General features: G+C 41.6%; 1 protein-coding gene and 1 long non-coding RNA gene across 6 annotated transcripts; one reads left to right on the plus strand and one right to left on the minus strand.

Moving 5' to 3' along the window:
- Positions 1-6,881: 6,881 nt before the first annotated feature.
- On the minus strand, positions 6,882-24,496 carry LOC129865187 (transcription factor GATA-3-like). 5 transcript variants are annotated; one of them, XM_055937747.1, is made up of 6 exons: positions 24,327-24,496; positions 18,137-18,492; positions 16,175-16,651; positions 13,310-13,350; positions 11,319-11,444; positions 6,882-8,392 (listed from the first exon to the last, which is right to left on the minus strand). In XM_055937747.1, the coding sequence occupies exons 2-6, from the start codon at positions 18,372-18,374 to the stop codon at positions 8,111-8,113; spliced, it is 1,164 nt and encodes a 387-aa protein (XP_055793722.1). In that variant the 5' UTR covers positions 18,375-18,492; positions 24,327-24,496; the 3' UTR covers positions 6,882-8,110. The 5 variants fall into 5 exon arrangements, with proteins under 5 accessions (XP_055793722.1, XP_055793720.1, XP_055793719.1 ...); XM_055937745.1 differs by having other exon boundaries at positions 16,118-16,651; XM_055937744.1 differs by lacking the exon at positions 13,310-13,350 and adding an exon at positions 13,410-13,555 and having other exon boundaries at positions 24,327-24,494.
- LOC129865188 (uncharacterized) lies at positions 18,611-24,331 on the plus strand. Its single transcript, XR_008761325.1, has 3 exons — positions 18,611-19,234; positions 20,299-20,444; positions 22,208-24,331. It is a non-coding gene; the product is annotated as an uncharacterized LOC129865188 (long non-coding RNA).
- Positions 24,497-72,089: the final 47,593 nt, after the last annotated feature.

Below are 72,089 nucleotides of genomic sequence, written 5' to 3' on the forward strand. Positions count from 1 at the left end.
GTTACAAACAAGTATCCTCATGCATGTTTTCTTCACTATTCATAAATCCCATTCCTTTGGCGTGGTCGGGAGGTGACATGGTTGAACTGATGCCAGTGTGACGGGGTGAAGAAACATTTTTAAACCAAGGTCTTTATGTTTTCACAATGGTATTTCACAATGGTATGATGTGAGGAACAATCTAAACAGTACCTAACTCAATGTAGCCTATTGAATAACTTTGTTCCCATAGGAATTGCAGGTTTGGCAGTGGCACTTGGTATTACAGAATAGAATAGGTCTACATAGCAGTAACACAATTCCAATATCTGCATATCTACCATACACTGCTGGCATCAACAACAAAAAACGTGCTATGTTATGGCTTTCATAGGCCTATAGCTAGCCTTTAGGCCTACATCCATGTTCATGGGCATGGCCTAAACTAGATTGAGGTATAGGAAAACTATTTGTTTACTTTCATCTGGTAGTAGATAATTAAGCAACTATACAATATCTACGCTGCTAAACTATAATTTCTTAACTCTGGATTTGAATTCGTTCAATTGACCTCAAATGTGCTGAAATATGCAGTTCAATCACAGGAAAAGCCAGCCAGCTGAGGCATTTCGCGCCTTTTACACCGGCCGTGCACGTGCTGCAGCCAATAACCAGCTCTTGAAAACTCAAGGTGCCATTCTGTCTTCTCCCTACAGTTCTCCGTCATTAGCTTCGCCCACGACTGCATCATGTGAACTACAATCCCTACGCTGTGTTTTAAGGTTTCGAAAAGTCAATCATCTTCGCTTGCGATATGGCTTTCGAAAACATTATCTTCAAGCCTTCAAATAAAAAGAGATACAGCGACTGTAGCGGTTTTGCACAGATCCATACAGCTATGGGTGCCTCCATCCGACAACACTACACTTCCGCTACACTTCCTGAGTTACAGTTACACACAGGTGTTCAGAGCATGCTAGATAGCTAACTAGCATGTCTGTTTGCCGTAGACAAGCGCTGTGACATGGACATATGGCCGTGTGGGAACACTAACCCTTCCAAAACCCGTACCGCAAGCAATGTGTGTTAATGTTCAGACTGAGCGTCTGGGATCTTAAATCTCCCTCCTACAGAAGACTCCTTTGTCCTCTGAATCATGTGTAATGTAATGGTGCAATTTCTAGTGTAGGTTACTTTGGCGTAATACTTGATATGGGCAGGTTCATTTATTTCGCTTCAGTGTTTGTTTGGTTACACCGTCATTTCGTTAATTAGGCTCTCGGAGAGACAAAACGTTTGTTAGTAAAACTTTATTTTACTTCATTTACGATGCCTGTTAATTATTGTACATTTCGCAATCATTCAAAAGGTTTATTACTCACTTTAGAAATGTTAATTGCCAGCTCATTCAAACATTGGGCTTGTTTGAGTGGTAAGGCTGAAACAACCGACTGCTGACGAAAGTCGAGGAGTGATGTCGGGGGAGGTGCATCTGCTACAGCTGAAAGTTGCACATTGATGTGGTATTGAAACAGCAAGACTCAGTGCAACATGGCTGTGTTGTGTTGTTTATAAAAGTTGTTCTTTGTAATATCGGAATAAACGTGTCTCCAACCCCCATATCACACACTCACAAACTGTAAATATATGTGTGTACATTGTACTATAAATTGGGGAGAGAGAGCCTCAAATATCACATTAATTTGAACATATCCATCCATTTATGCTGCAGTAGTTTATGTGTCGGGGGGCTAGGGTCAGTCTGTTATATCTGGAGTATTTCTCCTGTCTTATCCAGTGTCCTGTGTGAATTTAAGTATGCTCTCTCTAATTCTCTCTTTCTCTCTTTCTTTCTCTCCCTCGGAGGACCTGAGCCCTAGGACCATGCCTCAGGACTACCTGGCATGATGACTCCTTGCTGTCCCCAGTCCACCTGGCCGTGCTGCTGCTCCAGTTTCAACTGTTCTGCCTGCGGCTATGGAACCCTGACCTGTTCACCGGACGTGCTACCTGTCCCAGAACTGCTGTTTCCAACTCTCTAGAGACAGCAGGAGCGGTAGAGATACTCTCAATAATCGGCTATGAAAAGCCAACTGACATTTACTCCTGAGGTGCTGACTTGTTGTACCCTCGACAACTACTGTGATTATTATTATTTGACCATGCTGGTAATTTATGAACATTTGAACGTCTTGGCCATGTTCTGTTATAATCTCCACCCGGCACAGCCAGAAAAGGACTGGCCACCCCCTCATAGCCTTGTTCCTCTCTAGGTTTCTTCCTAAGTTTTGGCCTTTCTAGGGAGTTTTTCCTAGCCACCGTGCTTCTACACCTGCATTGGTTGCTGTTTGGGGTTTTAGGCTGGGTTTCTGTACAGCACTTTGATATATCAGCTGATGTAAGAAGGGCTATATAAATACATTTTATTTGATATACTCGACAATGCAGGCAATGGCTGGTGAGGAGCAACTGCAGAAATGTTGACTGCAGTAGAAACTTCATGACCTTTGATCACATGGTTGTTGTAAAGTTCATGCAGTTGACATGTAGGCACAAGTCAGACAAGTTTTATCCCCGTAATGCAACACACTTTGAAAGACGGTGACAAATGATGGTGCACTTCCTGGTGCTAGGGGGAGGGGAGGGGACGAGCCTTGATTGGGTTCCAATCCATACCTAATTTATAGGGCGCCAATGTTGGCACAGTTTCTCGCTCTCTTGAGAAATAAGTTGCTCAGACCCAATCCAGGTATGACACGGGGGCTACTCGGGCGGAGCTTACCAAGCGAGGTGCGCGGATCTGTCTAATGAGAGTAGAGGACTACCAACTGGTAGTATGTTTCAGATCTTCAGAACTAGAGGAATCGGGTAGACTGCTACTTACCTGTCTGTCAGCCATTAGTATACAAGATTCTTGCTGTGAGGCATTCTTAAGAGCAGCTGGAGCTGTAATACACTACACTGTGAAGTGTTTGCTAGGTAGTTTATTCTAGCTTTTCTGTCGACTGCTGAACTCTGAACACCTTGCATTAAGTAAAACACCGAACATCAGCTGACAGACTATCCAGTGCCTTCCTACCGTGAGACAAGTTACATTCTTTCACTATTGTTTTTTTTAAATCTAGCCAATTCAGGAAATTTTTGGCTGAGAATTCAAAAGTACACATGAATAGCATTGCACATGGATAAATGCAGTGTGTAACAGGTTAACACACCAATAGGTTCAGGTAAACAGCATGCATCGAGCAATAATAGGTTGAAAACGAAATATTAAGCCTATATGGAGCACTAGAGGCTGCTGAGGGGAGGACGGCTCATGATAATGGCCGTAACGGAGCGAATGGAATGGCATCAGACACCTGGGAACCATGTGTCTGATGTATGTGATACCATTTCACTTGTTCTGCTCCAGCCATTACCACGAGCTCGTCCTCCCCAATTAAGGTTCCACCAACGTCCTGTGATAATGGAGTCAAAAGGTTTGCCCTGATGGAAAAACAACAGCTGAAACACCAATAGCATAACGGTAAGACCACATACCAGTTGGCTAAACAAAAAGCAGGTAGGCTATAAATAAAACATGCCTACTGCATGATTTGAAACTGCTCAAGAAAACCCCTATACTGAAAACAAGTTATACCACATAATCCACAGTACAAAAACATGAGAGAGAGGTTTAGAACCACGAACACCTATTTAGTGTGACTATAATGTCACTCATACCCACACACACAAACACACACACACACACACACACACACACACACACACATACACACACACACACACACACACACACACATACACACACATACACACACAAAAACACACACACACACACAAACACACACACACACACATACACACACACAAACACACACACACAAACACACACACAAACACACACACACACACACAAACACACACACACACACAAACACAAACACACACACACACACACAAACACAAACACACATACACACACACAAACACACACACAAACACATACACAAACACAAACACAAACACACACACAAACACACACACACAAACACACACACACACACACACACAAACACACACACACACACAAACACACAAACTCACTCAGTCATTCACTCAGTACACACACACATCTCACTCAGAGCTCCCTCTGACCTCCAGTGGACCCTGGTTCACCCTGTGTGTACCCCATAGATGGTCACACCTGGATGGAGAGCACTGGAGCATAGCATGGGGCACAACATAGGGAGAATTATTAGGAGGAGCTCATTAGTGAACATCAACACCTGCCACGACACATCTGCCTCCGTCCCTAATCTACCGGAAAGTCATCCCTAACTGCACAGAGAGACAGAGAGAGAGAGAGAGAGAGAGAGAGAGAGAGATAGAGAGAGAGAGAGAGAGAGAGAGAGAGAGAGAGAGAGAGAGAGAGAGAGAGACAGAGAGACAGAGAGACAGAGAGACATATAGAGACATAGAGAGACAGAGAGACATAGAGAGACAGAGAGACATAGAGAGACAGAGAGAGAGAGACAGAGAGAGAGAGAGAGAGAGAGAGAGAGAGAGAGAGAGAGAGAGAGAGAGAGAGAGAGAGATTGAGAGAGATAGAGAGAGAGAGAGAGAGACACAGAGACAGAGAGAAAGAGAAAGACAGAGAGAGATGAGTAGGAAAGATGAAGAGAGATAAAGGGAGTAATAAAAGAGTGCTAGAGGAGGAAAATAAATGAGGGAGGAAAAGGAGAGTTGTGGCCTATAAGACAGAAGAACCATCAGGTGAGAGAGTGGAGAATAGGAAGGAGAGGGGTGGGAGTAAATCTGTTGATATTACTACCCTGTGTCTGTCAGTGGACTTTCAGTCACCCTTGGCAGACACTCATAGCACGGCGCCAAGGTGAAAGGTTGGCCAGGGTGCATGGGGTCCCACCACAGGCCAAGGGTTCACCTCAATCCCCTTAATACACACATACACACACAGAAACACACACACACACACACACATAATTCCCATCCTCATCCTACATTCCCTCCTTCAATTTCACTGTTAAAACACAGGAGCAAATCTCCTGATTGGACACAGTGGCTCAGAAGCAAATTGTGGCCAATGGCTGGTAGACTTCTGTTTGGCCTCGCTGAAGTGGAGTCAAAGAAAAGGTCAGTACAGGGGGTGGAGTTGGACTAAAGACTGGAACGTATGCTTGTATTCTCTGAATTGCCACTGCGTATGTCTGTTTGCATAATATGTCTGGTTTTACAAATGAGTTGATCCAGGGCACCGTTTGAAAGGATCTACCTTTAGATGATCCCATTGTGGCTATTTGGTTACACTTCCAAGTCAGAAGGGAATGTATATGTGTGACTTACAATATATCCTTACTATATGTATACTAATACTATGCTGTCAAAGCTATTTGAACATTTTGACAGTGACCGAGGACTACAGTACTCAGTATTAGATAGTGGTAAGTGGAATCCAGTCGAGTGAGTATAATGTTGGGAAGCTTGGCTGGAAGGATGCTAAGTCCTGTCTTAAAAGTCCAAACACAGAACAGATGGTGCGCTGTTTTGAATTACGTTGAACTTCAAATCAAACCCAATGCACTCTTTATTAGAAATCATATGATTTTCATACTTTTTTAAATAAAGAAAAGAATGATTTTGTAGGCCATTGACCCTATTTAAAGAACAAGGGCGTGTTTTTGCTCTGGTTATTTAATGTACCTAAACCGATACTATAACATCCTTGTTCCTCAATCATAGCTCTCGTTCCCTCTGGCAGAGTACAGTGTGATTAAAGTCAATACAGTAGCAGTAGCAACCACTAATAACACTGTTGAGATGATGGCTACTTCTTACCATGGTTCATGCACTCTCAATTCCTTGTTTCTCAATCAATTTAGTCTTCTTTTTCCCCATAAGGCCCTGTATGTACAGTATATTAATATGTGTATATGAATATGCTTTACACTTGATGGGGAAGGAGAGGGATGTTGAGGAACTTCAGCCACAATGTGGTCAATTCTGCGTTCGAAAACCGACGCTGAGTTCCCCTTCAAAATTCCAATTCAAAAACAGTCATGGTTTTCAAAAGGGAGGAAATGATTTAGTGCTCTTCAGCACCTTCAAGTAAGCGGTGGACTAGCTGAATTGCTTGTGACAAAATAAAGTCTTACTGATGTTGCTGTGTAGGCTACACATGGGTTTGGTGTGTTGATGATAAAATGTGTTGAAATAGTTGTTCCAACCAAATATATTGTTTTAGGCTCTGTGATTGATGTATTTTCTATTGCTGTATCATGGCCGTGTCTGGTAATATTGACATTATGTAGTAGACTTCCATAAAAGCACATGGACACTAAGAAACTACAAATGTGCCATGTAAGAATTTGAGAATTCTTATTTTACATGAGGATCTGAATTCCTCAGATTGATTTAAATGAATTCCTTCATTTGTCTGAGACAACTAATTACCCTCACTAATCAGCTCCATACTGTAGAACTATGGAATTCTGAAGGCACATTCTAACTTCACATGCTCTCTCCAGAAACATTACTAATTCCTAATAACGAGCTGATACCTACAGGAGAATTTCTGCCAAGCTTTCTGTTCCATTATGACCCAATTTAAAGTGCAGGTCAGCTGTGATGGTGAGAATGACTGTGAGAGTTAGCCTGCCTGTCTAGCAATAAAACGGCATGTGAGCCCTCCTACAGTCACAGGGCCACTGTTTATTTCTGCACTTCCTGTTTGTCCTTCACCACAAGAGTTGTCAGTTGCTTCTGTGAATGCTGGGTAAAAATGGCCGGGGGTGTTGCAGACAGGTCTGGGTGGGGTGACAATGTGTCAAACATCACACGACAACATCGCACCAGAGAACGAAATAAGTATCGCAACCACAGGCTAACATGTCAACAGAGATTAAACTAGTTTATTCTTTTCAAAGAAAAAAAAATAATTACAAAACAAAAAAGCAGTCATTTTTTACACTAGTGATTATTATTAAACTTTTACAACCATTCAGTCTGCATAACATAAAGAAATAATTCTACATCTTTGTTTCTTTCGTATTTTTGGTACTCTGAATTATACATACAAATAACAAATACAGGAACTTTTTTCACAATGCATATAATCTGTGGGCCGGAAGAAAGTCTTTCAGGTTATCCAATGTGGCAGTGTGTGTTTGTGTGTGTATGTGAAAGTATGATGTGTGAATATGTGTGTGTATGTGCTAGCATGTGAACACAAACCAACAGCCCGAGACCTATAGCACATCCAAAAAAGAGACGCCTGCAGTCAGAACAATAGACTCTCTAGAAGCTTAATGCGTCAAACACGTTTTCCAGCAGGCGAAAGTGAAGGCCTGTCCTTTTATCTGTTCTCTCCTCCCTCCTCCCTCTCATCCCTCTCTCCGGGAAGCAGAGGCGTCCTCTCTTCCTCTACTCTCCAGCGGCAGTGTCTCTTCTTGCCTTGACTCGTACCCTTCTGTCGTTAGCTGCCCAGAGGCATTTTACTTAATTAAAAAGTCTTCATTAAATGTACTGTATTTCATACAATTTGTACAAATATATTCAAAGTTCATCTCCTCTCGTCTTCTCACGGCTCAGGGGTGGGGGACCTGTCATACAGGTGTGTGAAGTAGGGTGGGAAGGTTTGTTTATAATCTTTGCTTTTCCAAGAAAAATTGAATTTTTGCACACAAATGGGATTCCGGATCGGGGGTTATCAGCTGGGAGGACACAGTCAGTGAGTGGGTGAAGCTTCAGGATTTTTTCTCCCAGGCCGGAGAACAACAACGGTCTTCCCAGGAGTCGGAAAACCACAGTCAGTGAGTCAGTCTGCCAGGCTTTGAGGATCCCAGTAGATACACTTGATAAAGATTAAAAAAGAGACAACTGAACAAATGCAAGGACCCATAAAGCCTGTCTCCCTCACACCGAGGTCAGATCATAGGAGGCTTGGTGATGGAGCAGAGCGGTTGGTTATGGGTAGCAGGGAGCAGTTTGGTTGTCTTTCAGCTTGGGATTCAGGTAAGCGAAGAGAACTGGGGGTAAGAGGATGGTGGGGGGGGGGGGTGGGTTAGTTGTTGATTGAGGGGTTCTGGGAGGTGGGTGGTACCGTTGGGGTCTTCTAGCCCATGGCAGAGACCATACTGGAGTGGGGGTGAGGGGCGAAGGAGGAGGGGTGCATGGGCGTGGGGGTGGACAGCATGTGGCCGGAGTGTGAGAAGGGGGGGAAGGAGGACATGTGGCGGGACAGAGCGGCGGGGCTGAACGAGCTGCTCTTCTCCATCAGGCTCTTGGAGAAGTCGTCCATGCTGTCGTGGGACTTTTTGCTCTTCTTCGACTTGCTGGACATCTTCCTGTTCCTAGTCTGAATGCCCTCCTTCTTCATGGTGAGAGGTCGGTTGATCTGGGGGACGGACACGCGGGGTTAATGCACCAGGGTTAAAACAAGCAAGTTATTCAATATTCATGTTTCATAGGTAAGTGACGTCAAGGAGTTACTTGAGTTGAAGGAGCAGAAATAGCAATATGAGTCAGTGTAGAACTGAGCCAAGATATCAAAGAGCAGCATTCATGCTTGTGGATGGACTTTGATGAAGCGGAAAAAACGCTGACAACCAAATAAAGTAGATAAAAATCCAAGCATTGAGCTCGGTTTATCACTCGTATCTTGGAAAGCGCATTCGAATTGTGTCAGTGCATTTGGACCAACAAACAAAAAACTAAACAAAACAAATAAAATTGGAGAGGGGCGACACAAATAGGTTTCTAATTTCAAAAGAGGTCGAGCTCAGGATTTGGGGGACACTGTGATATGTAATGGAGTCCCATTATAGAATAAATGTGTCTGTCCCATTGTTAGCGGTAGGGGGTGGGGGGGGGGGGGTAGTGTGTGTGTGTGTGTGTGTGTGTGTGTGTGTGTGTGTGTGTGTGTGTGTGTGTGTGTGTGTGTGTGTGTGTGTGTGTGTGTGTGTGTGTGTGTGTGTGTGTGTGTGTGTGTGTGTGTGTGTGTGTGTGTGTGTCAGGGTGAGTCCGCGTTTGGCTGGATTTACACGCTGATTCCCTTAAGCTGGGCTGGATCTTAGACTACTGCCATGCCAGGGAGAGGGAGACAGAGGGGAAGACAGAGAGAGAGTTGGAAAGATGGAATGAGAGAGAGTGGGAAAGTGAGAAAGAGAGAGAGAGAGCGAAAGAGAGCCTGGCAGCCACCGTCCTAACCAGCCGACCAATGAGACACATGGCCATGACGACTATCGTCGCCGGCCAAGTCCGCCTCTCTACATCGCAGCCTTCTGCATGGGCATCTGCCGGCCAAAATGGCCCGAGCTGCCATATTCCTACACAGGTTTTAGCTGGGAATGAGAGCCGGATGATGGAATTCCAGCTCAGGGCAGGATTATGAAGGAGAGGTGGATGAGGCCGGCTGCTTCCCTGATCTTTAGGACCGCTTCCCTGAGAAATGGGAAGAGGGATTTCACCGCCTCACTTCTGCCACTTTCTCTGAGACGTTAATGGCATTTTTCGCTGACTATATGAGCCCAGATGATTAGCAAAGGGCAAAGAGCTACGGCTCCTGAGCGATGTGGTTTCACTGTCTCTACACGACGTAGGGTAAAAGAGAAGGGCTTCTCTGTGTTTCTAGCTGCAAGCTAGGCATTGAAATGCAGCTCGCCCAACTAAAGCTGGCCAGGCAGGCTGCGCTCTTTGATACTGACATGTATGCCATGCATCTCACATAGGAAGCCTGGGCCTTTGGGCTTCCGCCCCATTGCATCAAACAAAACACAACACACTCAGCGCTTTACTCAGTGACCACCACAGAGCACTCAATACCTAACCTCATATCCTCTCCCCACACCTATAGTAACCTGAAAACAACCACAAACCTTATGCAATGGTCTTAGATTGACCACACTGCAAACATCCTGACTCACACATCAGTGAACGTTGAGGAACATCGATTCACATTGTCAAGGAGGGGGAAAAATGATTTGGGTGTCAACACTGTCTGTCACATCTTTGTGGCAACTGTTTTTTTCACAAGCATCCAATAAATAGGTCCATACACGTTTACTGTAGCCTACAGCCTTATCAAAATGGAAAGGCTTTCAAGGTCTCTGAGGTTAGCGTTAGGTTGCTGTCACATGAAGCCACTGTGGCCACTGTGCAGGTTAGGAGTTATTGTGCACGAGGGGAGAGAGGCTTCATATGATGTACCATGTAAAATGTGGAATTTGTTTCAAAGTGAGCAGTCCCCAACAGAAATCTGAATGAACCAAAACAAACAAATGTTGCAATTAAACCGAGGTTGGGTCATTTCAAAAGATAATATGTAACTGGGAAATGTGATTATTCTCCCTGATAACCTGAGTAAAAATCGTTTTCTTCAGTCTTAAAGAATCTGCCAAAACCAACATAGGGAAAATATTTAACAGGGAGCACTTGCGTGACAAGCGAGTGTAGTGGGATAGGCTATACACCCTTGGCGCGAGGATAAGGGATACCCTATCAGACAAACTCTGGTGGATTTTTGGGGGGCAAGCTCTCTCATGTGAAGGTTGAATAGGCTATAAGTAAAGTTTCATAATAATAATAATAATATGTTTCGCTAGTTAAATTACGCAGCAACTGCTCGCTGCAGAGAGTGAATGAGAGAGAGAGAGCTAGAGAGTGAAGGAGAGAGAAAGGGAGAGAGAGAGAGAGAGAGAGAGAGAGAGAGAGAGAGAGAGAGAGAGAGAGAGAGAGAGAGAGAGAGAGAGAACGAGAGAGAGAGAGAGAGAGAGAGAGAGAGAGAGAGAGAGAGAGAGAGAGAACTGGTCCTGGGGGTCCTCAGATTGAGGAAGTGAAATGATGTGATGAGACAGTAACCAGCACGCCCCAAAAACGAATCAGGCGGATTGGTGGTCAGAGGGGGACTCCAAGTCCCTGGCGCGGATGTAACCAAAAGGCCTGAAATAAGATCGGTCTGAAAATTAATCGAATTTTAATTAAGCTCTTAATATTCAAAAGCCAAGCTGTACGCACGCGGCTTAATTCGTCTCTCTCATATATTCATATATTCGTACATGTGACTTACTGCGAATAAATCACATGAATTATATTTCTTATCGCTTGTGCCCCCACAATTCTCGATAGGGACGACTGCGATAAATATTTCAAGAACTATAGAAATTACAAATAAGCTTTGAATGTACAGAGAAAAAGAGAAGGCAGGAGAGAATAAATGAAAAGAAAGAAAAGTGAGGAAGAGAAGACAGGATATGAAAGGCGACACATGCTTAGAGAAGTTAGTAGATATCTTACTATAAGGTAAAGGCTGTTGTTTTGCTTACATTGTGCAGTTTGTAGTATAGACCGCAAGCGTTACACACGGGGTCCCCGTTGGCATTTCTTCGCCACAGTGTTGTCGTGCTCGTTTGACAGTTTGCACATGACGTTCCTGCCCGTCTTGCTGCAGACTGGTGAAAAGGAGATTTAAAAAAAATGCATATCAGTCATAAGGCCTTTTCCTAGGTCATCAAACCAAATGTTCCATTTATAATGCTATTATAATATATTACTAACATATAGCTTTCTGCAAAGCTCTGTTTATCAACTTTCTGCGACTAGTTTTAAAATAAAGACAAAATTCCAAAACAGCGCTACTTTGACTCGAGACTAAAAATAGCATCATGCGCACATGCTCTCTTAAGAGTAAATATTTACAGACGACATAAAAGCAGTGGCATGAAATGGGACCTATTAAATCTGATTACATTTCCCCGTTAAAGTGACTAAGTGCTTAAGTAACAGTAAGATAGTGTCTGCTCCTCGTGTTTAAATATGGAACTCAACATGTTATACAAATAAACTACAATTACGGTGAGAGCATGATGGCGGACAGAATGATGTATTTTTAAAACAAATCTCCAGTCTCCCATGGGAGGAAAAATATATATTAAATCATCAATGTGTGCATTGCAAGATCAAACAATCATTATTCTGTTGTTTTTACATAGCTAATCATGTTGAGCTGTCAAGGGGGATTCACAATTTGACATGGCTAATGAATAAAATTGACAAAATTATATGCTTGTGGATGAAGATGGTAAACTTGAATATCGCCATACCGTCCACATTGCCTTTTAGTCAATTACAGAAAATTGTTTTTGAAAATTGAGACGAGCTAATGCCCTGATTTACATTCAAGATACGTTTCGACTTGCATGGGGAGAGGACTCTACATTCCCATAGATTGAAACGCCTGCCTCAGACGCCAGTTTGCTGGCCGGCCTGACATTGATGTTATAATCTATAAAACCAATCGATAGACGAGATGACCGAATAGGACACAGTACCCGTTAACACCGAATGGGCTAAACAAAAGGCACTACACTATCTTTCGGAGGGATTTCCAATTATCTACATCTGGTGGCCTAATAACCCATGTTCATGCGTGACTTAAATCATGTAATTGCTTTGCACAACAATCTTGAGTTCCATTAACGCGAAAATAAAGTGCTTGTTTACTGGAAAATGGAGCTCACTGTATCCATCTCCAGCCAGACTTCTTCTTCAGACTTCCCTCTCTCTTTTCTCTTTTCCTTTTCTTACTATTTTCCCTCAGTATTTGAACATTCTGCAGAGATTCCCTGAGTTCTGAGAAGAACAATCTTGAGTCGTGACTCCTGCGTGCCCTGGGCCGCTCCTTGCGCTGATTCGGTCCCCGGTCCCCTTCATGTTTAGACTGGGGAAGCGGGCTATGTTGTTAAAAGCGACTTATCTGTGCTGCTCAGATATCCGGCAGCTTTTTCCTGGGAAGTCGGGTTTTCACATTAGAGAGAGAGGGGGTGATATAGGCTAGAGCAGAGGCTGGCTGGCTGCTAAAGGAGCAGTCCACGCGAGGCGTCCCCTGCCTAGAAAGTTTCCCTTTTATCTCACCATGCAGGGAGATAGGGGAACTGCTCTATAGAACTCAGTCTTCTGGTGTTAAAAAGTTTAGGGGGTTCCTCTCCAAATACTGCAGGGTGCATGGTAGCCTACATCTCTCATCTAAACCATATAAACGTCCAATTCTAAGTATGCAATTTACAGTATGTCAACTGCAGATATTATTTCTATGCGGGCAGTGAGGACTTGGATGGAATATTTTCGATTTGCCTCAATGCAGAATAAAAGGAATATATTTTCTCCTGTTTTTTTTTCCTCTAAGAAATATCAAACAGTAGGGCAATTGAAGCGGGAAAAATAATAATTGATGAAGCAAATCATTTAAAAAATGCATAACAATAGTAATAATAAATCTGCAGTTTGCTATTACTGTATATCTAAAAGAATTCGAGACCTGCACTTGGCGAGTCAATTTCCTGCAGCTAACACTTCTTCCTGGGTAGAGAAAGAGAGAAAGACGGAAGTGTCATCAATACAAAGTGGCAGGGACATACCAGTCGTCGCTTGGGTTTGATGAGGGGCCGATTCTGCCCGTTCATCTTGTGATAGAGTCCGCAGGCGTTACACAAATAGTGACCAGTGCCATCCCGCCTCCAGAGCGGGGTCGACGTAGCTCCACAGTTAACGCACTCTCTACCTTCTGAAAGCAGAAACGATACACAACATGGAGAGAGCGCCGAGATCAGTTCGCCCCTTTTAAACTAAACATAGCATCTCACATCTGAAACACTTGATCCCTCAGGTCAAGAGGGAGAAAGGTTGTTATAAACATCGTAGAAAATGTCATCACACAAAATAATTAATTATAATAGTAGCATAACATTCATATTACACAGTAATAATAATACAAAGTATACCAAGTATACTACTAAGCATACTACTACTACTACTACTATTAATAATAATAATACTATAACAATGCATTGAATATTCGAAGTGCAAAAAAGCCCAGCCTCTGATAGGCTACAACTGATATCAACATTTGACCCTGGAGTTAGTAGGCCTATTCCAATTCATAGTGTTCCCGAAAGTTACCTCTTACAATATGTCTGACATCATACAAACATCTGACTATCATTGAATAAAGCAGGTCTGTTATGGTCGATTACTGTCACGATGAGGTCACACATCGTTTCATCAAATACATCATATATTAACACAAACTGATAGCCCATCTTGAGAAAAGGGCGTGCATAATCTATAATCTATAATCATGTTTTTGTGGTTAAAATGTGCCCTCTTCTTTCTCCCACACACACAACCTCTCATTTCACAGTGGTGTAAAGTAATAATAATAATAATATGTTATTGTAAAACAGGCGAATTCATTCATATTTTGGTCTGTTTATTTGATTGGAATGACCATTGTCTTTCCAAACCAGCATTTGGGTTTGACTGGCACTTCTCTAGTGACACCGGCAGGTGAGAGGCGCGTTAACAGTTTCATTAAGGGGGTCTCCTGATCCCCAGGCCTATGCGGCCTCACCACTGAAACTGAAACAACCGAGCAGCGCGGCAGGATTATTTGAAAGCATAGACGCGTATAGAGAGGAGGCCTTGCGCCGTGCCTTTATGCCTCTACTCACCCGCACTTCCCCTTTTGACTGCAAAAAATCGCTCCACTTCTTCAGAGACTTATATGCGTCATTTCTGGTTCTGCCTTCTTAGATGTGATAGACATTCCATAAACCTCAGCAGACACGGAGGACGTTGTGAATCAATAGTGGTTTTATAGAGGAGACTGGCTAACACAGCTAAACAAATGTATCCACTCCACAATAGGGCTCTGAGAAATAGGCTACTACAGGATTTTGAATTGCGCAAGGCGTGTTCCGGATTTTATGTTTAGAAGACCACAGAGTCGACCTTTCTCCAATACTAATTTTCAACTGTGGGTTTGCAATGTAGACACATTCCATTATATGACCTCATTAATATATAACCTCTTTAAGATTCATTTTAGAGGATGTATCTTTACGCATATTACAGCACACACATACTTAATCCACAAATTAAAATGATTTCTTTTTTTGTGGTAATAAGTTAATATTATTCAGCATTGAATAAGCCTGATGATATGCATCATCTAATCCACTGTTTTCTATATTTCTCCAAATGCTATGTGGCACTGATATAAATCTCATTACAGTTAACTGGTTTCGAGCGGAGCCTGAATAACCTTTTTGTTTAATTACCCCCACTTGTTGGATAACATTCCGCCTCGCCAGTCGTGCCCCTCTGCCACCGAGAGTGCTCATTCGTGATTACCCCCCCTCAATGCAGCCCCGCATCCGGACTCTATCAAAGTTATTACTGGCTCTGCGTAAACAATGCAACTGTCGCGTGCACCAGTCTGACAGTAATGGGATTATCTTAAACATATAAACTGGCGCGAGACAGCCATGCCGGCATGGAGGCCACGGTCACAGATTTAGCCTCTCTCTCTTTCCCTCTGTGAAACATAGAACAACTGAAAACGGATCTGGTTTAGGCACAGCTTAAAACTATTCTGAACTCATCTGATTTAAGGCTACTAAGGCTGTTTAATCGTTCACTGGACTAATTTGCTTTGGAACGGGGGAAATCGTTCAATCTCATGTGGGCAAATGCACTTTGAATGATTGAATTCGCTTTCTATTCCAAGCAATGTGTTCTAACAAATAAGGGTGTCTATTGAATGCGGTTAAAGATGTTTGTGTAGTCTAATAACATATAGAAACGTTATAACGTCCCCAATTAAAAGTGTTACTCAGTCAAATTGATGTAAAGAGAAACCTGGATTATCCATGCAATATTTTTTTTATTATTATTTAGAATGTATTATTAATGTTATTATTATTATTTAGAATGTATTATTAATGTTATTTTATTATTATTATTGCTATTATTCATTTGTATTATTATTACCGCCAAGTGCTTTCCTTGGCACTGCTATTTTATTTTCCCCTCAAACGAATCTTGTGCATGAGTCCCTTTGAGACCCATTTGACTTTCTATGGGCCTGCAAGGGCTGAAGAAAGGCATTGGCTGTCACTCAAAGTTACATGGTATGCCAATATCCCCAAATAAGAGTTTTTTGTGTGTGAAGAACGAAAATAGGTCCTGATTCTGAAACGGGTACATTTGGATTACACCTGGATGTCATCAATGCCATATATTCTAAGGTGAAATCAAATGGTAATATAATAAAATGCACGCCTACCTGAACATGACCTTGTTTTTGGTCTTGTTTTGGAACCATAACTAGAAGATGACCCACCTATCAGGCTACTTGGCGGGAAGAGGCCTGGGCCGTATTCGGGGACATAGGATGGGTATGTGGCGATGGGGTGATGATGGTGGGCGGAGGATTGCGCTCCGATTGATGCCATGCTCCGGCTGTGAGACTCCAGTTTCATGCTCTCGGCCAGGGACACCTGGTACTTTATGCACTCTTTCTCCTCCTGTTGGCGACTGTTGCTGCTTGAGCCCGGAGTGGAGATGCCTGGGTCCGGGGACACGTCTTTCGGAGGAGTGGGGGGAAAGGTGAAGAGGTGCGGGCTGGAGTGGCCCCCGGACAGGGAGGAGGAGGACGCCGAAGGGTAGACAGAGAGACCTGCCGGGGAACCGTGGTGCAGTGAGCTCTTCTGGAAAGGACTCAGGTTCCACGGGGAAGTGCTGTGGTGCTGCATCGCTTTGCTCCCGTCCAGCCACGGCAGAGAGCCGTGCAGTAGAGAGGGGCGACACACCTGACTACCTGTAATAGAAAATAGGATAATAGAACGGTGTCAGTATTTTTCTCGGTGAAGAAAATTACAATACGCCTACATTCAATTAGCCTACTCTCACGATTTGATCACTTTCCCTTATGATCATTTTGTTGACTTTAAACAACAACATCTCACATGTATGCTGGTTTAAGTTTGACATCGCCATGTAGGTCTAGGCCTGCTATGAAAATTACACAAATAATATCACTTCGTGACAAATTAAAGGTGCACCTCAGTCACTGTCAATTAAAAAAGTGTGGTCACACTTTCCATTGAAACAAAACGTTATAAATATGACAAGGTCTTGTTCGTTTGATATTTATATGAGTGGATCCAGATGTGCTTTACCAGTGGAGAAACTGCAACTACAATGACTTAGACTTTTGATCATTTTCATTAAGAAAGCATATAAATCGATCATGGAAAACATTCAAAAAACATACGCTATTTTAGTAAAACCTCACTCACGATTTAATCTTCGGGGACACAAGATAAAAGTGCACACCAGGCCTACACACCTGACAACACATGCTCTGACCCAAATTGCCCCTCTTGACTCCAGCCTGCCTTATTTTTGTTGGTCTAGCCGAAAGCCAGGGCCTGAATGATTGTGTCAGAGCAGCAGTGTGAGTAGCACGCCAGTCTCAGTGCAGAGGGTTGGAACAGTGGTGTTTTAGCATAGGAAGCATCGCTACAGAAACCGGGTCATGATTCACTATTCCGCTCAGGAAGTCATGTCAATAAATTAAACCAATTGCTCTTCCGCAGTTATTTTCTCTCCAAGAATATCTATAATTAAATGATACTTCATAGTTTACCTGCCATTAAATTTACACGGTTGTGTGGTGAAGTATGATAGTCTGAAATGACCAAATATATATCATGGGGCCTTCCCAAATTCTCTCTGTAGGTCTACACATTCATTCGTTTGGTAACATATTTTAATGATATTAACCATGATACAAACATACATGTCATATTTGACTATAGTAACGTGTTGTTCATCTGTAATTCACGTGAATGTATTTGATTTCAACATTTGTCATTGGTTTCAAATTGCTCGACTGATAGGGACCACCTTCCCTTCTTACATCTGATTTCACTGTGCTAAAATAGCACTGAACATAGAATTAGAAGAATTAAACAGAGTGATCTTTACTCACTGTTATAACAAATACCTATACTCACAACTGGAAAGATATGAAACCAAAGGTACACCATCAGAGAGTTAAGCTGCACATAACAGAGGACTGCATGGTTTCATATGGCCCTCCCATGTTTGAATCAGCACGATCAGCTGAGGCTTAAACCTATTAGACAAATACTTCGGTTCAGACATTTTAAAATGGACAACCATCTGAAGAGGAATTATTCTTATGTTAGCTCTATATGACCACACCACATAGAAATAAGTGATCGATGTCTCTAATTCAATAGTAGCCTAAAACAATGCGCAATGAAGCAGTACTTACTATGTGGAGGAGGTGGGTACCTCTGGACGGCTCGAACTGAGTTTCCATAGTATGGAGATACGTGGTTGCCCTGTGAGTCGATATTAAACAGTACATCCACATCGTCGGCGAGGGGATACTGCGAAGGGTCCATGTACGAGTGGCCGAGGCCCGGGTGGTGCGACCCGGGATGCTGTTCGTTTAGCACCGATGGGTGGTGATGGCTCATCCATCGGGGTTGGTCCGCGGATACTTCCATTGCTTTTTAGCAAACGTTCATATACACCGGAGTGAACCGATACAAGTCAAGTAAGAAAATAATCTGTCCGAATTCTTGCTTTGTTTAATCCACAGTTTTCTTCGTTACCTTCGTTCACCTGGAGAGGAAAAATAAAAATGTATTTAAAAATGATGTTGTTCCCCCTATGTTGATGTTATTTTCAGTCTATTCAAATGCGATTATTTGGCAGGGATTCACATTAATGTGAATTTGCCCATATAATAAATAAAATAAAATAGTTCAAAACATACATTCAAAAAATAATGTTTCACTTGAATGTTGTCATAAATAGGTCCAAGGTCGTATTCAGTCCCACTCAAAAGTTCCTCAACTTTTCCCTGACAAAGTTTCTATATTATTAAGCCGATTCAACAAGTTGCAGAGGTATATGTTTCGACGCAGCCTTGTTTGCAGTAGGTGGCTTAGTGCAAACTGACTAGCACCGAACTCACAGATCAAATCTCTGTTTGTGCGCAGCGGCAACCCTCTCCACTTACTTCGCTTCCCTCTCTCTCTCTCTCGCTCTCTCTCTAGCTCTCTCACCCACTCTTTCTAGCTCTCTCTGAACTCTCTCCGTCCCAGTGTGTGTATGTCTCTCTCTCTCGCTCTCTCTCTCTCTGTTTTTTTTACAGTGAAGGCATTCTTTCAGGATGGCGCCAGGCAGCTCAATGCTTGCAGACAGCTGGGGCGCGACGCAACTTAAGGAGGGTCTGTCAGTGTCATCAGTGGGGGAGGGGCCTGCCCTGCTAGCCCTAATTGAATATTGTGGGCCAGGAGAGATGACCAAGAACTGCTGCAAGGATTTTTCTTTCACAGACCCTGCAAGAGTCTCACCAATAGTAAGTACATTTAATTTCATATTCAGATTATTTTTCTTGAAAGCAAATACCGGTACACAAACGCCTTCATGCCCATTATACACAATGCATTGTGCGTTATAACTCAATTATAACCCAAAATAAAGTCATTTTTTGTAACAAAATATGGACATATGGACTATACTAAATATGTAAATATGAACATCTTAAATGCACATCTCATGAAGATAACATGAAAAACAACACATCTATTTAATTATATTATATTATTTTCTATTCTAAAGTAGACTGCTTTTTAATGCAGTATCTGTATCAATGAATCATTCTGGCCACAATAATATTTCCGGGCTTGTCATGAAAAACATATATAAATAGAAAGAGACAGCAAGTGAAGCCTGTTGCTCAATAACGAGGGACCAGTGGCAACCTGGCAGGTTGTGGGACGCCCATTTCCTTAAAATTGTGACAGTGCGTCCTCTCGCGGTGACAGGCGCGTTATTATAATGGCAGGTTACGACTTAACTCCTCAAATTGGGCTGATTTCCTCGCTTCACAGAGCAGGGGCGGGCGTGGACGCCAGAGCGAACTGAACTGCAGTCTGGAAAACACTCCACTGCATTACTGCCTGACTCCTCAGCTGGCTTAAACAGACTGAGCGAGAGAGAGAGAGTATTCTCCCAGAGTAGTAGACCTCTGGTCTCTCCCCTAACACACAGATAGACAAGCAGCAAATGCCCTGACATGTCATTATTCATTCAAAAAGACTGCATTAAATGTAACTTGATGCAGCGGATTTTTTTTACATTATCAAGTCATTCATGCGTTCTATAGTGTATGATCTTGAATTGACCAATTAAATATATTCATATTGACACCATAGGCCAGATCATCTAATTATTCCATATGCCAATGTCAGGTATGAATGGTGCAGTGTACTCTCGCCCTGTTCCACTTGATTGCACAGTAATAGGTGGGAGGGGTGGGCTGCCCCGTGGGGAGGTATTTTGTATCTAATTCCCAGTTTGGCTACCCCATACTCTCCGATTGGCAGCATGTCATTGTATAATAGGGGGCTGTTCTTTTAGGTGCTGCGCAAAGCACTGACACAGGCAGTCTCTGCGACGCCACTGGACGTGACGTCATCTCCAGAGTAAACAGCCAGGAAATGAACCCTCTCAGCAAGCAGAGCGCGCAGGCTGTTCTGGAGAGGAAATGCGCGCGCCCTTTTCCAGTGAGTAAAATTATAATAATTTAGTAGCACAATTCTGTAACCAGGTATGCTGGGAGTTAATGACGTATTTTTTTAAAAGAAATCGTACAGTGAGTTGTATGCACACAGACATTACAAGGGGAGAAAATAAGATTATATTAATAGTCTTGCATTGGCATAAAAATCGATACCATATCATTTTCCAAAGTGCACTATCACGAATGCAAAGTGACACGAAGGAAATGATACATCATTTTTTTTGTTCATGGTCTCCATGGGAGCATTTGATATTCAGAGCATGACCACAACAATAACTGCCACATCCATCTTATGCAATGAGGTAGGCCTATTTTACAGAATAGGATAGCTACATTTGTGATATTTGTAGATGGCCTTTTAGTCTTTGGAGCTTGTGCATTTTACCACAGCCGTTCTGAGTCGAGTGTGAGAAACAGAAATATTGCTGATTTGGCAAAGCACGCTTTTATCCCTCTCCAGGACACTCAGAGAGCATGTCTCACTCAAGCGAACCTGAGACTGAACCTGGATGGAAAGTGCTGTACCGCCTCACATCGAACAATCTCACCGCCATTGTCGAGCTGTCAACGGACTCGTGTAATTATCCTCTTGAAAAGTATCGCGCTCCATTATCCACCAAGTAGGATATGCGTTATATATATGTGCTCCGAGACAACACATGACCGTAAATGTAAAAATCCTGATCATGTTTTTTTTGTTTCTTGTCTGGATGTCTGGAAGCTTACAGAGTGGGACATGGAACCTCTATCAAGACGTGATTCGCCAAGCTTCAGTGTCAAGAGGGAAGGAGAGTGGAATAAAAACTGGTCCCCTTTAAAAGTTGTCATTTGTAATCCCCACCACTGTCACAACAGTGGGTTGTGTGTGTGTGTGTGTGTGCGCGCGCGCGTGCGTGTATGTATGTGTGTGCGTGATAAAATAACCAAAACAAACCAAATAAAAAGCAGATGTCTAGTCTACTACACTGCGTCTGATTCATAAATGATGGCGGTAGTATGGTGGCTGGTAGTTTTGCCTGGTGGCGGGCACAGCAGAAGATTGGGGAGATAATTTGTGAGTGATTATGTCAGGGAACGCTGATTAAAATCAGGAGACATCACACATTTCACCGAGGGTGAGAATTTAAGACACCGCCGGATTATTTCATTGTCAGAGTGAGATGAACTGTTTAGATAGCATCTATTTTGTTTACTGTGTCCACATTTTGCCTCCCATAGGCTAACTGTAATTATGACAAATGTATTTCCCATGGTTGTAATTATTAGGTGGTAGTTATAGTCTAATAATAATATTACATATTATTATAATAACAATAATAATAGTAGTAATAATAGTTATAATAATCATAATAACACTACTACTATAGGCTACTACTAGGCCTACACTACTACTGCTACTGCTACTGCTACTGCCACTGCCACTACTACTAATAATAATAATAATAATAATATGCATATTGATAATACCATATAGGCTATTCAATTTATTACTATAAATTGTATCTATTAAATTTTGTACATATATTTTTGGTTGATCAAAATATATTTTTATATTTTTGGTTGATTAAAACCGGGAGATAAGCGCATTCTAAAGCAAGCTTCCCTGACGCTCTTGCGCTGTAACCCAGTTTGGGGGCAGATGAAAAACAGGGAAGGCACAGAAATGAAATGTAATTAAAGTGCCGGCATCTGGCTTAGGAGACTTTTGATGGGTTTAGATTTTACAGTTTCATTCTAATGTTGCAGGTAAAGCTGTCCAAACAGCCGCGAGGCGCGGATCCAGGGTGAACCAGAGGACACCACCTCGAGCAGCGGGCCTCGCCCGGCACTCTCTCTACGCGCTGGAGCTACTTCACTCCAGTCACCACTGGAATACATGATTATTATCTTGATGAAGAGGGAGGAAAAAATTAAAACGCGAAGGAGAGAGAAACGCAGTCGGACTTCCATGTGTGTGTTACAGGATAATTTAAATGTAATCAACGAACAACTATTTATTATTATTACTATTAATAATGATAATAATAATAACAAGGCTTTTGATATATGCTGAAACAGAGAAAAAATGACCCCGAAGACAGGCATTTTCAAATAATTAAAAACGATATCATGCATGACAAAATTTGAAACCTCGAGTTGGGGCGTGTGGCATATAGCCTATAAATATAGGCTACAGGTATCTGACGACTAATGCCACAATATTCTCTGATCTTTTCAAGAACAACGCTTCTTGTTGTACTCAATTAACTATGTGAACCAGTTCAGATTCTTAGAACCAAAACGAGGGCGTGAAATTATTCTCGGTGTGAATGAAACTTGTAAAATGAGGTGTATTTCTTAGAATGATTCAAACGAGAAAATATTTTGGAACATTGTACCTCGAGTACAGATTATGTTTTCGGTAATGCTTTAGCTTCAGTAACAAGAAAAAGAGATGAAGGTACTCTGTCAATTGAGTGAGAGGGATGCTTATCCGTGTGATCGCTATTCACCTCCTCTTTCTTAACGGCGGCATCGCCAGGCCCACACCGCCTCCATTTGGATGCTACTGCTTTCGGTTACTCTGCTTTAAACAACATCAACTGTAGTGCTCTTAGGGCGTATTTTACCAAAAATTCCATTGACAGTTGTTGAATTTATTCACCCCTTTTTACATAACAAAGTGTTATTGCTAATTAGCATACAGATCAAACACGTCTAAATAAATCCGACAGGTAGCTAACATCATTTGAGAACTTCATAAACACACAAACAAAGAACTTCGACATATCAACATTTCAAGCCACGCTCAGTGTGCTGCCCATCTCTGTCGTGGTCTGATTTGGAGATTGGAGGCAGATTGTATCCTTATTTAAAAGGTAACCCACCTCGTGATTATGTGAGTGGCCAGCCTCCCTATCTCCAGAACACAGCTGTTGGGGAAGTATTCAGCATAAATCAATAGAACAGCGCGCGATTTCCCAGCCCGTTCTGTTCTCTGTATGCAAATAACCGCTCGAGCTCTGCCCATGATAGCGCGACTGTGATGTCCTTAATTTCGTTTCCTATTCATTCTATGTAACAGCTCATCTCCAAATCAAGCCATATCGACCACAGACGTGATAGAAAAGGGGGAATGCAGCATCAGCAAATCCAACTCCTTTCTTTTATGACCCATTGGCGAGGTAATCAGATCAATTTCATGGGTTAAGGGATTCTGCCTGTCACCAACTCAGGTGGTAATAGATCATTAAAATCCTTCATCTTCCGTATTTCGGGAGACGCGAGGTAGGTAAAATACTCTCAGAATCTAGTACGTTAACTGCAATAAATTCCAAAGCAATTTGGAAACGTGAAAAACGAAAAAAGGAACGATTTATTAAAACGATTATCGAAGACCACCTATTTACAGTACATATATTTTTATTTTCGAAAACTACTTTAGACTGAATATCCCCTAGCCTAACGCCTGTCACAAACGCGGCCAAACACATATAGGCTACAGTAAAAACATAAGAGACAACAATGGCGTCGCGTGTGTCTTTTTAACCACTTTTCTGTTTGACAGACATGCAGAAAAGCTCTACACATGTTGAGAAAACGGAGCTGTTTAACCGGCCTCTGCAGTTCACTTAGAAAAAAGCATGTGTGCCTTTTTCCTCAAGATGCACTACAAAAACGCTATATTTGAAAATCGTTTTTAAAGCCATGGAACAAACTTGCTCATCAATTCATTTCTGGACATACGCCTGGCTGGACAGAACGCACAGAGGGAGGCTGGAAGGGACTAACTAGTATGTACCTTTAAGAGCTATACTTTGTGTTCTTCGCTGAAGGACAGCCAGACAGACAGACTTGCTTTATAGAAATCTAAATATTTACTGACCTGTGGAATAGAGGTTCGCGGTCGTTTTTTTTCTGATCGGCTGCAGATGTGAGGAAAGAGTGACATGGAGATCGAAGCGCCGATGGCATTTAGAGAGAGCGAGATGCGTAGGGGAAAAAACCGAGGCGCGCGCGCCCTCAGCCCAGAGTCACTCACTCTCACACACTCTCTCACACACACACACACGCACATACACTCCTACAGGCCAACCAAAGCATTTGTACATTCAGATCAGAGCTCTTCCGGGTCGGTGGAGTCTAAGGAGGAAAAACATAGTTAGTCTAACCGAATGCCCCTAGACCACTATTAGGACATTTTGCCACTTTATGAGGTCAGAGAGGTGGACTGCTGTTTATGGCGCATGTAGCTGTTGTAGTATTTGGTCGGCTCGTATTTTTAGCATTGGTAACACTGTCAAAGTAGCCTATAGCTTAGCCTTGTAGCTAACTAATCATGGGGTGGTATAGTGGGCGTTAGAAATCACGGAGCACGGCATGCTTTAAATTGCTTAGTATTTCTATCTGTGTCTAATATGAGTGAATTTCGAAAAATGAAAATCATATTGGATTGCAACTCTTAGTAATGAATATTTGCGTGTCATCGACCATTTCAATGCATGTGTAAAGAGGCACTCAAGTACGCGCGTCCACACACATATATACACAAACACACTCCTGAGTATTCTTTTGTTAGGATGTCATAGGCGCAGTAAGCCTATATTTTACTATGGCATAGGCCTATACTACTATAGCCCATCGTCACCAATGGATATTAGGATTATAGTATTCAAGATGAAGGCTAATGGACATTGTTTTCTTTAAAAATATTCAGAATTAAAGTACCTTCGTTAATCTATTAATTTCGTTCTTCTAACACTGATATTTAACACATTTTAATTTTCTAAAATAAAATTGCAGAACTACACATCCATAATATTTGTAGCCTACTGAATTTCCCCATGAAACGTATCAAATGGTGTAAAAATGTTGTCATTCAGGCCTATAGATATACAGTATCTTAATAATATAATTGAAACTATTAATAGAAGGTCTACATATTTTTGGTGAAAACTAAAAAATGGCATAGGCTATCCACCAACATACACCCACATATCTGCTTACACAGATACCATGTTTGAAATAGACACCAAATAAATCTGATCCATCTTCTGTCTTCCTCCTCTAAAATAGAGAGAATGAAGAAAGAGAGAGAAAGTAAGAGAGAGAAAGAGAGAGAGGGCGAGAGAATTCTGCTGATGCTGGAGGCATGATATCTCACGTTGCGACTTGACTCTGAAGGAAAATGTAAACTGATCACACCAAAATCTATCTTTGGAGAAGAAATTCAATTAAGGTAATAAATTAAAGATAATTGGCACAAGCGTCGCTGTATAAACTTACGGAAGCAACCAGCCAAAAATGTGTCTTTTAAACCAATGAATAATTCAATGTTTTCAGGGCAACAAGAGCATTCATTTATAGAATTAGTATGTCAATATTTTAATGGAATTACAAAAGAACACATCCAGATGTTAATTATTTAATATGCTTGCATTGTACGTAAATAAAGTGCTTATTAAAAAATAAATGGCTTCAAATTTCAATATAAAGGTGTTGGTAATTATGTTTCGATGATAAATGCGCATACTGATGCCTTCGATATAGTAAAAACAAAGGTCAAATCGCTGTATATTCTGCAGATGATTATGACTTATTGTAAGTGCAATACAAATATTATTAACGTTTGAAGAAATAACATCTCTGAAGAATTAATTAGCTTCATTCATTGTAGGGATATAATTAAATGTGACAGGAAAAAAATGAATCCCCCTTTTCCCCATCAACCATTTGCAAACAGAACAGAAATATGTGACACGCAAAATAAATTAAACCTTCTAAATGAAGTATCCCATGATCATGTTTGTGGGGTGTTTCTCCTAAACGAAAAGAAAACCGATTTTCTGAGGCACACAGCTTCACGAGGCTCCATTTTGATTCTGGGGACATTGTTGGTCCAGTGGTGTCTGTGAGCGCGAGCACGGCCAAGTCCAAAGTCACTCTCCTCTTCTCTCCCGCGTGCACTCTAGTAATGGCATGAAATCGGGTGATTAATGTTGAATTTGACGTGAGCTCCTGCGTGACAGCGTGTGCTGACAACAGCTGAGCGTAAACCTTCCGGTATAATGCAAGTAGGCTACACATTCGTGTTTTTGCGCATTGTTTATTTATTTATGCCCCTTTTTTTGGTATTTATAACGATGAATCTTATCACCAGATAGAATGAGGGATTATGATATCATGTTCATAACCCGATTAATGTTGGCATCATAGAACAAGCTGGCCTGTTTAAACACTTGCAGCCTACACGTCGTCCAAGTTAATTGTTTGGATACCTTTTAGCTAGATTTTCATTTGCGTGTTGCCACTGGAATGTATCATGCTTTTGCAATCAACTATTACATTTAGTGATTATATATGCACATATTGGTCTTATCTGCACTGGGCTACACATCGCATTGTTGTGTTATTGTTATTGTCGTTGTTGACCCTACACATAATAGCATTTATGTATCGCCTACTAAACCCAGATAGGGCTAATGTCCATACCTGATCAGTTTAAATAGATACACTCAAAGCTATCCCAATTAAAGGCACCTTGTAACTTAAGGTTTCAGCCAGCCATAGCCAATTGCTGCTTATGTGCAGATGTCAAGGGTGACCTTAATGTGAGACAAAACGCCTCCTAAATCCATAGGCCACGGTGTTTCATGCATTTCCTTATTTATTTTCTCCATGTGTTTTATTATTCTCCTCCTGTGCGCCTTCCAAATGTAAGCCAGTGTTTTTTTTTGTATATATGCGGCGGCTTCTTCTTCCCTGCGATTTTATTTTAAAATATTAGGCCGAGGTGGGGAGAATTATAAACGACTCCTCTCTTATCTGCTCCCTTCACGTATCCAGGATCACAGAAGCTGATTAAGAAAGAAGTCACAGCCAACGCCGGATTCATAATGATTTGGAATAATGAATCCTTATCTCTCCTCTGCAGATTACCAGCCTTTCAGCTCGCCATGTTTTGTTACATGGGATAATTTATTGCATCTAATACATCACAATGAATCTGATGGGGGAAAGTGATGGCCAATGTTAGGAGAGGAGCTGCTTTTTTATCCCGGGGCAATGAAATGCCTTTACGATTTTTAATTGGTAAAATATAAGGGGGATCTGATAAAAAAAATAGAACTGCAGAGGTATAATCTTGCCTCCTAGTGTTCCAGCGCCACTCTGCAGCATAATTAGTGTGTCAATTTCAACCTGGAATTAACAGCATCGACCTGCCATCGCTGCTCTAGCCAGTGGAGCCAGCGAGATCCTAATTTTGCATGATTTATTTTTCACCAAGAAGAGATAATTAATCATAAACAGTGAAAACAGTGCAGTAAAGTGGAGATAACAAAATATTTGCATCTAAAAAGATTCGATGAAGCTAATTTGTTTTCACACAGCCCCCCGCCCTCTCTCTCACGAATCTCCCCCCACAACCACCTCGCCCTCCCTCCCTCCACCTCTCCATTTAACCACCTCCGAGAGATTTTTAATTTTCTATGATTAATCCTAGGCGAAATATCATTCATCATTATAAGTTGGAAAACGGGGCATGTAGCAGTGTGTAAACATTGAAAATGTTGGGACTGTAATTGCTGGATGGGGATTATCTTGGGCACGGTGGTGTCATTGTTCTTGGGTAGTATGCCACCCTATTGAAATTATGACGGCGGGGGGGGGGGGGGGGGGGGTGCATGGGCAAAGTTGGCTGTACACAGTGTATAGGACTAGCTATAGTAGCTAGTAGCTAGCTATAGGAAGCAAACATTTGACTTATGTTTTCTAATAAGAATATGATGGTAGCCTAGTACTTAACGATAATAATGACAACTAGCAATTGACCGTGGTTTGGGTTATCTTTGTTGAATTCAAATAATAATAATAATGTGAAAGAAATTTGTTTTGTAGCCATTTGGCACGTTGCCCTCATCGGATATCTGGATGGTGCATGTTTTAGCGGGAACGCTCACTGCCTTGCCAGGATAAATTTGCATTATATTTGCAGCTGTAATTAGCTGATGAGCATCTCTCTCTCTCTCTCTCTCTCTCTCTCTCTCTCTCTCTCTCTCTCTCTCTCTCTCTCTCTCTCTCTCTCTCTCTCTCTCTCTCTCTCTCTCTCTCTCTCTCTCTCTCTCTCTCATTTAATTTATATTCTCATTACGCGTTTGTATTTTTCCGAGCCTCTGAATGTCTCTCTGATCCCTCATTTTCTAATGTCCTGGCAAAGCCCCCCAGATGTTTATCAGTCTTATATTCAGACAGGCCGCCATCTCAAACAAACCCACCCGCCATAGGGGATAGATGGGCAGCCTGACACTCAAGCAGACAGGCAGGAACCCGGGCCCTGGCTAATAACGCTGCAGTAATCCTGCATGGATCTACCCAGGCCAAATCGAAGGGCTGCAACGGTGAGGTGTTTGGGGACAAAGCGACCAAAATTAAGTGTATTATTGTATATAACGCTATGAGAAACCACCTCACGCATTGTGTGAGAAAATTGTATTTGAAACGTTGTGTTTGTTTAGAAATAAGAAGGGTGTTGTGAATGGAAGAGATGAACAGAGATGAGAAAGAGGGAAGCAAGGTGGGTAGATAATATAGATGGGTAGATTAGTTAATGAGATTGAGGACAGGGGAGTTGGAGACAAACAGCCTGTTAGGAGGAATATTCCCGCGAGGGAACGAGCACAATGCAAAACGGCCCTTTATCAGCAGGGGAATGTACTCATCCTTTAATAAGGGCTCGTTTATTAAAAGCCAGTCGCTTAACCTCCTCACGCAAAATGGCTTTTCATTCTGATCATCCTTCCCTTCCCGATCCCCCACATTGACGCCGCCGGATCCTCCTGCTCGAATACAGAGAGCCACATATCTTGATGTAGATCACCTGTGTATTGCAACAATCAAAACAATGCGTTATAGGGTTTCACTGGCCCCCAGTTCCTCTATGATATACCAATATTTATCCACAGGGTGATAAGGAAACGCAAGGATAGCAAGATAACCTCGGGATTCCTCTGCCTCGGGAGCCTTTGTCTATACCATCTCAACGATTACACATATTTCCATTCCCTTTCCTATTTATTCTTCCGTTCTCCCTTTTTTTAAACTTCTCCTTTGCTTAATTGTGGGAGATTCATTTAAGCGTTATTACGGGCTACCTAAGCCGCTTAGTCAATGGCTGTTTGTGTGGTTCTGAGGAGTCTGAAAGAGAAGGCAGAGGGAGAGAGAGGGAGAAAAAAGAATGAATGAAAGACTGACTTTTCCCCCCTCACAATCCATGGAACAAATAGCTAACATTTAACGTTTACACCCTGCATGGCGACTCACTGGCGCTCCAGGGCCGAGCGAGCCAGGCTAAAGTGTCCCGAAAGCCTTTGGAGGGTGAAAGTCCCCAGCTATCGGGTTCTCCAGATCCCCCGCGCGCACACGGCTTCGGTTTCAGGCCGGACTTGTCCGCGTTCTGCTTTGCTGCCGCGCGCCTTTAAATGACTGTCAAATAGGCAAATATCAAATAGCATGGGGTCAAGCCAATTTGGGAACGTTTTTTTTCTTCAGCCCCCCCTCGCTCTGCTTATCACTCTGCCCTCATTCTTACTGGCTGGGTAATGTGTGCATGGCATGGTGGAATGCGGGTAGTCGAACAGTGGGCTTGAGAGGAGAGCATTCACTCAGTGTGCTAGACTCATAACCTTTCCATTTGTGAATATGAGCCATGCAGAAGAAGAACAAGCTGTTATGCCCCCCATTTCAGGTAAAGGTGAGCGGCATCATTGGTAAATAGAACTACTCACGATGTATCTGATATTCGATATATCGAAATGGAGAACCGGTATAAGAGCATTATATCTCTCATTATCTTAACTACTTAGGCTACACATGGAATTTGGAAATGTACACATGTGATTAGGATCTACATTGCGCTGTCCACAATAGCCTTCTGGAGAAGCACTGCATGATGAACAACCCCTTTAATCTGGAGAGAAATTGGTCTAATCTAAAATATGCATTGCATTTAATCTGGGGAATTGAATACATCCATCGCCTTACATAATTAAAATATAAACTCGACCACCATTAAATGCTCTAAGAAAATTGAATAGTTGTTAAGCCTAAAGGTCCTCTTCTTTAGCCTACTGGTTTATTAAAGCACCAATTCATTATCAAGCTCCTAAAAATATAAAATGGTCGGTGGCACCTTTGCCTGTCTAAATATATGCTGCTTTTCATAACACAATTTTGTAATAGAAAAAAAAGAGTGAGATTTGTGAGTTGGTTTTTGATTGACACTGTCCCCGGGATCATGTTTAATCCCTGCTTCACTCTAGCCTTTTCATAACTCGTTTCTCTCCGCGAGATGGGGACTCAGATGGTTACCAGGGCGACGGCGATAGCGGCTAAGCCATTTCCATGTCTGTGAGGGAGGCCGCTATTCCGCATGCATAGCCCATTTGCAACAGAGGTCGTCACAAAGTCATCCACAACCCGACGCACATTTATGATGACACTTTCTTCCCCCCACGTCTCCCTTTCTCTCTTCAGAGGGAAACCGGTGCACGCGCGCACCAACATCAGCATCTGATGAAGTCCCCGAGAAGGGTGAAGATGAACTGGCCTTTCTGATCAAAGCACCCTCTAATGCTCGAGGCTGGCCCCGCATAGGTAGGAGCCTTTATGCACCTACCTACCTACCCCTCCGCCCCCTCCCAATACCGCTGCAGAGAGAAATGCCTTCACTTTCAATCAAAAATACTGCATAGAGTGTGCGCGCACTCACACACCCGCAGTCGGTATTTTGACATTTTAAATCGACTTTCTATTTCCCCTCTGGAATAATGCACTCTGCGGGATTCTGGGGTTGCTGCTGAAGTAGAATAAGCTATAGGCTCCAGCGAGTGCTGCGGTGTCATGCAGGAGAGCATGATGATGGGCGCTCTCCCTCTCGCAGGGAAGTTTTTACGCATCGTGTAGCCTAATGTTGCAGGCGATGATTAAGTCGATGTATTTATTTATCGATGTAATCAGCAGACAGAAGTCCAATGGGAACCTCGCCAAGCTCCAATGCTGTAAAGGCTGAACAGGAGCGCCACAGTTCATCTTGTTCCCCTCTTCTCTTCTCTCTTCCCAATCAACTCATCATATCACCTGCCTGCTAGTTCACCTGGCCTTCCTCTTAGCTGACACCATCCCTGAATGGACACCCACTGATGTAGCCTTCCTCCAAAGTCTTATAAGGGAAAATGTAACCGTTTTATATGATAGCATCACTATTCTATGTCAAGTGCATGCTTTGGAGAAGTCAGTGGCCAACCTGAAAAAGTTAAGATAACTCACATGCATAAAGACCATTAACTCCCAAAAGCGCATTTATGATCTGTTCAAATGAAGAAAACAAACTTTATTACAAATAACAATTAAGCTTTGAGCGAGTAAACTACGAGGACATGTTCATATGCCCTTGGTTAAATAGTAATGGCTTAATAAAGTATCTCTCTCCTGCACATTCTTGAAGAAAGTTTGCATGTCGCCTATGAGGGGGCTTATATTAAACCACACACATCTGGCAGGTTTTATTGCATATGCAAACATTTCTTAACTAGGGTATATTGTAATTGCAGATGGTGCTTTAGGCTGGGTATAAAAAAAACGATAAATAATTAAATGCATTTAAAATAGATATTCCAAATGCAACTGCCCCGGTTTCACATCACTTCTAATTGCTTTTGAAAGCTTGTCTTTAAAACAATTGGTAAAGTGGAAGTACACAGACGATACGCCAAAGTGTGGCTTACAGTACCACTCCACACTGCAGATAAAACGCAAACTGACAGAATATTTTAAATAACTGTTGTTGAACAATTTTGTGCTGCACATTTTTGTAATCTCTAAAAATCAAAGAAGCTTTAGATAAGTGAAAAGCAGACCCACGTTGTTAATCAACATTGACGTTTTCAGACGTACAAATCAATCAATCAAATCTTCACATAGATCAGAGAGATTAAAGACAGATTAATCCCCGTTGGATGTAGTTTCTGTTTTTATTAGGCTATCTAATAGATCCAAATTACTTATTTCTTATTACAGTAGGGTGGTGTACAAATATTGGATTCCTACAGGGGGCGTGTTGTTGTCTAACTATGCTACCGAATATTATACAGACGTGATGGAAATGGCATGTAAACTAATTAGTCATATTTGTGAATGTGTCTGCGTATTAGCTTTGCGTAGAAAGGTTGAGCTACAACTACAGATTACCAACGGATAAGGGCTACTGCTACTGAAATGGACCATTGTCCCTCTAAATAAAAGACCAATTCTGTCTCATTTGAATTTGGTCACAGTAAAACAATCAAAAAGGCAAGAGTGCAGTAAGAGAATTAATGAAATTTATCGACAAAGCAAAGTCATATCCAGTTTATCTATCTCGCCCAAATGAAAGTATACAATTTAAATAAAAAGGCAATTAAATTATGTTCAAGTATTATATTTTAATTTACCTATGGGCTTTTTAAATACAATAATTCTGTAAAGTATGTTACATGGGCCTATTAGACATTTAAATCGGTTTCAGAAATGCCCTGTTAGTTGTAGAGTAATAAGATTTCATAACTAGAAATATTCCGTGAGATTGAATTTAGAGCTATTTTAAACATCATTATACGTTCATAACGTCCTTCCGATATTTTCACAGAACAAACAGTATTTCATGATTCATGGGATAGGGCGAGACAGCCGTAGCCTTTCAGTCACATTCTTCAAAACTCAAGGGGTATATTTCAGTGAATAAAAAATCAGAGGATTGAGAGAGGTATCAACTCAAAGAGAAGATAGGCTATTATTGAATATTGACTCAAGAGGTCTACTCATTATCACATTGCTCTGCTCTTATCTTCTCTAATTTTAAGCAGAATTGCCTTGTATTTCTTCCAATGAAAACAACAGGTGTTCGATAAAACAGAATATTAGCTTTTTTTGTCTGAGGCTGGGGACAGGATGAGAAGTGAACTTTAAACCCGAGCCAGTATCATATAGCTCTGTAGTTAGAGTTGAGGATTAAGTCTGCCTTTAGTTGGGACTGCTAACCCAAACTGGTGCTGTCAATGTGGCCAGATATAGGACCTGAATGGCATACTGATCTGCTCTTTAAAATGAAGGCCTATAGCCACAACCACAATCACTACTTTTACTATTACTACGACTTCTGCTGTCATTACTGTAATGGGAATACTGTAAGAGCGTAGGTGAGAGGAGAAACAGGTAAAGTGCCTGCAAAAATGTACCCGATACATGAGAGAGACTACATCTAACACGATAACATTCTCTGTTGGTGCGTTCCTCATCCACTAGCTCCTCCTATGATTTCCCCCAGCACAGCACTCACCACCACACCTTGCAATGAGGGAGACTAACACTTTTATGAGAGGGATGAAAGCGTGATATCTTAGTGAGAGGAAACCTGGGAACCAGGGAAAGTAAACAAGAGAGAGGGGGGGGGGGGGGGGGGGGGGCAGATTAAGACTGGAACAATGTAGATATATCGGCCAAAACCTTTTTCCTTCTTTTAACTAGAAATGTCAATTTTCTGTTCTAACTTTATGGTGTAGTTTCCACTCATATAAAATACCAGGAACAAACTGTGATACGAAAGCCTGATAAAGCCTTTCTTTAAATCTGCTAAAACACCATCATTGATGATGAGAAGCCCTGCAAGGCCCCTTGGTCCGAGTGCCAGTGCTGTGCCTTAATCACCTACTGTACCCAACTCATGTGGAAAGCATTTCTAATCACTCCTCTTATGTACAAGGCCAAACTGCTACCTTCTGTCTGGACCGGTCAAAGTGTTCCCTTTGAAACAACCAAACAAACATCAGAAAAATAAAAGGCAACAATTCTCCTTTGATTTCTGTTATCCTATTGCAAAAATCTCACAGCTTTCAGGCCTGGTTTTGTCCGAATCTCTTTGTGATTACGTAATAACCAGTAGAACAGAGGGGCATTAGAACCAAATGTGAAAGGGGCATGGACAGGGGTTACTATGGGTATATGATGTCATGCCATGGGGTGATGTTACTGTGCTAAAATCATGAATGGGGAACGACTGAACAACAGACACATATAAAGCACATACTGTGCATAAAAACAGCAACAAAAAGAACAGAAAGTCTGCCTGTCCTTTCTCAGGTGTAGAAGGCACCATCCCCAAACTGATATCATTTCTCTTTTCAAAGCTGGAAAAACAAGAAACTCTACAGACGTCCACCACTTTAATGCCACTCAACCTACTTACCAGATGCAGATCCATTTAGATTTTAACCCCTGAATGCTTTACTGCATCATTTATAAGTAAGAGGTAGGATAAAAAAAATATAAAAAGTGTTTCTGTCTAAAGCAGCAAATTGTCACTCAGCACAGCCCAAGTGAAGATATACTAAAAGGTTTTTCTGTGTGTCTCGGGTAGACTGGGAGATACAGAGCAGATGGTGTTTTATTAGCTGTTCATGGAGACTGTATTGTGAGATGAACGTTAACAATGTTCAATCAGCGCAAGACGGAACAGATTTCATTAGGTTGAGAAATATCAATGCAATAATGGTGTCATTTCTACAGAGCAGAGTGGGTTGAGAAGGAGGGCTGTGTGCTCGCATGTTTGGTGACAGGAGAGGAGGGTCATTCTGTTCTGCGTTTCAACACAAAATCTAAATGATAGCCAGGTTCTTATACATTTGAGTAAATATGTTTCAAATATGTTTTTACTATCTATTGTTTATTACGATAAATAATACAAATAGGAAGAAAATAAATAAATATATATTTTATATATTTCTATTTACCAGCTGAAAAACTTCACACACAGACACATGTACACACGCTAAAATAGGAACCTACCAAAGATCTAAAATATGAACCTATCAAATATCTATGATAGGAACCTATCAAAGATCTAAAATATGAACCTATCAAAAATCTAAAATATGAACCTATCAAATATCTATAATAGAAACCTATCAAAGATCTAAAATATGAACCTTTCAAATATCTATAACAGAAACCTATCAAAGATCTAAAATAGGAACCTATCAAAAATCAAAAATATAAACCTATCAAAGATCTAAAATAGCAACCTATCAAAGATCTAAAATATAAACCTATCAAAGATCTAAAATATAAACCTATCAAAGACCTAAAATATAAACCTATCAAAGACCTAAAAAATAAACCTATCAAAGACCTAAAATAGGAACCTATCAAAGACCTAAAATAGGAACCTATCATAGATCTGAAATAGGAACCTATCAAAGACCTAAAATAGGAACCTATCAAAGATCTGAAATAGGAACCTATCAAAGATCTGAAATAGGAACCTATCAAAGACCTAAAATAGGAACCTATCAAAGATCTGAAATAGCAACATGTGAAAGGCACAAAGTAAACACAGAAGCAAATGTAATATGACAAACATACAGGAATATAAGAAGAGTACAAGCAGGTGTGTGACGCGACATGTGTGTGGGTACAGGTGATACAGATGACAAGTATAAGTGTGTGTGTATGAGGGGGGGTGACAGGTGTGTGTTATAGAGCACGTCTGGATAACCTCTCACAGTGTACTGTGAGGTCTGATAGCAGGGCTGGTGGTGCGAGGGGTCCCATGGGCGCGCCTGTGACCGTCTGCTCCAGATTTGGATACAGCTATAGATCACCTACAGATCAACCCCTCAGGCTTAGTGCTACATCACCCACAGTTGTTACGACACCACCATGACACAATGCCTTACAAACTTTTTTTTATTTTATTTTTATTTATTTTTTCTTAAGCCTTACAAACATAAATACAATTGAAGTCGGAAGTTTACATACACCTGAGCCAAATACATTTAAACTCAGTTTTTCACAATTCCTGACATTTAATCCAAGTAAAAATTCCCTGTCTTAGGTCAGTTAGGATCACACCTTCATTTTAAGAATGTGAAATGTCAGAATAATAGTAGAGAGAATAATTTATTCCAGCTTTTATTTCTTTCATCACGTTCCCAGTGGGTCAGAAGTTTACATACACTCAATTAGGATTTGGTAGCATTGACTTTAAATTGTTTAACTTGGGTCAGACGTTTCGGGTAGCCTTCCACAAGTGTCCCACAATAAGTTGGGTGAATTTTGGCCCATTCCTCCTGACAGAGCTGGTGTAACTGAGTCAGGTTTGTAGGCCTCCATGCTCACACACGCTTTTTCAGTTCTGCCTGCAAAGTTTCTATAGTATTGAGGTCATGGCTTTGTGAAGGCCACTCCAATACCTTGACTTTGTTGTCCTTAAGCCATTTTGCCACAACTTTGGAAGTATGCTTAGGGTCATTGTCCATTTGGAAGACCCATTTGCAACCAAGCTTTAACTTCCTGACTGATGTCTTGAGATGTTGCTTCAATATATCCACATAATTGTTCTTCCTCATGATGTCATCTATTTTTTGTGAAGTGCACCAGTCCCTCCTGCAGCGAAGCAGCCCCACAACATGACGCTGCCACCCCTGTTCTTCACAGTTGGGATGGTGTACTTCGGCTTGCAAGCAGCCCCCTTTTTCCTCCAAACATAACGATGGTCATTATGGCCAAACAGTTCTATTTTTGTTTCATCAGACCAGAGGACATTTCTCCAAAAAGTACGACCTTTGTCCCCATGTGCATTTGCAAACCGTAGTCTGGCTTTTTTATGGCAGTTTTGGAGCAGTGGTTTCTTTCTTGTTGAACGGCCTTTCAGGTTATGTCGATATAGGACTCATTTAACATTGGATATAGATACTTTTGTACCTGTTTTCTCCAGCATCTTCGCAAGGTCCTTTGCCGTTGTTCTGGCATTGATTTGCACTTTTCACACCAAAGTACGTTCATCTCTAGGTGTCACGATCGTTTGCATAAACAGACCAAGGCGCAGCGTACGTAGAGTTCCACATATTTATTAGACAGTGAAACTTCGAAAAAAAGAAACAATAAAGAATAAACGAAACGTGACTAACAATGCAGTGCTAACAGGCAACTTAACATAAACAATATCCCATCACCCACAGGTGGAAAAAATGCTACTTACTTATGATCCCCAATTAGAGACAACGATAACCAGCTGCCTCTAATCGGGAATCATACAAATCACCAACATAGAAAATCAAACCTAGAACCCCACATAGAAAATATAAACTAGAACAGCCCCTAGTCAAGCCCTGACCTACTCTACCATAGAAAATAAAGGCTTTCTATGGTCAGGACGTGACACTAGGAGACAGAATGCTTCTCCTTCCTGAGTGGTATGACGGCTGCGTGGTCCCATGGTGTTTATACTAGCATACTATTGTTTGTACAGATGAATGTGGTACCTTCAGGCGTTTGGAAATTGCTTTCAAGGATGAACCAGACTTGTAGTGGTCTACAATTTTTTCTGAAGTCTTGGCTGATTTCTTTTGATTTTCCCATGATGTCAAGCAAAGAGGCACAGCGTTTGAAGGTAGGCCTTGAAATACATCCACAGGTACACCTCCAATTGACTCAAATGATGTCAATTAGCATATCAGAAGCTTCTAAAGCCATGACATCATTTTCTGGAATTTTCCAAGCTGTTTAAATGAACAGTCAACTTAGTGTATGTAAACTTCTGAAACACTGGAATTATTATTATGAATCAGTGAATTATTATGATACATGAATTATTATGATAGTGAATTATAAGTGAAATAATCTGTCTGTAAATAATTGTTGGAAAAATTACTTGTGTCATGCACAAAGTAGATGTCTTAACCGACTTGCCAAAATAATAGTTTGTTGACAAGAAATTTGTGGAGTGGTTGAAAAACAAGTTTTATTGACTCCAACTTAAGTGAATGTAAACTTCCGACTTCAACTGTATATGAGATCAAATTGACAACGGTTAAAATACATTTGTCACTTTATCGTTAGCAATTTGTGAAAATACATTTTTCTACAATTGCAGTGCATGTAACAAACGATGTCATGACATCATATGATTGTGGCAGTCAAAACTTAAGTCTGCTCTTGTATGTGCAGCATCCCCTGTGTGGTTGCCGAGTAACCACAGGTGATTGACAGGTCAGGTACAGTCGGAGCCCTTGTTCCAGAGATGTGATGGACAGCTGCCGTAGCCGTAGCGCTGACTCCCAGTGACCCCTCGGTGACGGGTCGGCTCAGATGACTGGTCGGCTCTTTTTATGTCTTATCTGAGCGACGTCGTCCTGCCAGACTGCCTTTACCCCTCCCTCCCTCCCTCCTCCCCCTCTTCCTCCCCCTCCTTTCCCCCTCCCTCCTGTCCTGTCAGCTTTCCAACAGGCGCTCCCAGATAACGGTCCGTCCAGAATGGGGGGCTGGGGGGTCGGCCTGTTCAGGAAGTGACTCAGTGACCCTTTGGGACCAGAGGTTAGAGGTCAGGCTGGGTGGCAGAGCAGGGCAGTCTGGGCCGGTGGAGGTGGTGGAGGACATCAATAGAGGAGTTGTTCTGAAGTGTGAAAAAGGGAAAGGCTAGACTCACTGGGGTCAGTAGCCTCATATTCACCATGACAGGGCCACACTCTGCCTCTCCTCCTACACCTCTTCTCTTTCCCTTCTTTCCTACAACCTTCTGTCTTTATCTCAATAATAGCTCCTCTCTCCTTATCATCTACTACAATCATCTACTACAATCATCTACTACCATCACCTACTACTATCATCTACTAACATCACCTACTACTATGACATACGACTATCACCAACTACTATCATCTACTACTATCATCTACTACTATCATCTACTACTATCATCTACTACTATCACCTACTACTATCATCTACTAACATCACCGACTACTATCACATACGACTATCACCAACTACTATCATCTACTACAATCATCTACTACTATCACCTACTACTATCATCTACTACAATCATCTACTATAATCATCTACTACTATCACCTACTCCTATCACATACGACTATCACCAACTACTATCATCTACTACCATCATCTAATACTGTCATCTACTACGCTCATCTACTACTATCATCTACTACTATCACCTACTACTATCACCTACTACTATCATCTACTACTATCATCTACTACAATCATCTACTACAATCATCTACTACTATCACCTACTACTATCACCCAGTACTATCATTTACTACAATCATCTACTACAATCATCTACTACTATCACCTACTACTATCATCTACTACTATCATCTACTATAATCATCTACTACAATCATCTACTACTATCACCTACTACTATCACATAAGACCATCACCAACTACTATCATCTAATACTGTCATCTACTACGCTCATCTACTACTATCATCTACTACTATCACCTACTACTATCATATACTACTATCATCTACTACCATCACCTAAAGCCATCATCTACTACTATTATCTACTACTATCACCTAATACTATCACCTACTACTATCATCTACCACAATCATCTACTACTATCACCTACTACTATCAATTACCAATGTCATCTACTACTGTCATCTACTTCTATCACCTACTATGATCACCTACTACTATCATCTACTAATATTATCTACTACTATCATCTACTACCATCACCTACACTATAATCTGCTACTATCACCTACTACTATCACCTACTTTTTCACCTACTACTATCACCTACTACTATCAACTACTACTATCACCTACAACTATTGCAGATAAATATCACCAACTACTATCGCCTACTGATATCATCTACTACTATCACCTACTACTGTCACCTTCAACTGTCATCTACTACTATCACCTACAACTATCATATGCTATTAACCCCTACTACTATCACCTACTACTTTCACCAACAACTATCATCTACTACTACCATCTACTACTATCATCTACTACTATCACCTACTACTGACAGCTACAACTATCACCTACTACTATCACCTAATACTATCACCTACTACTATCACCTACTAGTATCATCTTCTACTATGACCTACTACTATCACCTACTACTTTCACCTACAACTATCATCTACTACTATCATCTACTAATATCATCGACTAATATCACCTACTACTATCACCTACAACTATCATCTACTACTCTCACCAACTATTATCATCTACTACTATTATCAACTACAGACATCTACTACTGTAATCTACTACTAACACCTACTTCTATCACCTACAAAAATCATCCACTACTATCATCTACTACTATCACCTACTACTATAATCTACTGCTGTCATCTACCACTATCTACTACTATCATCGTCTACTTTCATCTTCTACTGTCATCTACTATTGTCATCTACTAATATCACCTACTAATATCACCTACTACTATCATCTAATACTATCACCTACTACCATCATCTACTACTGTCATCTGCTACTATCACCTACCACTATCACCTACTACTATCATCTTCTACTATCACCTACTGCTATTCCCTAATATTTTAACCTACTACTATCACCTACTACTATCGCCTAGTACTATCACCTACTACTTTCACCTACAACTATCACCTGCTACCTTCATCTGCTACTATCATCTACTACTATCACCTACTGTTATCACCTAAAACTATCACCTACTGCTATAACCTGCTACTATCACCATACACCTATCACCTACTACTGTCACCTTCAACTGTTATCTACTACTATCACCTACTACTTTCATCTATTACTATCACAAACTACTATCACCTACTACTATCATCGACTACTATCACCTACTACTATCATATGCTATTATCACCTACTACTATCACCTACTATTATCACCTACAACTATCATCTAATACTAATACCCACTACTATCACATACTACCAGCCCCTACTACTTTCACCTACAACTATCACCTACTACTATCATCGACTACTATCACCCAATACTGACAGCTAGAACTATCACCTAATACTATCACCTACTACTATCACCTACTACTATCATCTACTACTATGACCTACTACTATCATCTACTACTTTCACCTACAACTATCACATACTGATATCATCTACTACTATCATATACTACTATCACCTACTACTATCACCTACAACTATCACCCACTACTATCACCTGCTACAATCATCTACTATTATCACATACTACTATCACCTACAACTATCCTCTACTACTATCATCAACATTTATCATCTACTAATATTATCAACTACTGTCATCTAATACGGTAATCTACTACTAACACCTACTTCTATCACCTACAAAATCATCTACTACTGTAATCTACTACTATAATCTACTGCTGTCATCTACCACTATCTACTACTATCACCAACTGCTATCATTGTCTACTTTCATCTACTAATATCAATTACTACTGTCATCTACGAATATCACTTACTAATATCACCTACTACTATCATCTACTACTATCACCTACTACCATCATCTACTACTGTCATCTGCTACTATAACCTACTACTATAACCTACTACTAACACCTACAACTATCATCTACTTCTATCACCTACTACTATCATCTTCTACTATCACCTACTGCTATCACCAACTATTTTAACCTACAACTATCATCTACTACGATCACCTACTAATATCGCCTACTACTATCACCTACTACTTTCACCTAAAACTATCACCTACTGCTATAATCTACTACTATCACGGACTACTATCACCTGCTACTGTCAACTACTAATATCACCCACTAATAACATCTACTAATATCATCTACTACTATCACCTACTTTTTCACCTACTACTATCACCTACTACTATCAACTACTACTATCACCTACAACTATTGCAAATAAATATCACCAACTACTATCGCCTACTGATATCATCTACTACTATCACCTACTACTGTCACCTTCAACTGTCATCTACTACTATCACCTACAACTATCATATGCTATTAACCCCTACTGCTATCACCTACTACTTTCACCAACAACTATCATCTACTACTACCATCTACTACTATCATCTACTACTATCACCTACTACTGACAGCTACAACTATCACCTACTACTATCACCTAATACTATCACCTACTACTATCACCTACTAGTATCATCTTCTACTATGACCTACTACTATCACCTACTACTTTCACCTACAACTATCATCTACTACTATCATCTACTAATATCATCTACTAATATCACCTACTACTATCACCTACAACTATCATCTACTACTCTCACCAACTATTATCATCTACTACTATTATCAACTACAGACATCTACTACTGTAATCTACTACTAACACCTACTTCTATCACCTACAAAAATCATCCACTACTATCATCTACTACTATCACCTACTACTATCACATAAGACCATCACCAACTACTATCATCTAATACTGTCATCTACTACGCTCATCTACTACTATCATCTACTACTATCACCTACTACTATCATATACTACTATCATCTACTACAGGGGTGTCAAACTCATTCCACGGAGGGCCTTGTGTCTGCAGGTTTTTGGTTTTTCCCTTCAATAAAGCCCTAGACAACCAGGTGTGGGGAGTTCCTAACTAATTAGTGATGTTAATTCATCAATCAAGTACAAGGGAGGAGCGAAAACCCGCAGACACTCGGCCCCCCGTGGAATGAGTTTGACACCTGTGATCTACTACCATCACCTAAAGCCATCATCTACTACTAGTATCTACTACTATCACCTAATACTATCACCTACTACTATCATCTACCACAATCATCTACTACTATCACCTACTACTATCAATTACCAATGTCATCTACTACTGTCATCTACTTCTATCACCTACTATGATCACCTACTACTATCATCTACTACTATTATCTACTACTATCATCTACTACTATCACCTACACTATAATCTGCTACTATCACCTACTACTATCACCTACTTTTTCACCTACTACAATCACCTACTACTATCAACTACTACTATCACCTACAACTATTGCAAATAAATATCACCAACTACTATCGCCTACTGATATCATCTACTACTATCACCTACTACTGTCACCTTCAACTGTCATCTACTACTATCGCCTACAATTATCATATGCTATTATCCCCTACTACTATCACCTACTACTTTCACCAACAACTATCATCTACTACTACCATCTACTACTATCATCTACTACTATCACCTACTACTGACAGCTACAACTATCACCTACTACTATCACCTAATACTATCACCTACTACTATCACCTACTAGTATCATCTTCTACTATGACCTACTACTATCACCTACTACTTTCACCTACAACTATCATCTACTACTATCATCTACTAATATCATCTACTAATATCACCTACTACTATCACCTACAACTATCATCTACTACTCTCACCAACTATTATCATCTACTACTATTATCAACTACAGACATCTACTACTGTAATCTACTACTAACACCTACTTCTATCACCTACAAAAATCATCCACTACTATCATCTACTACTATCACCTACTACTATAATCTACTGCTGTCATCTACCACTATCTACTACTATCATCGTCTACTTTCATCTTCTACTGTCATCTACTATTGTCATCTACTAATATCACCTACTAATATCACCTACTACTATCATCTAATACTATCACCTACTACCATCATCTACTACTGTCATCTGCTACTATCACCTACTACTATCACCTACTACTATCATCTTCTACTATCACCTACTGCTATTCCCTAATATTTTAACCTACTACTATCACCTACTACTATCATCTACTGTTGTCATCTACTACTATTTTCTACTACTATCACCTACTACTATCATCTACTACTATCACCTACTTCTATCACCTACAGCAATCATCTACTACTATCACCTTCTACTATAATCTACTGTTGTCATCTACTACTATTATCTACTACTATCAACTACTATCATCTACTACTATCACCTACCACTATCACCTACAGCAATCATCTACTACTATCACCTTCTACTATAATCTACTACTATCATCTACTACTATCAGCTACTACTATCACCTACTACTATCATCTACTACTATCACGTACTACTATCACCTTCTACTATAATCTACTGTTGCCATCTACTACTATTATCTACTACTATCAACCAACTTCTATCACCTACTGCAATCATCTACTACTATCACCTACTGTAATCTACTACTATCACCTACTTCTATCACCTACAGCAATCATATACTACTATCACCTACTACTATCACATTCTACTATAATCTACTGTTGTCATCTACTACTATCACCTACTACTATCACCTACTACTATCATCTACTACTATCACCTACTTCTATAATCTACTGTTGTCATCTACTACTATTATCTACTACTATCACCTACTACTATCACCTTCTACTATAATCTACTATTGTCATCTACTACTATTATCTACTACCATCATCTACTACTATCACCTTCTACTATAATCTACTGTTGTCATATACTATTATTATCTACTACTATCACCTACTACTATCACCTTCTACTATAATCTACTGTTGTCATCTACCTGCTTCTATCAACTACTACTTTCACCTACTACTATCACATACTATTATCACCTACTCCTATCACCTACCATTTTCACGTACAACTATCATCTATTACCATCACCTACTACTATCACCTACTACTATCACCTGCTACTATCACCTTCCGCTATCACCAACAACTATCACCTACTACTATCATCTACTTCTATCAAATACTATTTTCACCTACTAATATCATATTCTACTATCATCTACTACTATCTCCAACTTCTATCATCTACTACTATCATCTACTACTATCACCTACTACTATAACCTACTACTTTTACCTACAACTATCATTTACTACCATCACCTACTACCATCACCTACTACTATAATCTACTACATTCATCTACTACAATCATCTACCACAATCACCTTCTACTATCACCTACTAATTTCACGTAGTACTATCATTTACCACTGTCATCTACTACTGTCATCTACAACTATCACCTACCACTATCACCTACTACTTTCATACTAACACTACTAACACCTACTACTATCGCCTACAATTATCGCCTACAACTATCTCCTGCTACTATCGCCTCCTGCTATCATCTACTACTATCACGTACTACTATCATCTACTACTGTCATCTACTACTATCACCTACTACTATCACCTACTACTATCACCTACTACTATCACCTACTACTCTCATCTACTACTATCACCTTCTACTATCATCTACTACTATCACCTGCTACTATCATCTACTACTATCACCTACTACTATCACTTACTACTATCATATACTATTATTACCTTCTACTATCATCTACTACTATCACCTACTCCTGTCACCTACTACTCTCATCTACTACTATCACCTTCTACTATCCTCTACTACTATCACCTACTCCTGTCACCTACTACTATCACCTACTACTATCATATACTATTTTCACCTACTACTATCACCTGCTACTATCACCTACTACTATCACCTACTACTCTCATCTACTACTATCACCTTCTACTATCATCTACTACTATCACCTACTATTATCACCTACTACTATCACCTACTACTATCATCTACTACTATCATCTACTACACTCTCTACTGTTAAAAACACCCCTTTTTTCTCTAATCAATTCATCATTGAGCATTAAATATCTTGTATTGTGCTCATCTGAATGCCAGTCTGAACCCCCTGCACCAGTACACACACTGTACACTTACACACACATATTCCACACACACACACATGCACACACATGAATAGTTCACACACACACTGTAACTCAATGGCACAGGTGATTATGTTCCGCATGAGCACATGCAACAGGTGTCTGAGAAAGGCGAATGAAGATAGGATACTGTGAATAGGAGAGAGGAGGAGAGAGACGGAGGCAGTAATGGACAGAAGAAAAGACAGGGGAAGAGAGAGGTGCAGTGTTGTGTCGATTAGTGGTTTAGAGGGGCAGGACACAGCACCGAGAGAATCAAACACTTCCTGACATTAAAGAGAAAGAAACAAGGAGACTTCCTCCCTCATATGCAGGTGGACTGATCAGGGAGGAACAAAAGACCAGGGAGACTAAACATGGAGCTAAAGAAAGTCCAAGGTTGAGTGTGTGGGGGTGTGTGTGGCTCCTCACCCTCTCCAGAGGGGGTAACACACACCACTGCTGTGTGGCGGGGGGTGAAAGGCTCAGTGGCGCTACCATGGTGCCCAGGCTGATGCCGGTCAGGAGGTTAAGTGCTAGAGTCACACACACAAACACACATACACACACACACACACACACACACACACACACACACACACACACACACACACACACACACACACACACACACACACACACACACACACACACACACACACACACACACACACACACACACACCTAAATGCGTACACATTAAACACTGGAACCATTGACGGGAGTGTACAGAGAAGGGGCCACCAAAGCGAGCCCCCTGACACACATACACACGCACACACACACACACGAACGCTTTCGCTCAGTCAATTGCTCACTCACTCAATCACGCACACACACACACACACACACACACAAACACACACACACACACACACACTGTCAACACGAGCTCAAAGTGGAGCGCGGTACACCAGAGTCTGACCACACAGGGTGGTGGGATTACCGTAGCACCCTGAAACACACACACCAGGTAGCCCAGAGAGTGTCTGTGTGTGTCACACTCAATTTGTCTCGGCCCTCAGGGGGATTCACTATGTGAGAGACAGAAAGACGTAATATCATGTATACCTATACTGAGATCCAGAAATACACATATCTCAATATGGCTATGAATATACTATACGCTGTAAAAATACATCCTGTTGTTTTTACAACTGGATTTGTTTTTACAGTGTACACTTACACCTACACTACTCCATTTCTGGGCTGTAGTAGAGAGCTGGGCTGTAGTATTGTATAGAGCTATAGTACTGTAGAATAGAGCGGGGCTATAATATACTGTAGCTGGGCTGTAGTATTGTAATACTGTGTCTGGACTGTAGTATAAAACTGTAGTATTGTAGTACTGTTTCTGGTCTGTAGTAGAGATAGGCTGGGCTGTAGTATAAAGCTATAGTATGGTAGTACTGTATCTGGTCTGTAGTATAGATGGGCTGAACTGTAGTATAAAGCTATAATATGGTAGTACTGTATCTGGTCTGTAGTAGAGCTGTGTAGGGCCGTAGTATAAAGCTGTAGTATTGTAGTACTGTATCTGGTCTGTAGTAGAGCTGTGTAGGGCCGTAGTATAAAGCTGTAGTATTGTAGTACTGTATCTGGTCTGTAGTAGAGACGGGCAGGGCTGTAGTATAACACTGTAGTATTGTAGTACTGTATCTGGTCTGTAGTAGAACTGGGCAGGGCTGTAGTATAAAGCTGTAGTATTGTGGTACTGTATCTGGTCTGTAGTAGAGACGGGCAGGGTTGTAGTATAACGCTTTAGTATTGCAGTACTGTATCTGGTCTGTAGCAGAGATGGGCAGGGTTGTAGTATAATGCTGTAGTATTGTAGTACTGTATCTGGTCTGTAGTAGAGACGGGCAGGGCTGTAGTATAATGTTGTAGTATTGTAGTACTGTAATAGAGACGGGCAAGGCTGTAGTATAAAGCTGTAGTATTGTAGTACTGTATCTGGTCTGTAGTAGAGCCGGGCAGGGCTGTAGTATAAAGCTGTAGTATTGTAGTACCATAGCATGTGTCTTTGTGTCTTTGTGTCTGGGGTAAAGCCCAGCTACTGCAGAGCCTTTGTTTCCCAGTGATCGGCTCTAATGCTGCAGCACTAATTGTTTAACACAGAAACACGTCTTTTCTCCCTTGAATGTTTTTGTTTTTATTGTCGCCGATGCATTTATTACAAAACCTTTGTGGATTTGTACACTCCTCCTTCACCCCGCTTTCCCTCGCTCTCTCTTTCTCTTTCTTTTCCTCATACTCCCCCCCCCCCCCCCTCTCCAAATTGCTCACTCCCAAAAAATGGAAGTGTGAACATCAGCAGAAAAATGGATGTCTGGCAACTTGCATCATTTAGAGAAACAAACCGTGTGAAACCGCGTTAGCCAGAGCATTAGCATATACAGTATACAGACAAACACAAAAAAGAGGTGAGCGTTACTCTCTTCTACCCGTGACGGAGGCTTCTAGAAGAAATAGCTGTGTTGGTAAACATGTGATCCCTACAGATCCCAACAAAAGGGATGAGCAATGGAGCCGTGTGAATTTGATCATGCGTCTGTGTTATGAGTGTGAGTGATGTGTGTGAGTGATGTGTGTGAGTGATGTGTGTGTATGTGTGAAAAATATGTGTGCTGCATAGTTCCAAGTGAACCACAGGATCAGGAAACGAGGAAGCCAGGCACCAATGTTATCATTTGCATCATTATAGCAAGCTGTTATGAACAGTTCCGTGTTCATGAGCTATTTCAGAGGCTTTCATGTCCGTGGAAGTTGCTAAGCTTCACGAAATGTGTTTGTTTGTGCTTGCGTGTATTGTTCTGAGTTTTTCATCTTCCTTGACAAAAAAAGTTATCTGTATGCTGAACTTAATTGAGTCAAATTGAGTACATTTCCTTGGCATATACTTTAGGTGTGTGTGAGGTAGGTCTTTACAGCATGTGAGAGAGAGTGAGAGAGAGAGAGAGAGAGAGAGAGAGAGAGAGAGAGAGAGAGAGAGAGAGAGAGAGAGAGAGAGAGAGAGAGAAAGTGAAAGAGAAAGAGAGAGAGAGAGAGAGAGAGAGAGAGAGAAAGAAAGAAAGAACGAGCGGACTCTGAAATTGGCCTCATGGAGGATTCTTCACTGCTCCACCCCCCCCCCCCCCCCCCCCCCACCCCCCCACCCCTCCTCTATCTCCCCCCGCACCTCACCTCCCCAGGAGGGTACAGCGGCCCTGTACGTCCCAGATAAGACCTACTCAGAAGGGGGAGGTATGGGGGTGAGGGGAGTGGGGGGCGGGTGAGGGGTCACCACAATGGCTCGCTCACCGATAGCGCTATCAGCTTATGCTAATCACCCTGCTAAGTGTTTCAGGACGAGGGGAGCAGACGGAGCGTCATCCTAAAACACACGCCTCCTACTTAACCTGCGCCGTATCGCGATGAGCCCCACTCATTCAAACAGCCCCACTCTTTATTTAAAAGAGACGACGCGAACGAGGGAACTAGACACAGAGAGATAGAGAAAGAGAGGCCCCCAAATTGATTAATCGTGTCACAAATTGATGTTAAGCGCAAGTCGCAGATCTAGCCTCCTTTTGACCAAAATTACTTTTTTTAACAGTATTGTTCTGTCATAATGGGGAGGATAGGAGGGGTTTCAGAGGAGATTTGGATGGCTGGCGTGAATACTGAAGGAGTGTAATGGAATGTTAGGATCCATTGTTACCTTGGCTTACTGCACACGACAGGTCGACGATAAAGAAGCCTTTAGGCCAAGCTCCCAGACGGTATTCTAAAGATGAAAACTACCAGGACTTGACTTCTAAATGCACTAGAGGGAGAGGGAGATTGAGATAAAAGTCAAAAAATGCTAAGTGACAAATGTAGCTTATACTCTATCAGGAAATATTGCAAGTGAATATCTCACCCCCTCTCATCCTCTCTCTCCCTCACCCTCTCATCCTCTCGCTCCCTCACACTCTCTTCCTCTGCATTTCTCTCCATCAACTGTGGTCCTCTTCTTCCTCCTTTTGATCGCTCCTCCTTATCCCTACCCCTCTTTCTCCACCCCTCTCTTCCCTTTCATTTCCCCCCTCTCCTTCTGTCTCTCACTCTTCCTGACAACTTTCTCAAATTCATCCCTCTGTCCCCTCATCCTCCTCTTTCTCCTCTGTGTACGACTGACCCTGGTCCCTCAGATGAGGTCACCATCTCTCCCTCTCTCATACCTACTATTACTGACTCTCATACTCTCCTCCCTCCATCCCTCCATCCCTCCATCCCTCTCTCCTCTCCTATTTAGATGGAGGGGGCTTTGGTGAACCCTGGGGAGCGGAGGTGAAGTCCTCAGATATTAGTCCCCATTGTGGCCCGACTGGAAATGCATTGTGGGTGGATTTGTCCAGTTTTATGTAAAGGCAATACTCTTTTCACCTGAACTAATACAAGCTGTGGCTTAAGCCCCTTACTGCCATATGCTGCATTTCTACCCTAATCTCTCTGGCTTCAGCTCCGTCCCCACATACCTCAGGGCACTCACTGATAAACCCATAACTCTATACTACTCTACAGTTCCCTATCCTTCTCTAGCACTCCTCTCACTCCTCACCTCTCTCTCTGTCTCTCTGTCTCTCTCTCTCTCTCTCTCTCTCTCTCTCTCTCTGTCTCTCTCTCCCTCCCTCTCTCTCTCTTTCTCCCTCGTCTCTCTCTCTCACTCTCCCTCATCTCTCTCTCTCTGTGTCTCTGTGTGTGTCTCTCTCTCTCTCTCTCTCTCTCTCTCTCTCTCTCTCTCTCTCTCTCTCTCTCTCTCTCTCTCTCTGTCTCTGTCTCTCTCTCTCTCTGTCTCTCTGTCTCTCTGTCTCTCTCTCTCCCTCTCTCTCTCTGTCTCTCTGTCTCTCTCTCTCTCTCTCTCTCTCTCTGTCTCTCTCTCCCTCCCTCTCTCTCTCTTTCTCCCTCGTCTCTCTCTCTCACTCTCCCTCATCTCTCTCTCTCTGTGTCTCTGTGTGTGTGTGTCTCTCTCTCTCTCTCTCTTTCTCTCTCTCTCTCTCTCTCTCTGTCTCTCTCTCTCTCTCTCTCTGTCTCTCTCTCCCTCCCTCCCTCTCTCTCTTTCTCCCTCGTCTCTCTCTCTCACTCTCCCTCGTCTCTCTCTCTCTCTCTCTGTGTCTCTCTCTCGCCCTCATCTCTCTCTCTCTCTTTCTCTCAAATTCAAATTCAAGCTGCTTTATTGGCATAAAAAACATTGTGTCAATATTGTAATAAAATTATAAACAATGACAAATAATAATATAGAATGGCAGTAAATAATAATACAAAATTAAATATAAAAATAGTAACAATAAAATGGTAACAGTCAATAATCGAATGTAATGTAATAAAAAAATGAAACTATAACTAACTTATAACTAAATAACGGTTATCTTCACCATTACATCGGTACTACAACTACTATCATCATTACCACTACTACCACCACCACCATCATTAAACTGCTATCATTACCATTACCACCCATACCATTACTACTTGGAATGATAAACAACAATAATAATAGTAATAACAATAACAATAACAGTAATAACAATAATAGTAATAATAAGTAAGTTACTGCTTACTATGCAGATGTTATTATTCAGTGTCTCTCAGGCTATGGCAGGCAAATACATATTTGGCTGCAAGAGGAGCCATTGCTCCTTCGCCCATGAGTAGTTTTTAGTTGTTCCTCTGGGTTTAATAAGTTAAAATTTGGAATAAATGTAGACATTTCTGTGAATAATGAATCTCTTGGTGAGGAATATTTATCACAGTAAAGGAGAAAGTGCATCTCTGTTTCTACCTCCCCTGTCGTGCAGTGACCACATACATGCTCCTCTTTGGGTAGCCATGTCTTTTTATGTCTGCCGGTTTCTATTGCCAATCGGTGGTCACTCAGCCTGTACTTGTTCCAGCAGCATACCACCCTGCATACCACTGCTGGCTTGCTTCTGAAGCTAAGCAGGGTTGGTCCTGGTCAGTCCCTGGATGGGAGACCAGATGCTGCTGGAAGTGTTGTTGGAGGGCCAGTAGGAGGCACTCTTTCCTCTGGTCTAAAAAATATCCCAATGATTGGGGACACTGCCCTGTGTAGGGTGCCGTCTTTCGGATGGGACGTTAAAACGGGTGTCCTGACTCTCTGAGGTCATTAAAGATCCCATGGCACTTATCGTAAGAGTAGGGGTGTTAACCCCGGTGTCCTGGCTAAATTCCCAATCTGTCCCTCAAACCATCATGGTCACCTAATAATCCCCAGTTTACAATTGGCTCATTCTTCCCCCTCCTCTCCCCTGTAACTATTCCCCAGGTCGTTGCTGCAAATGAGAATGTGTTCTCAGTCAACTTACCTGGTAAAATAACGGTAAAAAATAAAATAAAAAACTTGGTAAGGATGTGTCTCTGCTTCTCTCTCTCTCTCTCTCTCTCTCTCTCTCTCTCTCTCTTTCTCTTTTTATTCTTCAGGACACCGGTGAAGCAGCCTAGCAAAGAATTCTGTTGTCTGACTGAGCAAGGACATTGAGCGTCAGAACAGATAAAACACCCAAAGGAATCTGCTGTAGACAGTAAGCTGGTACGTGAGTGGTGAAGTCGAGCAAAGTGAAAAAGGAAAAAAGTGAAAGCGTCCTCTATCCCCCTTTCCTCTCACTTTCTTATTCTCCCTCTCTTCTTCTCTGATCCTCTACTTTTTACCTCTTCTTTATCTTGTAGACACGTCTCCTCTGTCTTGTTCCAAGTTCCTTGCCCTGAAACTATTTATCAGGTAGGGTGGGGGTCAGCGGGGAAGTATTTAAGGGTACACACAGACTTCCTTTCCTCCCAGAGAGTCCAATATCCTCCTCCTTCACCCTGTCCTTGTCTCTTACCCCCGCTCCTCTCTTCACCGCGCATGCTCTCCTCTCCTCACTTTATCTCTCTTCTTGTCCTCGTGCTTGTCCTCCTCTCTCCTGCTCTCTCTGTTCCTAAGCCTCACATTCAGAGTCTGAGTCCATCCTACTTCTAACTACTTTCTTGTGCCTGACTTTCCTTGAAGGACATCCCCTTGCTGCATCCCTTGCACGTTAAATCTATTCCTCTCATTTGCCCTTCCCGTTCTACCTACGCTCCCCCATCCTTTCTTTCGCCATCACCCAACCCAACTTTCATTAACCCCTTCTGCTACTTCATCCTCCTCAAGTGGACTTCCACTCTCTGTGGTAGGCCCTGGAGTGGTGTATGGGAGAGTCAGGTGAGACCTACCAATCTTGGGAGACTTGGTGTTAGGCCTAACAAGAGGGCCTTACATTTATGCAGTACATAAACACATGCGGTACAGAGGCACACACATGCACAGAGACACACACAAAATTAAGTATTGATACAGGCACACGGTGTTGTTTTGTCAGCTCAGCAGGAGCAGCCTGGGAGGGGAGGAGGAGAGGGTAGCACTACCCGGGATCGGAAAACTTCTATCAGGAGATAAAAGAAGGAGAACAACACCTTGGACAAGATAGGCCCATACATTTCAGCCAGGGGAGTAATCTACAACAGTTATCAAAGTATCCTTCCTAATATCTCCTCCAGCTTCTCCATTACCCCCTCACCACGCCCCTTCCTCACCCCCTCTCCTCCCTCCCATTGTTAGCCCCCCCCCCCCCCCCGCAATGTGCAGCAGTGTGATACTGAGAGAGGGCAGTTGAGCCCCACATAAAGACCTGCCCATAATCTCCTCCCATTGACAGGTCCACCTACCCCACCCACTGTGGCAAACACACACACACACACACACAAACACCTACACACACGCACATGCACGGCACACACACACGCCACGGCACATCCCCACCATGCCATACACACACACACACACACACACACACACACACACACACACACACACACACACACACACACACACACACACACACACACACACACACACACACACACACACACACACACACACACACACACACTCCTAGTGAGATGGATGCTTTAAAGCAGGGGCCGCACCCGGAGTGACACGCTCTATTATAAATAGCCTAATCTATATGGTAATACTGTTGTATTCTACAAGCACAGAATAGGGATAAGATAACATTGTGACTTCAGGGTTCGGACTGCCTTCTATGGTAATTGTTATCAAAGGTTATTCTGGATGACATCGGGGCTGTGTTGTGATTGGCTCTGGACTGTTATTTATGATATGAATTATGATAACCATGGTGTCTCTTGTCCTCCGCCTCTCTGCCTCTCCGGCCGCCAGATACAATAAATTGCTATCGTTAATCACCTGTTCTTTGTTCCGCCATGATTACCCCTCCGCCGCAATAAGAGTTTTATTTAAGGAAGAATATGGATTTGTCATCCACAATATTTTATGTTCTGACATTTCATTTGGGGGACGCAGGCTGTATTTGCATTTTATGACTCCCTCTCTTCTCTCTCTCTCTTTACTCACTCGCTCTTTCTCTTCTCCACTCTCCCTCTCCTTCCTTTCGTCTCCCTCTCTCTCTTTTATCCATACGGTGTAGGGGAAATTTGTGTATTATAGAAGGGAAGCAGGGACATATAGGAGAGGAACAGACGCAATGGATGTTGTGTGGGAACCTGAGTGGCGCAGCAGTCTAAGGCACTGCATCTCAGTGCTAGAGGTGTCTCTACAGACCCTGGTTCGATTCCAGACTGTATCACAACTGGCTGTGATTGGGAGTCCCCTAGGGCGGTGCACAATTGGTCCAGTGTCGGCCGTGTTAGGGTTTGGCCGGTGTAGGCCGTCATTGTAAATAAGAAATTGTTCTTAACTGACTTTTCTCGTTAAAAAAAGGTTTAATAAAATACATTTAAAAAGTGTTATCTACACAGTGTGATTACTATTCTCAAACAACAACATCCTCTAATCAAAGAACAGTTCAAAAGGTCAGACATAAATGTTAATGTAATGAGATATAACCTGATGAAAATAGAAAATGATTAAGTAGTAAATTGGTTTTTAAAGTGTACATGCGAGAACTTGTGCTGAACCACGGACGTACGCACGCACAAACTAATGCACACACACACACACACATACAGTGCCTTCTTCTTGGGGTCCACATAAAACGCATAAATATTTGACAAAGTACAAAACAGTTATAGACAAGAACAACATAAGATATTTAATATCTTGGAAATACACCAAGAGACAAGAAAATACTATTTACACACTATTCATATACAGTGTCTTCAGAAAGTATTCATACCCCTTGACTTATTCCACATTTTGTTGTGTTACCGCCTGGATTCAAAATGGATTAACCAGATTTTTTTCTCACCCACCTACACACAATACCCCATAATGACCAAGTACAATTTTTGTTGTTGAAATGTTGGCAAATTTATTGACAATTAAATACAAAATTATTCCATTTCAAATCAAATCAAATCAAATTTTATTGGTCACATAAACATGGTTAGCAGATGTTAATGCGACTTCTTAGGGCTAGGTCCCTTTTTCCTCAATTTCCGCCTGAATTACGTGCCCAAAGTAAACTGCCTGTTACTCAGGCCCTGAAGCCAGGATATGCATATAAGTGGTACCATTGGAAAGGAAACACTGAGGTGTGTAGAAATGTTAAAATAATGTAGGAGAATATAACACAATAGATAAGGTAGGAGAAAATCCAAAGAAAAACCAACGTGATTTTCTTTTGAGAGACCATGCGCTTACAATGGAAAGTATAAGGGCATACTGGAAATTAGCTCCCTGGATGCAATTCCTATGGCTTCCACAGGGTGTCAGCAGTCTATGTTCAAGGTTTCAAGCTTGTAACTTTAAAAACGAAGAAAATATATCAGTTTTAGGACAGGGACAGTCTTGGAAATTCGTGTTTGCATGCGCCATGAAGAAAGGACGCACCTGCTAAAATTGGTTTCCTATTGAACATACTTCTTTCTGTAAGAATTATTATAGTTTTGATTACATTTTAGGGTATCTGTGGAGTAAATATAAATGTATTTTAACTTGTTGAAACAAAGTTTAGGGGTAGATTTTTGGATTCCTTTCTCTGCATGTTGAACGAGTGGATTACTCAAATCGATGGCGCCAACTAAACGGACTTTTTGGGATATAAAGAAGGATTGTATCTAACAAAACAACACTACATGTTATAGCTAGGACCCTTTTGATGTCAAATCAGAGGAAGATTTTCAAAAAGTAAATATTATATTATTATTATTATTATAATATTATATATTATAATATTATAATATTATATTTAATAAATATTTAATCGCTATTTGTGAATTTATGAAACCAGTGCCGGTGGAAAAATATTTTGATGTGGGGCGCCGTCCTAAAACAATCGCATGGCATGCTTTCCCTGTAATAGCTACTGGAAATCGGACAGTGCAGTGAGATTAACAAGAATTTAAGCTTTCAACCGATATAAGACACTTATATTTACCTAAATGTTTAATATCCATAATTTGTATGATTATTTATTTGAATTGTACTCCCTCCAGTTTCACCGGAAGTTGTCCCGCTAGCGGGATGCCTAGCCCTAAGAAGTTTTAATGCAGGTGTAGCGAAATGTTTGTGCTTCTAGTTCCGATAATGCAGTAATATCTAACAAGTAATCTAACAAATTCACAACAACTACCTTATACACACAAATGTAAGGGATGAATAAGAATATGTACATATAAATATATGGATGAGCGATGGCCGTGCGGCATAGGCAAGATGCAGTAGATGGTATAGAGTACTGTATATACATATGAGATGAGTAATGTAGGTTATGTAATCATTATTAAAGTGCCGTTATTTAAAGTGACTAGTGATAAGCAGTAGATGGTATAGAACAGTATATACACATGAGATGAGTAATGTGGGATATGTAAACATTATTAAAGGTGTCCTGGAGGGCAGGTAGTTTGCCCCCGGGGATGCGTTGTGCAGACCGCACTACCCTCTGGAGAGCCTTGCGGTTGAGGGCGGTGCAGTTGCCATACCAGGCGGGGATACAGCCCGACAGGATGCTCTCGGTTGTTAATCTGTAAAAGTTTGTGAGTGTTTTAGGTGACAAGCCAAATTTCTTCAGCCTCCTGAGGTTGACAAGGCACTGTTGCTGTTGCGCCTTCTTCACCACGCTATCTGTGTGAGTGGACCATTTCAGTTTGTCTGTGATGTGTACGCAGAGGAACTTAAAACTTTCCACCTTCTTCACTACTGTCCCGTCGATGTGGATGGGGGGGTGGTCCCTCTGCTGTTTCCTGAAGTCCACGATCATCTCCTTTGTTTTGTTGACGTTGAGTGAGAGTCATGGGTGAACAGGCTGTACAGGAGAGGGCTGAGAACGCACCCTTGTGGGGCCCCAGTGTTGAGGATCAGCGGGGTGGAGATGTTGTTTCCTACCTTCACCACCTGGGGGCGGCCCGTCAGGAAGTCAAGGACCCAGTTGCACAGCGCGGGGTCCAGACCTAGGGTCTCGAGCTTAATGACGAGTTTGGAGGGTAATATGGTATTAGCTGTAATCAATGAACAGCATTCTTACATAGGTATTCCTCTTGTCCAGATGGGATAGGGCAGTGTGCAGTGTGATTGCGATTGCATCGTCAGTGGACCTATTGGGGAGGTAAGCAAATTGGAGTGTGTCTAGGGTATCAGGTAGGGTGGAAGTGATAAGCTCCTTGACTAGTCTCTCAAATCACTTCATGATGACAGAAGTGAGTGCAACCGGGTGATAGTCATTTAGTTCAGTTACCTTAGCTTTCTTGGGAACAGGAACAACGGTGGCCATCTTGAAGCATGTGGGGACAACAGACTGGGATAGGGATTCATTGAATATGTCCGTAAACACGCCAGCCAGCTGGCCTGCGCATGCTCTGAGGACGCAGCTAGGGGTGCCGCCTGGGCTGGCAGCCTTGCGAAGGTAAACACATTTAAATGTTTTACTCAAGTCGGCCACGGAGAAGGACAACCCACAGGCTTTGGTAGCGGACAGTGTCAGTGGCACTGTATTGTCTTCAAAGCGAGCAAAGAAGTTGTTTAATTTGTCTGGGAGCAAGACGTCGATGTCCGCAACAGGGCTGGTTTTCTTTTTGTAATCTGTGATTGACCTTAGAACCTGCCACATACGTCTCGTGTTTCAGCCTTTGAATTGCGACTCTACTTTGTTTCTATACAGACACTTGCTTGTTTGATTGCCTTGCGGTGGGAATAGCTGCACTGTTTGTATTCGGTCATGTTTCCAGTCGCCTTGCTATGATTAAAAGCGGTGGTTTGCGCTTTCAGTTTTGCCATCAATCCACGGTTTCTGGTTAGGAAATGTTTTAATAGTCACAGTGGGTACGACATCTCCGATGCACTTAACTCGCTCACCGAGTCAGCGTATACATCAATGTTGTTGTCTGAGGCTATCCGGAACATATCCCAGTCCACGTGATCGAAGCAATCCTGAAGTGAGGAATCCGATTGGTCAGACCAGCGTTGGACGGAAGTGAGCACGGGTGTTTCCTGTTTTAGGTTCTGTCTATAGGCTGGGAGCAACAAAATGGAATCATGGTCAGATTTGCCGAAGGCAGGGCGGGGGAGGGCTTTGTATGCATCGCGGAAGTTAGAGTAGCAATGATCCAGAATGCTAGCAACCCATGTCGTGCATTCGATATGCTGATAGAATTTAGGAAGTCTCGTTCTCGAGTTAGTTTTGTTCAAATCCCCGGCTACAATAAATGCAGCCTCAGGATGTATGGTTTCCAGTTTACATAGAGCCCAGTGAAGTTCTTTCAGGGCCAACGAGGTATCTGCTTGGGGGGGTATACACGGCTGTGACTATAATCGAAGAGAATTCTCTGGGTAGATAATGCGGTCGGCATTTGATTGTAATGAATTCTAGGTTAGGTGAACAAAAGCACTTAAGTTCCTGTATGTTGTTGTGACTACACCATGAGTTGTTAATCATAAGGCATACACCCCCGCCCTTCTTCTTACCAGAGAGATGTTTGTTTCAGTCGCCGACTCTGACAACATATCCCGAGTGAGCCATGTTTACGTGAAAAAGAGAATGTTACAATCTCTGATGTCTCTCAGGAAGGCAACTCGTGCCCCTAATTTCGTCCACCTTGTCATCTAGAGATTGGACATTGGCGAGTAATATGCTCGGGAGCGGAGCATGGTGTGCTCGCCTTCTGAGTCTGACCAGTAGGCCGCTCCGTTTTGGGTCGGCCTCTGGGATAAGATCCCATGTCCAGGGTGGAGTTCTGAACAAAGGATCCGCTTCGGGAAAGAAGTATTCCTGGTCGTAATGTTGGTAAGTTGTCATCGCTTTTATATCCAATAGTTCTTCCCGGCTGTATGTAATAACACTTGAGATTTCCTGGGCTAACCATGTAAGAAATAATACATGAAATAATACATAAAAAACAAATAACTGCATAGTTTCCTAAGGACCTGAAGTGAAGCAACCATCTCTGTCGGCGCCATCGTCGAGTTCCACTCACTTAAAGCGTAATTATACATAAGTGAAATATTAGCGGAATTATGTGTGGGTAGCTGGACAGGTAGGATGACTGACAGTGAAGGTGAGCAGGTGGTCACAGGTGACAGAGAAATGGATGAGACTGAGGCAGGAATTCCTTTAACCATAAAGTAGTATATTTACTGAGTAGTCTGTGCTGCATAACAAAGGAAACAAAATAACATGTATCCAATCAAATTCATAATCACAAAGATCAAATCATAACAATCATTCATTATTAACATAATTTAGGGAATTCAACAATCCAGATCATTAAGAAGTCAATAGTAATCATCCGTGAGTCATTTAGGCTCGTAACTACTTATCATAAATCATGAAAGAATACAAACAGTGAATGGTTATTCAATCTATAATCCCCATTAGTTTGATATCAAAGTCGATCAGTTAGCAAACAATGACGTTTCTCATTTCACCCTTTCAATTGTCTTCATGTGTACATGTAATTAATTTCATTACATATTAACCATATCGATTGCATAATTGGCCTATGAGGATCCGTAGGGGCGTGATCATTGACAATTCACATTACACCATATGTTTGAAGCGTGCGCTCCAAGCCGCGCTCCGCGGTAATAACTATAAACAATAACTGATGGCCCACTCTCAAGATCGCAACAGAGTTCAGATGAAAGGTAACAGAGTCGGTGGACTTACGTGGATTCATGGATCCACAGAACTTCTGGATCAGACGGAGTTAAGGAAGAGAAAGCGGCGAGATCAGGCGATGCCGTTTTCCTCCTTTTATGTGGATGAGATCTGTCGGTCATTGCCACCTGACCTAATTAAAGCGCCCCTGGCCCAGCTGAGTAAGTGGCCATGAATTAAAGGATTATTCCACCAACTCCATGGGCCTTTTCTACAATAAGTATTCACACCCCTGAGTCAATGCTTTGTAGATGCACTTGTGGCGGCGATTAAAGCTGTGAGTCTTTCTGGGTAAGTCTCTAAGAGCTTTGCACACCTGGATTGTACAATATTTGTCCATTATTCCTTTTTTAAATTCTTCAAGCTCTATGAAGTTGATTGTTGATCGTTGTTAGACAGCCACTTTCAAGTCTTGCCATAGATTTTCAAGACGATTTAAGTCAAAACTGTAATGAGGCCACTCAGGAACAGTCACTGTCATCTTGGTAACCAACTCCAGTGTATATTTCACCTCGTGTTTCAGGTTATTGTCCTGCTGAAAGGTGAATTTGTCTCCCGGTTTCTGTTGGACAGCAGATTGAACCAGGTTTTCCTCTCGGATTTTGCCTGTGCTTAGCTCTATTCTGTTTCTTTTTATCCTACAAAAAAAACTCCCCTAGTCCTTGCCGATGACAAGCAGACCCATAATATGATGCAGCCCCCACCATGCTTGAAAAAAGGAAGAGTGATACTCAGAGATGTGTTTTGCCCCAAACATAACTCTATTCAGGACATAAAGATAATTTCTGGGGGGCGCTAGAGAGCATGCTATGGAGTAGACGTGCTTTGCTAGAGCTCCGCTCAATTTTAAAACAAATTAGTATTGATCTTAACCTCTCACAACCTATAACTTCAAACAAATATGACAAAGGGGAAAGGCACCAAAAAAGGGGGCGCTAAACAAGATAATTGGAATGAGATAGACAACGAACCAATTTCAACGTCGCCGACCCACGAGGAGCTAGCTGAAGAGGCTAGCTTCCAAGAGTTCCCCACAGATCCTACTCAAAGTGACATACTGGCTGCCATAAACACACTAAGCAAGAAGGTGGACACAAGGTGTGCTGATATCTCAAAGAGTATTGGGACTTTGGCCGAAACTGTGAAGGCAACTAAGGGAAGGGTGCACGAGGTTGAGCAGACGACAGTCGATCACGAGGCCAGACTACAGGACATAGAGAAACAGTGCGCAACGTTCAAAAATGACAACAAAACCCTGAAGGCCCGACTGGAAATGCTCGAGTCGCATTCAAGACGCCAGAACATCCGAATATGTGGGATCCAGGAGGACACTGAGAAAGGGAAACCCACTGAATTTGTCTCGGAGCTGATACCGGCATTGCTGGGGAGTGAAGTCTTCAAAACGGCCATCCTGATCGACCGCGCACACAGATCACAGGCAACGAAGCCGGCCAAGGGCGGGCCACCAAGGCCATTCATTGTAAGGCTGCACTATCCCCACACCAGGGATCTCATCCTCAAGCTGGTTAGTCAAAAGTTCCCCCTTAACTACAACGGAGCCAGGGTGTCTTTCTACCCAGATCTTACCTTGGAGGTGAGGAACCAACGGAAAGAGTATGAAGAGGTACGCAACAAATGCAGGGCGGCCAACATCCGGTATGGATTCCTCTTCCCAGCCCGGTTTAAGGTGACAGTCGAGGGATCAACACGTACGTTTGACAATGCAAAAGAGGCCGATCTGTTCTTGACAAGCAAGCTCCCCAGCTGAGGATACAGAACGGCTGTGCCAGCCGGCTAAATGGCCAAATACAGGCCAGGAATGTGTTTGAATTGAATTTCCGGCCTATGTCTTTTCGATCAGAAGATCAGAAATTGGGACTTATAGGATAGGTGAGATGTTGTGGCTAATATAGCATTGTTTGGCATGTCATGTTTTAGCGCCATTCACCCCCTAACGTGAGAGTTAAGTTAAATGTTATTTAATATTAGTTTATATGCGGAGCATCTATAGACGACGAGTTAGTTCAAGCTGTATGTCTAGACACCCTAAGGTTTGTGTGTTAGCCAAGGAGTGCTTCGTTTGGGGAAGTCACTCAGTAAAGGGACGGGAGGGGGGATGGGGTCTGTATTTCATGTTCACGTTTATTAATACAGGTGGCATGACAAGCTCCCGTACGGCGGGACGTTTTTCTTCTGGGTTTTGTATCACAGCAGCAATCTGCTTTAAAATAAGAAATGCCACATAGTGACCGAGCACAGAGTAGACCAGGTGGAATAAAGATAGTCAGCTGGAACTGTAATGGATTAGGGCATGTCGTGAAACGAGCTAAGGTTTTTTCTCATCTTAAATCACTGGGCGCTGACATAGTGCTTCTTCAAGAAACTCATATTAAACGCTCCGCTCAGGCCAAGCTACGAGTCGGCTGGATCGGTCAGATATACCAGTCTAACTTTGATGCAAAAGCGAGAGGGGTAGCAATCCTGATAAGGAAAAATATTATTTTTGTTTACACAACCTCGATTTCAGATCCAAATGGTCGGTATATTATTGTGGCTGGTACACTGAATTCAAAACCAATAACCTTGGTCAATTTATATGGACCCAATTTCGATGATCCATTAAATTTTCAAAGGGTATTTAAGGCCATACCAAATATCTCGGATACAAGTGTTATTGTTGGACGTGACTTTAACTGTACGTTAGATCCTCTTTTAGATAAACAGCTATCAAGGTCACTTCAACAATCAAATGCCAGTGTCTGTCTAAATACATTGATGACAAACCTTAACATTGTCGATATTTGGAGACTGACGCACCCAACAGACAGGGATTATTCTTTCTTTTCATCAGTTCATAAATCATATTCCAGAATTGACTATTTTTTGTTGGACTCCAAACTAATTTCAGCAGCTGAGTCGGTTACCTATCACCCCATTCTAATTACGGACCACTCTCCTCTGTCCATGGTGCTGAAACTCGACAATATGTCGACAGGTCGGCGACCGTGGCGCTTAGACGCATACCTGTTGAAAGATGAGGCTTTTTGTCAGTATTTGAAGGAGCAGATTGCCTTTTTCCTCAGTACTAACGACACGGGGGATGTTGACGACTCCACCCTTTGGGAATCTCTAAAAGCTGTGATTAGAGGTTACATTATTTCTTATACATCAGAGAGGAAGAAACGTGCCAATACTAGGCTGAGAGAAATTGAGAGAGAGTTAGGGGAACAGGAGAACGTTTTTAGGACAAATTCCTCATATACAGTCCTTGAGAAGATCACAAAGTTAAAATATGAATACAATACCATCCTTTCGAAACGGGTGGGCTCTTTACTTGCTAGAACGCAACAAAGTTATTTTGAACTGGGGGACAAACCACATAAATTATTAGCAAGACAGCTAAGGCATGTACAGGCATCTAGAGCTATTCACAAAATAAAAGACAAGAAGGGTAAAATAGTAACAGATCCACAGGACATTAATAAATGCTTTGCGCAGTTTTACTCAGAGCTATACCAATCAAAATGCGATGCTACTGATCCACAAACTATGGAACACTTTCTCGCTGAATGTGAACTTCCTAAACTAGACAGGGGGGCAGCTGCTGCACTCGATGCAGGGATAACCTTGGAGGAAATTAACACAGCGATAGCACAATTTCCAAACAGCAAGGCCCCTGGGCCCGATGGATATGTAATAGAATTCTATAAGAAGTACTGCGCTAGTCTATCTCCACTTATGTTGCGAATGTTTCAACAATCCAAAGAAAATGCCAAACTCCCGCAAACACTGTATGAGGCTACAATAGCCCTGATCTTGAAAAAATATAGAGATTCCGTGGAGATGTCGTCGTATCGCCCCGTGTCGTTAATCCCCATAGAAAACAAGGTGTTGACAAAGATATTGGCAAACCGATTGAAAGAATATATTTCCGACATCATACACCCTGACCAGACAGGTTTTACCGACATATCTTCTTCAGGCTGCAGGGTGAATATTGAAAAAACTGGAAAATATGTGCACATTTTCAAACGGCCTCTTAAGAAAATTTTTATTTTACAATATGCATATATTTACTACTGTTGGATAGATACCAGTCTATAGTTTCTAAAAAGGTTTGAATTATTTCTCTAAGTCGAACAGAAATATTTTTACAGCCATTTTCCCAGCCGAATTGAGATTTCCAAAATGCGATGTGTCTCTTTAAGACCTTGTCTATAAAAGGTCATTACACTTAGGACCGTAGAAACACGTCATACGCCTTCATCAGGGTGTAATGCGGAAGTGAGAATTGAAAGGAGTCGAATATCTCGTCCATGGACTGAATACCACACCTTCTGTGAGACCTGCGCAGTTAAAAAAAAATTCCGGGCGCGAAGCAGAATTTGGTCTCGGCTACTGGAAGAAGGTCGATAACGGTGAATATGATCTCTGACTTCGATATTATTTGATACATGTCACAAAATCATCCTAAAGTATGTTTTTTCAATATACTTTAATTATATTATTGCAATTTATTCTGGACTTTAGACGTGATGTTTTGGAAGAATGTTTTGAAGACAGAAAGTTTAGCGCCGCATAGCCGTGGTGCTTGCTAACCAAAGAGGGAAATATTTCGTTCTGGAACCCAACTAAAGACTGTACTGGACATTGGACCCCGTTACAACATTCTGATGGAATATCAACAAAGATAAGGACCCAATTTGGGATGCTTTTTCATATATCTGTCGAACTGTTGTATGCTAACTGTGCTAACTGTGCTAGGCTAGCGCTTGACTAGAATCAATGCTGCCTTATGCTAGCTTATGTTGTTAGCTAATATAACGATATATTGTGTTTTCGCCGTAAAACACTTCAAAAATCGGAAATATTGTCTCTACTCACACGATATCTGTCTTTCATTAGCTATCCACCATATGTTTTTCTGAAATGTTTTATGAGGTGTAATTAGTAGTCGACGTTGGTGTTAGTATTTTCTCTGGCTACTCCCGTCTGGATTCAGACTGTAGCTATGTGGTAGCATTTATGGTAGCATCAATGTAAAACTGATTTATAGCTAAAATATGCACTTTTTATGAACAAAACATAGATTTATTGTGTAACATGTTATATGACTGTCATCTGAGGTAGTTTTCTCTGGGTTCTTTAGGTTGGTTTTAAGTTATTTCGGTTGGCTTGTGCATGCTACTTGAATCATAATTCATACATCATAATCATAATCATACGTGTCTGTCCACTTTTGTATTTGGTGGTGAGCTAACATAAATATATGTGGTGTTTTCTCTGTAAAACATTTAAAAAATCGGACATGTTGGCTGGATTGACAAGATGTTTATCTTTCAAATGCTGAATTGGACTTGTTAATGTGTGAAAGTTAAATATTTAAAAAAAATAGATTTTGAATTTTGCGCCCTGCAGCTGTTGTCATTTTCGTTCCGACATCGGGTTTGCCCAAACAGGTTAAATACTACAATTTGAGACGCCTTTTCAACGTAATGTATCATGATCATAAAGTTGAGGCAGTGGTAATAGCTCTTGATGCAGAGAAGGCGTTTGATCAGATTGAGCGGAAGTATATGATGTCGGTTCTGGAGCATTTCGGGTTTGGAAAGGAATTTATTCATTGGATAAGAATTATTTATGAACACCCAATGGCGTCCGTGGTGACCAATCAGGAAATGTCGCAGTCATTCCGCCTGTTCAAGGGGTGCCAACAGGGGTGCCCTATTTCGCCTGCTCTCTTCGCTATGGCCATGGAACCCCTTGCTACTCGCATTCGGGCATGTGCCGATATAGCTTCTGTTAAAATAAAAGACACACAGCACAAAATTTCCCTATATGCAGACGATGTTCTTTTGTTTTTGTCCAAGCCTAACACTTCTATTCCACCCTTACTTAACTTGATAAACAAATTCGGCTCCTTCTCTGGCTACAACATAAACTGGCAAAAAAGTGAGTTGATGCCAATATCACGGCCTGTGGATATGCAATTTCTGCAATCTACCCCGTTTAGAACAGTGAGGGACAAGTTCACAAGCCTTGGCATTGTAGTGACAAGAGACCTTGATCAGCTATTGAAAGCGAATTGGGACATGAAAATATATCAGCTTAAACAAAATATAGATTTTTGGAAAACTCTGCCTATTTCCTTGGTTGGTCGTATAAACGCTATTAAAATGGTTGTCCTACCCAGGTTTCTTTACCTCTTCCAATGTCTACCCAATTTCATACCACAACGCTATTTTAAGAAACTGGATTCAATAGTAACTCAATTTTTATGGGATAACAAGGCAGCCAGAATTGCAAAGAAGCATTTATGCAAGTACAAGATAGAGTGGGGCTTTGGCCTTTCTCACTTCAAACTGTATTATTGGGCTGCTAATCTGAACATTGTGTCTTTCTGGAGGGAAAGTTTACCTGCGATGAGACAGAAGGATATGCCTTCATGGCTTTTGATTGAGCAGGCCTCCTGTCAACGTTCCTCACTCCCTGCACTTGTTAATAGCCCATCATATGTGAAAAAAGCCACTTATGACTCCAATCCAGTCATTTGTCATACGCTTAGGATCTGGAAACAGATGAGGTATTTTCTTAACATACCCACTGTTTACATAGACAGCCCGATTAGCCTGAATCATGCTTTCCACCCTGCATTGGATGATGTGGTGTTTTCACAGTGGAGGGAGAAGGGGCTCACAACAATTGGTAATCTATACATAGATGATCAGTTAGCTTCATTTCAACAATTACAGGAAAAGTTCAACATGCCAACAACACATTTTTTCAGATACCTCCAAATCAGGAATTTCTTAAGGACACATATCCATTTAAGTCATTTAGCAGACGCTCTTATCCAGAGCGACTTACAAATTGGAAAGTTCATACATATTCATCCTGGTCCCCCCGTGGGAATTGAACCCACAACCCTGGCGTTGCAAGCGCCATGCTCTACCAACTGAGCCACACGGGACCACAGTATGGCATGAAGCCAAATAGTCCTACATTAGATAGCTTGATCCTTGTCAAACACCATTCAAAAGGGTCGGTCTCTAGACTGTATGATGTGCTACAGGCCCACATAGTGGTATCCACAGACACCATTAAAAGGGCTTGGGAACAAGAACTTGGTTCAGAAATCTCAAATGAGGACTGGATAGAAGCTCTCAGGAATATAAACCACAGTTCAGTGAATGCCAGACACAACCTTGTACAGTTTAAGGTTATACACAGGTTACATTACTAAAAAGTAAAACTGCATAAAATATTCCCGGACACCTCACCACTGTGTGAGAGGTGCAAGCAGGAGGAGGGGACGTTGACCCACTTATTCTGGACATGCCCTAAATTACATGCTTACTGGGCTCTCATTTTTGATAACTTCTCTAAGGTCTTTGATAGAGTTCTAGCCCCAGACCCATTGATCGCTCTGTTTGGTACAGTTGATGGGAATAACCAGGAAGGGAAAGCTGTCTCTCTTTGTACTCTATTAGCCAAAAGGCTCATATTGCAATTTTGGAAATTGGAGACTGTACCTACCTTTGAAATGTGGTTACGGGATTTAGGGAATGTAATACATATGGAAAAGATTCGATACAACACCTCCAATAGAAGTCCATTGTTTTACAAAATATGGCAGCCGATACTGGATAAATGGTCTAGTCCCACTTCATAACTGGGCTGACGATCTGCTGCTACTCTGTGCTGTACTACAATCAATATTTATTTTTGGCTTAACTACACTGCTTGTAATGACTATATGCCGTCTTCTTATACATGTACCACCTAATAGGATTTTGTTTTATTTTGTGTATGTGTGAGTTAACTTTTGTTTTGTTCTCTAAATTGGCCATCCCATTCAACAGTACAATGAATGTCATTGTTTTGTATTGCTGTCTTTTTTACTTTATTTTTATTGGAAAATAATAAACAGATTATTTAAACAAATAAAAATAAAAAATAAAAAATAACAAATTTAAAAATAAAAAAAATATTTAGCAGTTTTACTTTAGTACATTATTGCAATCAGGATGCATGTTTTGAAATATTTTTATGCTGTACAGGCATCCTTCTTTTCACTCTGTCATTTAGGTTAGTATTGTTGAGTAACTACAATGTTGTTGATCCATCCTCAGACCTTACAGATAATTGTATCTGTGGGATACAGATATGAGGTCAAAAATCACGTTAACACTATTTTTGCACAAGGTGTCCATGCAATTTATTATGTAACTTGTTAAGCCAGGTTTTACTCCAGAACTTTTTAGGCTTGCCATAACAAAGGGGTTGAATACCTATAGACTCAAGACATTTCAGCTATCCCTTTTAAATTAACTGTTAACATTTCTCAAAACAACATTTCAGTTTGACATTTTGGGGTATTGTGTGTGGGCCAGTGACACAAAATCTCAATTTTAAATTCAGGCTGTAAAACATCAAAATGTGGAAAAAAATCAAGAAGTGTGAATACTTTCTGAATACACAGTAGGTCTCTTTGGGAGATAAACGTTGTGCAGTGTAGCTATTTCCTCTTCCTGTTTGGCTGGTGCCAGGCGAGCCACCCTGCTGCCACTGAGGAATGTGGATAATGTTGTTGGCCCTGGGCACCAAGAACAGAGCACAGAGCCATTAAACACACACACACACACCATACACACAAATACACACACATATATCCACACCCATTTCACCAACGGGCAGAAACTATAACAACATGTAAACATGACAGGAATAGACGTCTTCAAAGACAAAACCCTCTGGAAAAGACTTTGAATGACTTTAACCTTGTTGGCTTTATTCTACTCAAACACACTGTAACGATCGTCCTGGAAAGAAGGGGACCAAAACGCAGCGGGGTAAGTGTTCATTGTAATTTAATAAATAACCTGAACACTGAAACAACAAAAACAACAAAGAGAGTGAACGAAACGAAACAGTTCTGTCTGGTGCAACAACACAAAACAGAAAACAACTACCCACAACAAACAGGTGGAAAAAGGCTACCTAAGTATGGTTCTCAATCAGAGACAACGATGGACAGCTGCCTCTGATTGAGAACCACACCCGGCCAAACACACAGAAAAGAAAACATAGAACACCAGACATAGAATGCCCACCCCAACTCACGCCATGACCAACCCAAAATAGAGACATAAAAAGGATCTCTAGGGTCAGGGCGTGACACACACTCACACAAACACACACACACACACATACACACAGACACAGTAGGCCCTTTCCCTCTCAGATCCACCTTCCTCTCACTTGCCTGACCTTCCAGTCTGGGGGGGATGGAAAGAGCAGGAGCACTGTGGAACCGTGGGCAGCGAGTTATGCAGGGCTGAGCTTTGAATAATTGTCCCGCAATATGAGTGTCTCTGATTAATTGTCTGAGATAAGGTCTGCTTTCCTCCCCCTGCCTGCCCCTTCCTCCCCCTAAGGCCCCCCTGCCTGAGCTCTAATAATCAGCCCTGGGTACTGGGAGGCAGAGAGATGGAGGGAAGGAGAGAGGGAGAGAGAGGGGAGCAGGAAGAGAAACAAGAGTGAGAGAGGGAAAGAGAGAAAGTGAGGGAGACCGAGAGAGGAGATGGAGAGAAATAGAGAGAGAGTAAGAGCAAGAGAAGAGGGAGTGGAGAGTAGAGTGATATGGTGGTGGAGCAGAGAGAGAGAGAGAGAAAGAGAGAGGAGAAAGTAAAAAGAGAGATAGTGGCAGAGGAGAGAGAGTAGAAAGAGAGATAGTGGTGGAGCAGAGAGAGAGAGAGAGAGACCATTTTACTGACCTTTTCATCATAGATTATGAGGATGACAGTTCTAATTACTTAACAATTACAAAGCCCCTCATTACGGTGACAGGCGCAATCAGCAATGCCATGAATAACTTAGCAAAAAAATAACAACATATTTACAAGCTAACAAATACATACATGAAATACTTTGTAAAGGCGAATATGAGTGAAGACTAAAAGAGCAGGTGACAAAGATTTCTTGACACGGCTAGCTACACACAGCTCTTTCACCTTGAAATAACTTTATAGACAGGCGTTTGAATGATGAGCAACAATGTGTCGGCCAAGCAGTTGGGGCATGTGGTGTCAACTCTCCTCTCCCCCCACAACACCATGAGGCGATAGCGACTTGACTTTGTTGAACTGAGTATTTACACATCAAAACTCCCTTCTCCCATCTGTCCCCCAACCAACCGCCCAGTAAAGCATGAAACAGACAACAGAGTCAGACAGACAAGAAGGCATTTCCTGAGGAAAAATAAATAAACGGAACAAGGAAGTGAAAAGAGTTATAATGGAGGCAGACTAACTGTGTGTAGCCGCATTTGCTGGTAATCAGACAGGACCCTTTGTAGTGTTACAATATACCAGTGAGCCTGAACCAGTGAGGTAGGCATGCAGACGTACACATACACACACACGTCGTCACACACACACGCACGTACATAAGCATACACACACACAACAGAGTTCACACTAACTTAAATAAACCTTGCCTTACATTTCAGAGGGTATACAGTAGGGAGAGAAAGTGAAAGAGGGGGATAAAGTGGGAGAGAGAGATGGGTGGAGAAGAAAGCAGAGGGTACACTAGACTCCCAGCTAAAGGTAAACCCACTGCTTTACACTGTGAGTTACTGCAGAGCCTTGGGGGCAAACTGCCTTTGAAGTGCTCCGAAATGTCGAATCAATTATTACTTAAATAAAATAAAAAATTAAATTTACGGCTTTCATGCTAATCGGTAACTTTTCATGATGGGGGAGGGAAAAAATGCAATTTGAGACGATTTGAGCCTCCGTTTTCTTTTTGATATGATTCTTTTACTCATTCAACTGAGATATGCTGATTGGAATAAAGTTGTTGATGTTTCTGTCTTTTCTTTCTTCCCTTTCTTTGTGTAGTAATGTCTCGACGAAGGCTAAATCTATTTGCTAGCATAATACTCCTCATCAATTGGAACGCTGCCATAATGATGTTCTACACCTGAGTGTGTGTGGGATGGTGAGCAACGTTAAGATAGAGAAGTGTGGAACAATACCTAGTGGTCATGATTCATTAGGTCCTAATGCAGATAGATGAATAAAGAGTGAATTATACACCGTTCTCACTAATGGCTCTGAAAAGAGGCCGCTCAGTCGCTCCACCAGACGCCCTCCACACGTCTCCGCACCATAAAGGACTTTGTTCAACTTCAGAGGAGTGGAAGACGTGATGTGTGGGGTTATTCTGAATGACATGTTACTGATGATAGTGTAGTAGTAGTAGTAGTAGTAGTAGTAGTAGTAGTAGTAGTAGTAGTAGTAGTAGTGGTGGTGGTAGTAGTAGTAGTAGTAGTAGTAGTAGTAGTAGTAGTAGTAGTAGTAGTGGTAGTAGTAGTAGTAGTAGTAGTAGTAGTAGTAGTAGTAGTAGTAGTAGTAGTAGTAGTAGTAATAATGGTAGTAGTGGTAGTAGTAGCAGTAGCAGTAGTAGTAGTAGTAGTAGTAGTAGTAGTAGTAGTAGTAGTAGTAGTAGTAGTAGTAGTAGTAGTGGTAGTAGTAGTAGTAGTAGTAGTAGTAGTAGTAGTAGTAGTAGTAGTAGTAGTAGTAGTAGTGGTAGTAGTAGTAGTAGTAGTAGTAGTAGTAGTAGTAGTAGTAGTAGTAGTAGTAGTAGTAGTAGTAGTAATAATAGTAGTAGTAGTAGTGGTAGTAGTAGTAGTAGTAGTAGTAGTAGTGGTAGTAGTAGTAGTAGTAGTAGTAGTAGTAGTAGTAGTGGTAGTGGTAGTGGTAGTAGTAGTA

Source organism: Salvelinus fontinalis, chromosome 11 (assembly GCF_029448725.1).
Source record: "Salvelinus fontinalis isolate EN_2023a chromosome 11, ASM2944872v1, whole genome shotgun sequence".
NCBI classification, from domain to species: domain Eukaryota; kingdom Metazoa; phylum Chordata; class Actinopteri; order Salmoniformes; family Salmonidae; genus Salvelinus; species Salvelinus fontinalis.

What these genes read in the sequence shown, in the direction of transcription:
- LOC129865187 (XM_055937743.1), bottom strand. Translation starts at nt 18,374, where the DNA reads ATGGAAGTATCCGCGGACCAACCCCGATGGATGAGCCATCACCACCCA. An exon ending in GTACCCACCTCCTCCACATA is followed by an intron (nt 16,652 to 18,136) that starts GTAAGTACTGCT and finishes TTTCTATTACAG; the next exon opens with GTAGTCAGGTGTGTCGCCCC. An exon ending in TATACTACAAACTGCACAAT is followed by an intron (nt 8,393 to 11,318) that starts GTAAGCAAAACA and finishes TCCGTCCCCCAG; the next exon opens with ATCAACCGACCTCTCACCAT.